We start from the raw sequence: 70,210 nt of genomic DNA, 5'->3' as shown, positions 1-70,210 counted from the left end.
CAGCTAATCTGACTGTGACGGTCCCACCTGATGACGGAGACTTGTGTTGCCTCCGAAACGTCGTGATTTTTGTTTTTTATTTTATTTTACTTTCTACGTGACTTTACCGAAAAAAAACCTAAGAAGAATAAGCACCTATGAAGGCTGAAACGGCACACGAGGGGGTGGGTGGCCAACCCACATACACACCTAACACACACATGCATACCGAACGCACATACACACACACACACCAACACGCACAAAGACCCCCCGTATAGCCTTAACAGACTCTTGGGACAAGTGCTGTTATCATGAACCTCTTTGAGAGTTGCACCCAGGCTAACAGCAGTGCTGGATTTGTGTCTCAGACCTGCCCATTACGAACTTTGAGAGTTGCACCCAGGCTAACAGCAGTGCTGGATTTGTGTCTCAGACCTGCCCATTACGAACTTTGAGAGTTGCACCCAGGCTAACAGCAGTGCTGGATTTGCGTCTCAGACCTGCCCATTACGAACTTTGAGAGTTGAACCCAGGCTAACAGCAGTGCTGGATTTGTGTCTCAGACCTGCCCATTACGAACTTTGAGAGTTGAACCCAGGCTTGTCAGCAGTGCTGGCGCAGTGTCTCTGACACGGCCATTCTCACGAACCTCCCCTAGTGCCCAACTTGGCCACTTCAGGGGCGATGCCCGAACCGCCGGCGTTGACGGCCGGCTATTGCAGGCCGAGCGGACCTACGCGCGCACCGGGGTGGAGGGTCTTGACGGCCACGTGGTAGCGCTCCTGGTAGACGCCCTTCCACACCTCGCCGCTTTGGCCCTTGCCCAGTGTCCGCACGCGATGCAGATGTGACGGGTTCACCTGCCAGCACTCGGCCCACTTGGGGTGTGGAGACATCACGTCGGACTGCACCTCCTGAGGACAACATCGTCATCGTCGTCAACGTCGTCGTCAACATCGTCATCAAGTCAACAACATCATCACTATCAACATTGTCATCAACGTCATCACTATCAACATTGTCATCAACGTCGTCACTAGCAACATCGTCATCAACTTCGTCAACAACACCATCACTATCAACTTCGTCAACAACATCATCACTATCAACATTGTCATCAACATCATCACTAGCAACATTGTCATCAACGTCGTCAACAACATCCTCAATATTGTCATCGAGATCATCCTCAACAGCGTCCTTAACGTCGCTATCAACATTGTCATCAACTTCGTCAACAACAACATCATCATCAATATCGTCATCAACTTCGTCAACAACATCATCAATATCGTCATCAACTTCGTCAACAACATCATCAATATCGTCATCAACTTCGTCAACAACATCATCATCATCAATATCGTCATCAACTTCGTCAACAACAACATCATCATCAATATCGTCATCAACTTCGTCAACAACATCATCATCATCAATATCGTCATCAACTTCGTCAACAACATCATCATCATCAATATCGTCATCAACTTCGTCAACAACAACATCATCATCAATATCGTCATCAACTTCGTCAACAACATCATCATCATCAATATCGTCATCAACTTCGTCAACAACAACATCATCATCAATATCGTCATCAACTTCGTCAACAACAACATCATCATCATCAATATCGTCCTCAACATGGTCGTCAACATCGTCAACAACATCGTTATCAACATTCTCACCAGCATCCTCAAAATCGATACTTGTCAACCCCTTATCAGTGCCCCTACCTTATTACAGACCAATTCAGACATTATTGGTCACGCCGTGCCCTTTATAAATCTCAACGTTCATCTTACAAAATCCCATCACAAGGGAGAAACACAAACAAACAGACAAAACACAGATTTTTTTTTTGCCCTATTGAAACGGCTGTTGGTTTTTTCGGTAAAGTCACGTAGGTAAAAATTTTAAATTAATAAAAGTTAAATAAAAATAAAAGAAAAATCACGACGTTTCGGAGGCAACACAAGCTTCCGTCTTCAGGTGGAACCGTCACAGCACAATAGCTGGATTATTAATTTTAATTTTTTACCTACGTGACTTTACCGAAAAAACCTAAGAATATGAATCCTTGTAGTCACGAAAGCTTCAAATCTAGAATCAATTTTCCTGCACAAGAATACGGGGTATAAGCCGTGTGGGTTGACAGCTATGAAAATCGTCATCAACATCACCATCATCAATGCAGTGTCATCGTCACTGACGCCAAGGGCATGGGTGCGCATGGTCCGTCACCTCATCACCTCATCACCTTGGCCGAGAAGGCTTATTTCCGACTAGCTTTACTACCCGGCTTCGCCCGGGACTTGGGATTCACGACGCCAGGCCGCCTTTGTCCCCCCCAGTGGCGATGTTCTCACACCACAGCAGTTACTCGTTTGAGGCTGAGTCGACCTAGGGGAGGCCCAGGAGCGGTTAAAATAATCGTCATCGGTGGTGTGGCCGTGAGCGGGAATCGAACTCGGGTCGCCGGGTTCGTAGAGCGGCGCGCTAACCACTACACTACAATGCGTTACGCTTCCACGTGCGCGGGTCACGTGACAGGTGTGACGTCACAGCTCACTTGCCGTGCAAAAAAAATATGCATTATTGAGCCCCCCCCTCCCATCCCCCAAAAAAACCAAAGTGTATTTTTATAATTGTTGCATGGTGTGCAGTCTGGAAAGTACCCACATGGCAAATTTCAAGTTTTTAGCATGTCGAGAAGTACGCTAAACATTTTGAACAGACACACATATTCACAACTTTGCCTTTTATATATATGGAGATTGAGCAAATTGTGTTGTTGGTGATGCTGCTGCTGCGTTCGCAGTGGTGCGTTGCCCGAAACGTTGCCTATTCTGTTTTATTTTAAGGCCACACACAACCACCGTGTGGGGGATGTGTGGGAGATGGCTGCTGCTGCTGCTACTGCTGCTACTTTTCCTGCTACTGCTGCGACAACTACTACTACTTCTGCTGCTGCTACTACTGCTGCTGCTACTACTTCGACTGTTGTTGCTGCTACACGTGGTGCTAATGCTGCTGCTACTCCTGCTGCTGCTACTACTGATTCTACTGCTTCTACTAAGACTGCTACTCCTGCTGCTACTGCTTCTACTAGGACTGCTCTCTTACTCCTGCTGCTGCTGCTGCTGCTACTACTGCTTCGACTAGGATGGCTTACTCCTGCTACTTCTCCTATTGCTGCTACGACTACTCATGCTTCTACTAGGAATGCTCTCTTACTCCTGCTGCTACTACTAAATGCTGCTTCTACTAGGACTGCTACTCCTGCTTCTGCTGCTGCTACTACCTCGGCTCCTAACTTCTCCCCCTCCCCCTCTGCTTTGCTTGCCAGCCGCCGTCACCTTGGCGCAGGGCTGCGTGAGCACGGGTAGCTGCTTGCCGTCGCGCGCGTGGTAGTGCAGCAGCAGCTCCTGCACGCTGGCGTACGCCTTGCCGCGCCTGATGTAGAAGCCCTCGGCCGACCGGTGCACGCGGTAGTTCTTCACCTCGCCGGGCGCCACCAGCACTGCGTGGGTCACGCAACGGGGGAGGTCGGTGGGCAGAGGTCGCAAACGGGTTTTGATTCCTTACCCGTACCCGGCCGCACCACGGTCGCAAACAGGTACCCGTACCCATACCCGGCCGCACCAGAGTCGCAAACGGGTACTCGTACCTGTACCTGGCCGGGTACGGGTAGCCGGGTATCGGGTAGGGTACGGGTATCGGGTACCCCGTTGCGACCTCTGTCGGTGGGTGGGTGGAGGGGTGCCACGTGGAAGAGGGTCGTGCCAGCTGTCGGTGTCGTCATCGTCATCACAACAATGGCTGCGGTCGTCATCGTCGACGTCACAATGAAAGCCACGTGGGCTCGCGGGTTGTCAGCGCGGTCGGGGGAGGGGCTTTAATCGGGGTTGTTGGTTCGAGCGGTCGGTGTCGTCGTCGTCGTCGCGAGTTATTAAATTGATCGTTATCATCATCATTAGGAACAGCAGCAGTGCTGTGGTAATTACAATAATTATTATATTTTGTCTGGAACACACAGAGAGAGGCCATCCACTGAGTAGGTACGTAACAATCTGTCGAAACTTGACCCCTCTCCCCTTCCGTGTACGCAGACCCCCCCCCACTTGCGTATGTACGCCTGACGCATCCGCCCCCCTCTCCCGAATCCTATATTTAATCCACGCAAAAACGATGAAGGATTATTAATATTCACGTGTTCACACAAACAGATAGTCCACACCGCCGGACTATCTAACTCATTTGAAGGCCAATGTAGACACATTATTATCGAGGCTTCACCCCCCCCCCCCGTTTCCTATGCGTACATTGTCAGTAGCCCCCCCCCCCTGTTTCCTACCCCCACTCTTCCCTCCATGCGTACGTACTGAATGGATAGTCCCAGACAAAGATCCCCCGTATAGCCTTAACAGACTTTTGGAGCAAGTGCTATTGACGAGCAACTATGAAGGCTGCCACGGCACCCGCCTTTGTCTCCCTAGTGGCGATGTTTACGCACCGCACCAGGTACTCATTTGAGGCTGAGTCGATCTAGGGGAGGCCCAGGACCGGTTCAGATAATCGTCGCTGATGTTGGCTGTGGGTGGGAATCGAACTTGGCTCACCGGTTTCGTAGCGCTGTGCGTGCCAACCACTGTGCCAACTCTCCCCACAGACGGAGTGTACACACACACACAGGCACACTCACCAGACAGTGTGTACACGTGCGTGTGCTCTTGACCCACGCCCCCGTCTCGAACCAGGAAGGTTCCCACGGGGTTTCGCAGCAGTCGCGAGCTGCTCTCGAACCGAGACAGCGTCCCAAAGTACCAACTGCACGCACAGAGACAAAGAACCCCCCCCCCCCGTGTCGCTTGTTATAGACTGTTGGGGAAAGTTCTGTTAGCGAGTTTCAGCACCTATGAAGGCCGACATTGAATCACTAGGGGGTTGGTGGCCAGAACCACGTCCGGCTGATGTTTCACGGACACCGCACCAGGTACTGGACTCATTTTAGGGCGGAGTCGACCTGGGGGAGGGAGGCCCTGGGCCAGAAAACAATGACGATGATTCTGCTGATGATGAAAAATCTACTGCTGCTGCTGATGATGATGTGACATCACCACGAAGCAACCTCCAAGTCACAACCTGTACCTCCACGCTTCCGATCTACGATGATGAGTCTGCTGCTCATGACGATGGCGCTACTGCTGAGAATGTTGCTGCTGATGATGACGGTGATGCCGCTGATGATACCGCTGCTGCTGATGATGATGATGATGCTGATGTGACATTGCCACCGCCACAAAGCTCTGACAGCTCACTCGTACGCCTCCACGCCTCCTATCTGTGGTGATGATGATGATTCTGCTGCTGATGATGTGCCACCAACTCCTGCGCCGTCCTATCTGTGACGATTCTGGCGATGATCATGATGATGATACTTCTGCTGCTCATTATTCTGCTGATGATGATGATATGCCACACCAACTGACTCCTGCACTTCCAAGCTATGATGATGATGATTCTGCAGCTGATGATACTTATGCTGCTGATGATGGTGATACTCATGCTGCTGATGATGGTGATACTCATGCTGCTGATGATGGTGATACTCATGCTGCTGATGATGGTGATACTCATGCTGCTGATGATGGTGATACTCATGCTGCTGATGATGGTGATACTCATGCTGCTGATGATGAAATGCCACACCAACTCACTCCCGCGCCTCCACGCTTCCTATCTCTGATGATGATGATAATAATAATTCTGCTGCTGCTGTTGCTGCTGCTGATGATGATGGTACTCAGGATGATGATGACGACGATGACGTTTTACACCAACTCAGTCCGGCAATTCCACACTTCCTATCTCTGCTGATGACAATGACACTCATTCTGATGATGGTGACACTCATTCTGATGATGTTGATGCTCATTCCGATGATGTTGACACTCATTCTGATGATGGTGATGCTCATTCTGATGATGTTGATGCTCATTCCGATGATGTTGACACTCATTCTGATGATGGTGATGCTCATTCTGATGATGGTGATACTCATTCTGATGATGTTGATGCTCATTCCGATGATGTTGACACTCATTCTGATGACGGTGATGCTCATTCTGATGATGGTGACACTCATTCTGATGATGTTGATGCTCATTCCGATGATGTTGACACTCATTCTGATGATGGTGACACTCATTCTGATGATGTTGATGCTCATTCCGATGATGTTGACACTCATTCTGATGATGGTGATGCTCATTCTGATGATGGTGACACTCATTCTGATGATGTTGATGCTCATTCCGATGATGTTGACACTCATTCTGATGATGGTGACACTCATTCTGATGATGTTGATGCTCATTCTGATGATGGTGACACTCATTCTGATGATGTTGATGCTCATTCTGATGATGGTGATACTCATTCCGATGATGGTGGTGCTCATTCTGATGATGGTGATACTCATTCTGATGATGGTGATGCTCATTCTGATGATGGTGACACTCATTCTGATGATGTTGATGCTCATTCCGATGATGTTGACACTCATTCTGATGATGGTGATGCTCATTCTGATGATGGTGATACTCATTCTGATGATGTTGATGCTCATTCCGATGATGTTGACACTCATTCTGATGATGGTGATGCTCATTCTGATGATGGTGACACTCATTCTGATGATGTTGATGCTCATTCCGATGATGTTGACACTCATTCTGATGATGGTGATGCTCATTCTGATGATGGTGATACTCATTCTGATGATGGTGATACTCATTCCGATGATGGTGGTGCTCATTCTGATGATGGTGATACTCATTCTGATGATGGTGATACTCATTCCGATGATGGTGGTGCTCATTCCGATGATGGTGATACTCATTCCGACGATGATTCGATGCCACAGCAACTCACTCCTGCGCCTCAACGCTGTCGATGGGAGCCACGAGCGACGTGGGCAGGAATCCCTCTCGCTCCGTCTCCCTGCCGGCACCACCGCCGCCGCCTGCCCTGCACCACCACCACCCGGCAGCGACGTCGCAGTCCAGCACCTCGACCAGGGCGCCCTCGGCCACGCTCAGCACGTTCGACTCGGGCGACTCGAAGGCTCGCAGCGCCACGTGACGACGGCGCTCGGGCATGGGCGGCGGCGGCGGCGTCGGCGGCGTCGGCGTGGGTGACCGTGGCACCGGGAAGTCTTCGTAGATGTTGTCAAAGGTTTCGTTGTAGTAGACATGCTGCTGCTGCTGCTTCTCGCTACTCTTCTCGTTCTCGGTCGTGGCGCCGTCTCCCTCCGACCTCCTCCCCTCCTCGCCTCTCCCCGCGCAGCAGCAGCAGCAGCGGCAGAGAGAACAGCACGTGGCACCCATGGCGAGCCCGGCGCTTGAGATTGACCGGTGGCTGCGTGAGATTGGCGAGTTATGGTGCTGAAATTGGGTCGTTGTGTTGAACGTGAGAGTGACCGCTGGCTGCGTGAGATTGATGAGTTATGGTGCTGAAATTGGTTCGTTGTGTTGAACGTGAGAGTGACCGGTGGCTGCGTGAGATTGGCGAGTTATGGTGCTGAAATTGGTTCGTTGTGTTGTTCGTGAGAGTGACCGGTGGCTGCGTGAGATTGGCGAGTTATGGTGCTGAAATCGGTTCGTTGTGTTGTACGTGAGTGTGTTAGCTACGCAGGTGAGATGTAGGTGTGTTAGCTACACAGGTGAGATGTAGGTGTGTTAGCTACGCAGGTGAGATGTATGTGTGTTAGCTACGCAGGTGAGATGTAGGTGTGTTAGCTACGCAGGTGAGATGTAGGTGTGTTAGCTAGACAGGTGAGATGTAGGTGTGTTAGCTACTCAGGTGAGATGTAGGTGTGTTAGCTAGACTGGTGAGATGTAGGTGTGTTAGCTACTCAGGTGAGATGTAGGTGTGTTAGCTAGACTGGTGAGATGTAGGTGTGTTAGCTACGCAGGTGAGATGTAGGTGTGTTAGCTAGACAGGTGAGATGTAGGTGTGTTAGCTACTCAGGTGAGATGTAGGTGTGGTAGCTAGACTGGTGAGATGTAGGTGTGTTAGCTACTCAGGTGAGATGTAGGTGTGTTAGCTAGACTGGTGAGATGTAGGTGTGTTAGCTACGCAGGTGAGATGTAGGTGTGTTAGCTAGACTGGTGAGATGTAGGTGTGTTAGCTACGCAGGTGAGATGTAGGTGTGTTAGCTAGACAGGTGAGATGTAGGTGTGTTAACTACGCAGGTGAGATGTAGGTGTGTTAGCTACGCAGGTGAGATGTATGTGTGTTAGCTACACAGGTGAGATGTAGGTGTATTAGCTAGACTGGTGAGATGTAGGTGTTTCAGCTATACAAGTGAGATGTAGGTGTGTTAGCAAGGCAGGTGAGATGGAGGTGTGTTAGCTACGCAGGTGAGATGTAGGTGTGTTAGCTACGCAGGTGAGATGGAGGTGTGTTAGCTACGCAGGTGAGATGTAGGTGTGTTAGCTACGCAGGTGAGATGGAGGTGTGTTAGCTAGACTGGTGAGATGTAGGTGTGTTAGCTACGCAGGTGAGATGGAGGTGTATTAGCTAGACTGGTGAGATGTAGGTGTGTTAGCTACGCAGGTGAGATGGAGGTGTGTTAGCTACGCAGGTGAGATGGAGGTGTGTTAGCTACGCAGGTGAGATGGAGGTGTGTTAGCTACGCAGGTGAGATGGAGGTGTGTTAGCTACGCAGGTGAGATGTAGGTGTGTTAGCTACGCAGGTGAGATGGAGGGGTGTTAGCTACGCAGGTGAGATGTAGGTGTGTTAGCTACGCAGGTGAGATGTAGGTGTGTTAGCTAGACAGGTGAGATGTAGGTGTGTTAGCTAGGCAGGTGAGATGTAGGTGTGTTATCTAGACAGGTGAGATGTAGGTGTGTTAGCTACACAGGTGAGATGTAGGTGTGTTAGCTACACAGGTGAGATGTAGGTGTGTTAGCTACACAGGTGAGATGTAGGTGTGTTAGCAAGACAGGTGAGATGTAGGTGTGTTAGCTAGACAGGTGAGATGTAGGTGTGTTAGCTAGGCAGGTGAGATGTAGGTGTGTTAGCTACACAGGCGAGATGTAGGTGTGTTAGCTACACAGGTGAGATGTAGGTGTGTTAGCTAGGCAGGTGAGATGTAGGTGTGTTAGCTAGACTGGTGAGATGTAGGTGTGTTAGCTACACAGGTGAGATGTAGGTGTATTAGCTAGACTGGTGAGATGTAGGTGTTTCAGCTATACAAGTGAGATGTAGGTGTGTTAGCTACACAGGTGAGATGTAGGTGTGTTAGCTACACAGGTGAGATGTAGGTGTGTTAGCTACGCAGGTGAGATGTAGGTGTGTTAGCTAGGCAGGTGAGATGTAGGTGTGTTAGCAAGGCAGGTGAGATGTAGGTGTGTTAGCAAGGCAGGTGAGATGTAGGTGTGTTAGCTACGCAGGTGAGATGTAGGTGTGTTAGCTACGCAGGTGAGATGTAGGTGTGTTAGCTAGGCAGGTGAGATGTAGGTGTGTTAGCTAGACAGGTGAGATGTAGGTGTGTTAGCTACGCAGGTGAGATGTAGGTGTGTTAGCTACGCAGGTGAGATGTAGGTGTGTTAGCTACGCAGGTGAGATGTAGGTGTGTTAGCTAGGCAGGTGAGATGTAGGTGTGTTAGCTAGGCAGGTGAGATGTAGGTGTGTTCGCTACACAGGTGAGATGTAGGTGTGTTAGCTACACAGGTGAGATGTAGGTGTGTTAGCTAAGCAGGTGAGATGTAGGTGTGTTAGCTACGCAGGTGAGATGTAGGTGTGTTAGCTACGCAGGTGAGATGTATGTGTGTTAGCTACGCAGGTGAGATGTAGGTGTGTTAGCTACACAGGTGAGATGTAGGTGTGTTAGCTACACAGGTGAGATGTAGGTGTGTTAGCTAGGCAGGTGAGATGTAGGTGTGTTAGCAAGGCAGGTGAGATGTAGGTGTGTTAGCTACGCAGGTGAGATGGAGGTTTGTTAGCTACGCAGGTGAGATGTAGGTGTGTTAGCTACACAGGTGAGATGTAGGTGTGTTAGCTAGACAGGTGAGATGTAGGTGTGTTAGCTACGCAGGTGAGATGGAGGTGTGTTAGCTACGCAGGTGAGATGGAGGTGTGTTAGCTACGCAGGTGAGATGTAGGTGTGTTAGCTACGCAGGTGAGATGTAGGTGTGTTAGCTACGCAGGTGAGATGGAGGTGTGTTAGCTACGCAGGTGAGATGTAGGTGTGTTAGCTACGCAGGTGAGATGGAGGTGTGTTAGCTACTCAGGTGAGATGTAGGTGTGTTAGCTCGACAGGTGAGATGTAGGTGTGTTAGCTACGCAGGTGAGATGTAGGTGTGTTAGCTACACAGGTGAGATGTAGGTGTGTTTGCTCGACAGGTGAGATGTAGGTGTGTTAGCTACGCAGGTGAGATGGAGGTGTGTTAGCTACACAGGTGAGATGTAGGTGTGTTAGCTACGCAGGTGAGAAGTAGGTGTGTTAGCTCGACAGGTGAGATGTAGGTGTGTTAGCTACACAGGTGAGATGTAGGTGTGTTAGCTACGCAGGTGAGATGGAGGTGTGTTAGCTACTCAGGTGAGATGTAGGTGTGTTAGCTACGCAGGTGAGATGTAGGTGTGTTAGCTACTCAGGTGAGATGTAGGTGTGTTAGCTACGCAGGTGAGATGTAGGTGTGTTAGCAAGGCAGGTGAGATGTAGGTGTGTTAGCTACGCAGGTGAGATGGAGGTGTGTTAGCTAGGCAGGTGAGATGTAGGTGTGTTAGCTAGGCAGGTGAGATGTAGGTGTGTTAGCTACGCAGGTGAGATGTAGGTGTGTTAGCTACGCAGGTGAGATGTAGGTGTGTTAGCTAGGCAGGTGAGATGTAGGTGTGTTAGCTAGACTGGTGAGATGTAGGTGTGTTAGCTACGCAGGTGAGATGTAGGTGTTTCAGCTATACAAGTTTGATATAAGTGTATACATTGCACAGGTCTATTGGCTAAGTAGAGGAGAATACCTGTACACACCTGTTGCAATGGTCTGTGCTGTCTCCTCGCCTGCGGTCTGTCTTGAGCCTGGGTGAGGGGGGGGTTAAAAGCGCATGGGATGTGGGGAGGTGGGGGGAGTGGGCAGTGGGATGGGCGTTCAGGTGAGACAGGCATTGGTCACTGGAAATATTCTGTATGCATGAGTGTGTGCCTGTGTGTGTGTCTGTGTGTCTGTGTGCATGGGGAGCGGTAGTATAGCGGTTAGCGCGCTGCGCTACGAACCTGGCAATCAGGGTTCGATTCCCTCTCACGGCCAACACCGGTGACGATTGTTTGAACCGGTCCTGCGCCTCCCCTAGCTCGACTCAGCCTAAAATGAGAACCCGGTGCGATGTGTTAACATCGCCACTAGGGAGACAAAGGCGGCCGGGCGTGGGGTTGGCCACCCACCCTCTCGTGTGCCGTGCCGGTCTTCATAGGTGCTCGCTAACAGCACTTGCCCCTACAGTCTGTTAAGGCTATACGGGGGATCTGTGTCTACATGTGTGTACATGTGTGTACGGCAAAAACAACCCCCTACCTCCTCGTGGTGCCAGGCGGTAACGCTGTGGTGGCCTGTGCCGTGGGGGGAGGGCCAATTTAAATGGGCTTTCCCCTCATGGCGTTTGTAATCACCACAGTGGCCAAATGGGGGCTCTGGACGGGTGCGAGGGGCTGGTAACCCCTCCACCTTCAATTAATTACCACAAAACCACGACGGAAATATGTAATTAATAAGCTTGTGCCGGAGGCCCCAGGGGGACAGGCGTCTATGATGTCTGCTGGCCAAACCCCATTTGGCGGAGCCACGAGACTGAATCCTTACCCTCGCGGCTCCTCCAGAAACAACAAAAAACCGCTGCGTGTGGCCACGTGGAATGTTCGAACGTTCACTGCGGAGGAGAGGCTGCCACTTCTCTGCCAGGAGCTGGACCTGTACCGCCTCTGTGTTATTCAGAAGGTCCGGTGGACAGTCCTATTCTCGGGGCCGGAGACTGCCAAACAACAGGGAGTGGCTCTTCTTCTGAACAAAAGAATGAAGGGGGCGTGGGAGCATGGCGGAGAGGTGTGGGAAGCTGTAAGCCCCAGGATACTTTGGGCTCGCCTTCCCATCAACCAGAGGCGAGGAGTGGTGGTCGTGGTTACTTATGGAGGGATGCAGGCAAGGCCGATGAGTCAGATGTCTTCTATGACCTCCTGTCACAAGTGCTAGCGAAAGTGGCCCCTCGGGATAGAGTCATCTTGTTGGGTGACTTCAATGCCCGAGTTGGTCATGATGCTCAATAACAACGGCAGGAGGCTGCTAGATTTTTGTGCAGCCCATGGGCTTATAATTACCAACATGCTGTTCCGGCATCGGCGCATCCACACAACATAATGGATGTATGCCGGGTCCAAGCAAGAACATCTGCTGGACTACAAACTGATGGAACAGCGGATGTGGGCCCATGTCCTTGACACCAGGACCTACCGTGGAGCTGATCTGCCCACTGACCATCGACTTGTCATCTGTAAGATGCCCCTGCCATTCATCCAATCCGGTGGTGGGTTTACACCCAGAACCCCTTTCAAACCCTTAGTGGCCTGGTCTCAGCTAGCTGATGAAAGTTGCAAGTGGAAATTTCATCACTGTTTGCGGCTAGGGTTGGCATCGTCCCCCACTCCTCCTGATGTCTAAGGGAATGTGGCGAGGTTTAGGACTGTGGCTCATGTAGCTGCAATGGCTGCTTTGGGTACACGGTCCAGACCTCCCCAGAGACCCTGGCTGACAGAGGAGGTGTTTAAGCTGGCTGAGAAAAAGTGACAGGCCCACTAATCGGCTACAGCATCCCACGTCGGAGAATGAGGACGCTTACCACAGCCTTCACTCGGAGGTTCGGAGAGCCGTGAGGTGCTGCAAGGATGGGTGGTGGTCGCGGATTGCTGAGGAGATGGAGTCTGCTTCAATTGCCCGCGATCACAAATCGCTCTTTAATTCCATGAAAAAAGTAACCTGCAGCACCACATCTATTAACATCATTAGGGGAAGGAACGGTGATCCAATCTCCGACCCCCAGGAACAGGTTTTCAGATTTGCTGAGCATTTCTGTGAGGTCCTGGGGGAGGGGAAATCCCTCAATCCTGGAAGACAACGTGGGACAAAGTGGGGATGACCATGCCGAGGCTGCGGTGCCTCAAATATTGGAAGAAGTCACCCCCTGTGAGTGGCTGGCTGAGGTGCCATCTGTTGAGGAAGTACTGAAGGCGATCCAGAGCCTGAGACCAGGAAAGGCACCGGGCAGAGATGATCTCCCAAGCCAAATGCTGGGGGAGGGTGGCGTTTGTGCACAGACTGCCCTACATGACATCATAACAACAGTCTGGACCACTGGACGGGTTCCACAGGATTGCAAGGATGCCCTGGTGGTCCCCCTCTTTAAGAAAGGGCACCGCACAGACTGTAACAACTACAGGGGCATCTCATTCCTCAGTGTGCCGGGTAAGGTACTGGCAAGGATTATATTATTCAACATCGCCTTGCTAGGCACACTTAGGAGAGGCTTGTGGAGCCCCAATGCGGTTTCAGGAAAGGGCGGTCCTGCACAGATGCCATATTTGCTGTCCGTCTGCTATAGCAGAGGTGTAAAGAATTCCAACAAGACCTACATCTCTGCTTTATTGACCTGGTCAAGGTCTATGATACCATCAGTAGGCCTGGGCTCTGGGTTGTTCTTTGTGCTTTCGGAGTCCCTGAAATTCTGCTCATGATCATTAAGGACCATCATGATGGTAAGCGGGCCCGGGTAAAACTACGTGGCCGGGAGTCAGAGCCATTCCCTCAACATTTTGGGGTGCAACAGGGATGTCCTCTGGCTCCCACATTATTTAGCATCTATTTCGAACACGTAGTTCGTGAAGCCTTAAATAGCCACTAAGAGATGGCGACTTACCATCAGCCCCACCAAAACTAAGCACCTGCCTGGATATTGTGTACCATCGGACACTCCACCCCCACAAGGGCAGTTGTGGAGAGAGTGGAGAGTTTCCCATACCTGGGCAGTGTGCTCATGTCCTTCTCCGGTTTAACAGCAGAGGTCTCACTCCGAATCAGTCGAGCGGCATTATCTTTTCATCGGTTGCGTAACGCTGTGTGGAAGCTACCTGGTCTGTCACTCCGCACGAAGCATTGGGGAGACAAAGGTGGCTGTGCGTGGCACTGGCCACTTCACCCCCATCGCGTGCTGCGCCGGCTTTCATAAGGTGCCCGCTAACGGCACTTTGCCAGTCTGTTAAAGTCTATAAATTAAGTGCATGATTAGGTATAAGAGATTTGCACTCACGGCAAACATCAATGACGAATATCTGAACCGGTCCTGAATGAACCTCCCACCTGGGTCGGCTCAGCCTTAAAACGAGTGCCTGGCGCTGCGTGTAAACATTCGCGGAACTGGGGAGACAAAGGCGGCCGGGTGTGGTTGCTGGCCATAACTTTCTCACGTGCCGTTTTGGTCTTGGTCGGTGCTCGCGATCAACATGTCGAGTTTGCGTGTCGACTCATGGGAGGGGGGGGTGGACGTTGTTCGTTGTTCGGTTTGTGTTGCCCCTGTGAACGCATGGGCCCGGATAGCTCAGTCGGTAGAGCATCAGACTTTTAATCTGAGGGTCCAGGGTTCAAGTCCCTGTTCGGGCGCTTGTGTTTTTTTATTTATTGTTGTAAGAAGCGCTGTGATGTGGTGAGCGCACTACGCTGTAAACCCGGCGGTGCTGATGTTGATTCCTGGCTGCACGGTGAATATCAGTGGTGAGGAATGTCCCTGCCCTGTATCTGAACCTGTCCTGGTTCTCCGCTGGGGTGACTCAACCTTAAAAAAAAAAATCACCCGACGCGGTGTGTATAAAGCATCAGTACTCGGGAGACAAAGGCGGATGTGCAATACACACATGTACCGTATGTCTGCACAAGCGGGTACTTTATGTGTAGATTTGCAGGATCGAGCAAGTGGAGGAAATTCCTCATTCGTATGGCAGGAACCAGCATCGCTAAAGGGCACAACTACAGTTGGCTTCTCAAAAATAGTACTTGATTTATCGACACTGAGAAATGATGGGCTGCTTCGGGTCAGCCACAGTGTCTCAGTTGTTCTGGAAGTGTCTGTTTGGTGGAAATTCCACATTCCCATGACGAGGACAAGTATAACAATTTTGTTATCTACAGTACTGTTGCATTACCACAAAATGGTACTCAATTTATCGACCCGGGATTAAAAACCGTACGTGGGGTGTTTTTATTTGTTAATTCCAGGCGACATTTCCCACCAAACATTGTTACCTTCTCCACTGGATCTTCACCAGACCTCAAATGTCACCACCGTTACCCTCATCGACCCAGAGGAGGGACCACTCGCCTCTCACGCCGAGACGCGCGGTGTGAACGTGGCCACATCTCACGCATTTCACGGGCGTAATCATCTCTACTTTGACATACAGCATTTTTGTTTTAAGCCAACCGTGACAATCACTTCTCACGCACATGACTTACAGCCAATATCACGAGCATCACGATCCAGTCTTACGCAGCACTTGCCAATCTCACCCAGCCACAAGCCCATCATGGCCAACATCACTGACGAATATCTGAACCGATCCTGGACCTTCCCTCGGTCAACTCAGCCTTAAATGAGTGCTTGGAGCGTTGTGTAAATATCAGGATTGGGGAGACAAAGGTGGCACTGGCCACTTCACCTCCATCGCGTGCAGCGCCGGCTTTCACAAGGTGCCCGCTAACGGCACTTTGCCAGTCTATTAAAGGCTATAAATTAAGTGCATGATTAGATATCTGAGATTTGCACTCACGGCCAACATCATTGACGAATATCTGAACCGGTCCTGAATGAACCTCCCACCTGGGTCGGCTCAGCCTTAAACGAGTGCCTGGCGCTGCGTGTAAATATTCGCGGAACTGGGGAGACAAAGGCGGCCGGGTGTGGTTACTGGCCATAACTTCCTGACGTGTCGTTTTGGCCTTGGTCGGTGCTCGCGATCAACATGTCGAGTTTGCGTGTCGACTCAGGGGTAGTGGGGGGGGGGCGTTGTTCGTCGTTCGGTTTGTGTTGCCCCTGTGAACGCATGGGCCCGGATAGCTCAGTCGGTAGAGCATCAGACTTTTAATCTGAGGGTCCAGGGTTCAAGTCCCTGTTCGGGCGCTTGTGTTTTTTATTTATTGTTGTAAGAAGCTGCTGCGCTGTGGTGAGCGCACTGCGCTGTAAACCCGGCGGAGCTGATTTTGATTCATACTCCTAGGTTTTCTCGGTAAAGTCACGAAAAACACTGAGAGTATGAATCCTTGCAGTCACGAAAGCTTCAAATTTAGAACTGTTGTTGATTCCTGGCTGCACGGTGAATATCAGTGGTGATAAATTTCCCGTAAAAACAAAGTTTTTCACTATGAATCCTTTTTATGCGTGTTCAATGGGCCACAACCCAGCCCACATTGGTCTTTGAAACGGGCGGCTAGAGTCCTCTCGTCATCTGGCTTGAGATGGCTGCCACCTATGGGTCAGATGATTACCTGCCACCATTAAGCAATTGGTAATTAAATATAATTTATTTTTTCCTAAAAGTGTTAAATTTTGGAGAAAAAAAATTCACTAAAATAAATTGTCACGCACAACGAGTCTGTGTGCAAAATGTCAGCTCGATTGGATCACGGGAAGTGGGTTAAAAAACGACCGAAAGATTTGCACGGTCGTAAGCGCGCAAGCAAGCAAGCAAGTGAACTTAATATGAAGGATTTAAAAAAAAAATCACCCGACGCGGTGTGTATAGAGCATCAGTACTCGGGAGACAAAGGAGGATGTGCAATGCACACATGTTCCGTATGTCTGCACAAGCGGGTACTTTACGTGTAGATTTGCAGGATCGAGCGAGTGGTGGAAATTCCTCATTCGTATGGCAGGAACCAGCATCGCTTTAGGGCACAACTACAGTTGGCTTCTCAAAAAGAGTCCTTGATTTATCGACAATGAGAAATGATGGGCTGCTTCTGGTCAGCCACAGTGTCTCACTTGCTCTCAAAGTGTCTTCTTGGTGGAAATTCCACATTCCCATGAGGAGGACAAGTATAAATTTTTTTTACCTACAGTACTGTTGCATTTCCACAAAATGGTACTCAATTTATCGACCCGGGATTAAAAACCGTCCGTGGGGTGTTTTTATTTGTTAATTCCAGTCGACATTTCAAGCCAAACATTGTTACCTTCTCAACTGGATCTTCAGCAGACCTCAAATGTCACCACCGTTCCCCTCATCGACCCAGAGGAGGTACCACTCGCCTCTCACGCCGAGACGCGCGGTGTGAACGTGGCCACATCTCACGCATTTCACGGGCGTGATCATCTCTACTTTGACATACAGCAATTTTGTTTTAAGCCAACCGTGAAAATCACTTCTCACGCACGTGACTTATAGCCAAAATCACGAGCATCACGATCCAGTCTCACACAGCCACGAGCACATCATGGCCAACATCAGTGACGAATATCTGAATCGATCCTGGACCTTCCCTCGGTCGACTCAGCCTGAAATGAGTGTTTGGAGCGTTGTGTAAATATCAGCATTGGGGAGACAAAGGTGGCTGTGCGTGGCACTGGCCACTTCACCCCCATCGCGTGCTGCGCCGGCTTTCATAAGGTGCCCGCTAACGGCACTTTGCCAGTCTGTTAAAGGCTATAAATTAAGGGCATGATTAGGTATCTGAGATTTGCACTCACTGCCAACATCAGTGACGAATATCTGAACCGGTCCTGAATGAACCTCCCACCTGGGTCGGCTCAGCCTTAAACGAGTGTCTGGCGCTGCGTGTAAACATTCGCGGAACTAGGGAGACAAAGGCGGCCGGGTGTGGTTGCTGGCCATAACTTCATGACGTGTCGTTTAGGCCTTGGTCGGTGCTCGCGATCAACATGTCGAGTTTGCGTGTCGACTCAGGGGTAGTGGGGGGGGCGTTGTTCGTTGTTCGGTTTGTGTTGCCCCAGTGAACGCATGGGCCCGGATAGCTCAGTCGGTAGAGCATCAGACTTTTAATCTGAGGGTCCAGGGTTCAAGTCCCTGTTCGGGCGCTTGTGCTTTTTAAATCCTTTATATTAAGTTCGCTTGCTTGCTTAGGACCGTGCAAATCTTTCGGTCGTTTTTTTAACCCACTTCCCGTGATCCAATCGAGCTGACATTTTGCACACAGACTCGTTGTGCGTGACAATTAATGTTCGTGAACATTTTTTTCCAAAATTTTACACTTTTTAGGACAAAAATATTATATTTAATTACCAATTGCTTAATGGTGCAATGCAATCATCTGACCCATAGGTGGCAGCTATCTCAAGCCAGAGGACGAGAGGACTCTAGCCGCCACGCATATAAAGGGTTTATAGTGAAAAACTTTGTTTTTACTGGTTATACTTGTTATTTATTGTTGCAAGAAGCCGCTGCGCTGTGGTGAGCGCAATGAGCTGTAAACCCGGCTGAGCTGATATTGATTCCTGGCCGAACGGTGAATATCAGTGGTGAGAAATGTCCCTGCCCTGTATCTGAACCTGTCCTGGTTCTCCGCTGGGGTGACTCAACCTTAAAAAAAAAAAATCACCGGACGCGGTGTGTATAAAGCATCAGTACTCGGGAGACAAAGGCGGATGTGCAATACATACATGTACCGTATGTCTGCACAAACGGGTACTTTATATGTAGATTTGCAGGATCGAGCGAGTGGTGGATATTCCTCATTCGTATGGCAGGAACCATCATCGCTAAAGGGCACAACTACACTTGGCTTCTCAAAAATAGTACTTGATTTATCGACACTGAGAAATGATGGGCTGCTTCGGTCCAGCCACAGTGTCTCAGTTGTTGTGGAAGTGTCTGCTTGGTGGAAATTCCACATTCCCATGACGAGGACAAGTATAACAATTTTTTTTATCTACAGTACTGTTGCATTTTCACAAAATGGTACTCAATTTATCGACCCGGGATTAAAAACCGTCCGTGGGGTGTTTTTATTTGTTAATTCCAGGCGACGTTTCAAGCCAAACATTGTTACCTTCTCCACTGGATCTTCACCAGACCTCAAATGTCACCACCGTTCCCGTCATCGACCCAGAGGAGGGACCACTCGCCTCTCACGCCGAGACTCGCGGTGTGAACGTGGCCACATCTCACGCATTTCACGGGCGTGATCATCTCTACTTTTATATACATCATTTTTGTTTTAAGCCAAACGTGATAATCACTTCTCACGCACATAACTTACAGCCAATATCACGAGCATCACGATCCAGTCTTACGCAGCCACTAGCCAATCTCACCCAACCACAAGCCCATCATGGCCAACATCAGTGACGAATATCTAAATCTATCCTGGACCTTCTCTCGGTCGACTCAGCCTTAAATAAGTGCTTGGAGCGTTGTGTAAATATCAGGATTCGGGAGACAAAGGTGGCACTGGCCACTTCACCTCCATCGCGTGCAGCGCCGGCTTTCACAAGGTGCCCGCTAACGGCACTTTGCCAGTCTGTTAAAGGCTGTAAATTAAGTGCATGATTAGGTATCTGAGATTTGCACTCACGGCCAACATCAGTGACGAATATATGAACCGGTCCTGAATGAACCTCTCACCTGGGTCGGCTCAGCCTTGAACGAGTGCCTGGCGCTGCGTGTAAACATTCGCGGAACTGGGGAGACAAAGGCGGCCGGGTGTGGTTGCTGGCCATCACTTCCTCACGTGCCGTTTTGGGCTTGGTCGGTGCTCGCGATCAACATGTCGAGTTTGCGTGTCAACTCAGGGGTGGGGGGGGGGGACGTTGTTCGTTGTTCGGTTTGTGTTGCCCCTGTGAACGCATGGGCCCGGATAGCTCAGTCGGTAGAGCATCAGACTTTTAATCTGAGGGTCCAGGGTTCAAGTCCCTGTTCGGGCGCTTGTGTTTTTTTTATTTGTTGTTGTAAGAAGCCGCTGTGATGTGGTGCGCGCACTACGCTGTAAACCCGGCGGAGCTGATGTTGATTCCTGGCTGCACGGTGAATATCAGTGGTGAGGAATGTCCCTGCCCTGTATCTAAACCTGTCCTGGTTCTCCGCTGGGGTGAGTCAACCTTCATAAAAAAAATCACCCGACGCGGTGTGTATAAAGCATCAGTACTCGGGAGACAAAGGAGGATGTGCAATATACACATGTACCGTATGTCTGCACAAGCGGGTACTTTATGTGTAGATTTGCAGGATCGAGCAAGTGGAGGAAATTCCTCATTCGTATGGCAGGAACCAGCATCGCTAAAGGGCACAACTACAGTTGGCTTCTCAAAAATAGTACTTGATTTATCGACACTGAGAAATGATGGGCTGCTTCGGGTCAGCCACAGTGTCTCAGTTGTTCTGGAAGTGTCTGTTTGGTGGAAATTCCACATTCCCATGACGAGGACAAGTATAACAATTTTGTTATCTACAGTACTGTTGCATTACCACAAAATGGTACTCAATTTATCGACCCGGGATTAAAAACCGTCCGTGGGGTGTTTTTATTTGTTAATTCCAGGCGACATTTCCCACCAAACATTGTTACCTTCTCCACTGGATCTTCACCAGACCTCAAATGTCACCACCGTTACCCTCATCGACCCAGAGGAGGGACCACTCGCCTCTCACGCCGAGACGCGCGGTGTGAACGTGGCCACATCTCACGCATTTCACGGGCGTGATCATCTCTACTTTGACATACAGCATTTTTGTTTTAAGCCAACCGTGACAATCACTTCTCACGCACATTACTTACAGCCAATATCACGAGCATCACGATCCAGTCTTACGCAGCACTTGCCAATCTCACCCAGCCACAAGCCCATCATGGCCAACATCACTGACGAATATCTGAACCGATCCTGGACCTTCCCTCGGTCAACTCAGCCTTAAATGAGTGCTTGGAGCGTTGTGTAAATATCAGGATTGGGGAGACAAAGGTGGCACTGGCCACTTCACCCCCATCGCGTGCTGCGCCGGCTTTCATAAGGTGCCCGCTAACGGCACTTTGCCAGTCTGTTAAAGGCTATAAATTAAGGGCATGATTAGGTATCTGAGATTTGCACTCACTGCCAACATCAGTGACGAATATCTGAACCGGTCCTGAATGAACCTCCCACCTGGGTCGGCTCAGCCTTAAACGAGTGTCTGGCGCTGCGTGTAAACATTCGCGGAACTAGGGAGACAAAGGCGGCCGGGTGTGGTTGCTGGCCATAACTTCATGACGTGTCGTTTAGGCCTTGGTCGGTGCTCGCGATCAACATGTCGAGTTTGCGTGTCGACTCAGGGATAGCGGGGGGGGGCGTTGTTCGTTGTTCGGTTTGTGTTGCCCCAGTGCACGCATGGGCCCGGATAGCTCAGTCGGTAGAGCATCAGACTTTTAATCTGAGGGTCCAGGGTTCAAGTCCCTGTTCGGGCGCTTGTGTTTTTTAAATCCTTTATATTAAGTTCGCTTGCTTGCTTAGGACCATGCAAATCTTTCGGTCGTTTTTTTAACCCACTTCCCGTGATCCAATCGAGCTGACATTTTCCACACAGACTCGTTGTGCGTGACAATTAATGTTCGTGAAATTTTTTTCCAAAATGTTACACTTTTTAGGACAAAAATATTATATTTAATTACCAATTGCTTAATGGTGCAATGCAATCATCTGACCCATAGGTGGCAGCCATCTCAAGCCAGAGGACGAGAGGACTCTAGCCGCCACGCTTATAAAGGATTTATAGTGAAAAACTTTGTTTTTACTGGTTATACTTATTGTTTATTGTTGCAAGAAGCCGCTGCGCTGTGGTGAGCGTACTGCGCTGTAAACCCGGCGGAGCTGATATTGATTCCTGGCCGAACGGTGAATATCAGTGGTGAGAAATGTCCCTGCCCTGTATCTGAACCTGTCCTGGTTCTCCGCTGGGGTGAGTCAACCTTCAAAAAAAAATCACCCGACGCGGTGTGTATAAAGCATCAGTACTCGGGAGACAAAGGATGATGTGCAATACACACATTTACCGTATGTCTGCACAAGCGGGTACTTTATGTGTATTTTTTTGGAGGATCGAGCGAGTGGTGGAAATTCCAAATTCGTATGGCAGGAACCAGCATCGCCAAAGGGCACAACTACAGTTGGCTTCTCATAAATAGTACTTGATCTATCGACACTGAGAAATGATGGGCTGCTTCGGGTCAGCCAGAGTGTCTCAGTTGTTCTGGAAGTGTCTGCTTGGTGGAAATTCCACATTCCCATGACGAGGACAAGTATAACAATTTTTTTATCTACAGTACTGTTGCATTACCACAAAATGGTACTCAATTTATCGACCCGGGATTAAAAACCGTCCGTGGGGTGTTTTTATTTGTTAATTCCAGGCGACATTTCAAGCCAAACATTGTTACCTTCTCCACTGGATCTTCACCAGACCTCAAATGTCACCACCGTTACCCTCATCGACCCAGAGGAGGGACCACTCGCCTCTCACGCCGAGACGCGCGGTGTGAACGTGGCCACATCTCACGCATTTCACAGGCGTAATCATCTCTACTTTGACATACAGCATTTTTTTCTAAGCCAACCGTGAAATTTACTTCTCACGCACGTGACTTATAGCCAATATCACGAGCATCACGATCCAATCTCACCTAGCCACTAGCCCATCATGGCCAACATCACTGACGAATATCTGAACCGATCCTGGACCTTCCCTCGGTCGACTCAGCCTTAAATCAGTGTTTGGAGCGTTGTGTAAATATCAGGATTGGGGAGACAAAGGAGGCTGTGCGTGGCACTGGCCACTTCACCCCCATCGCGTGCTACGCTGGCTTTCACAAGGTGGCCGGTAACGGCACTTTGCCAGTCTGTTAAAGGCTATAAATTAAGGGCATGATTAGGTGTGTGAGATTTGCACTCACGGCTAACATCACTGACGAATATCTGAACCGGTCCTGAATGAACCTCCCACCTGGGTCGGCTCAGCCTTAAACGAGTGCCTGGCGCTGTGTGTAAACATTCGCGGAACTGGGGAGACAAAGGCGGCCGGGTGTGGTTGCTGGTCATCACTTCCTCACGTGCCGTTGTGGCCTTGGTCAGTGCTCGCGATCAACATGTCGAGTTTGCGTGTCGACTCAGGGGTGGGGGAGGGACGTTGTTCGTTGTTCGGTTTGTGTTGCCCCTGTGAACGCATGGGCCCGGATAGCTCAGTCGGTAGAGCATCAGACTTTTAATCTGAGGGTCCAGGGTTCAAGTCCCTGTTCGGGCGCTTGTGTTTTTTTTTATTGTTGTAAGAAGCTGCTGCGCTGTGGTGAGCGCACTGCGCTGTAAACCCGGCGGAGCTGATTTTGATTCATACGCCTAGGTTTTCTCGGTAAAGTCACGAAAAACACTGAGAGTATGAATCCTTGCAGTCACGAAAGCTTCAAATTTAGAACTGATGTTGATTCCTGGCTGCACGGTGAATATCAGTGGTGATAAATTTCCCGTAAAAACAAAGTTTTTCACTATGAATCCTTTATATGCGTGTTCAATGGGCCACAACCCAGCCCACATTGGTCTTTGAAACGGGCGGCTAGAGTCCTCTCGTCATCTGGCTTGAGATGGCTGCCACCTATGGGTCAGATGATTACCTGCCACCATTAAGCAATTGGTAATTAAATATAATTTATTTTTTCCTAAAAGTGTTAAATTTTGGGAAAAAAAATTCACTAAAATAAATTGTCACGCACTACGAGTCTGTGTGCAAAATGTCAGCTCGATTGGATCACGGGAAGTGGGTTAAAAAACGACCGAAAGATTTGCACGGTCGTAAGCGCGCAAGCAAGCAAGCAAGTGAACTTAATATAAAGGATTAAAAAAAAAATCACCCGACGCGGTGTGTATAGAGCATCAGTACTCGGGAGACAAAGGAGGATGTGCAATGCACACATGTTCCGTATGTCTGCACAAGCGGGTACTTTACGTGTAGATTTGCAGGATCGAGCGAGTGGTGGAAATTCCTCATTCGTATGGCAGGAACCAGCATCGCTTTAGGGCACAACTACAGTTGGCTTCTCAAAAAGAGTCCTTGATTTATCGACAATGAGAAATGATGGGCTGCTTCTGGTCAGCCACAGTGTCTCACTTGCTCTCAAAGTGTCTTCTTGGTGGAAATTCCACATTCCCATGAGGAGGACAAGTATAAAATTTTTTTACCTACAGTACTGTTGCATTTCCACAAAATGGTACTCAATTTATCGACCCGGGATTAAAAACCGTCCGTGGGGTGTTTTTATTTGTTAATTCCAGTCGACATTTCAAGCCAAACATTGTTACCTTCTCAACTGGATCTTCAGCAGACCTCAAATGTCACCACCGTTCCCCTTATCGACCCAGAGGAGGTACCACTCGCCTCTCACGCCGAGACGCGCGGTGTGAACGTGGCCACATCTCACGCATTTCACGGGCGTGATCATCTCTACTTTGACATACAGCAATTTTGTTTTAAGCCAACCGTGAAAATCACTTCTCACGCACGTGACTTATAGCCAAAATCACGAGCATCACGATCCAGTCTCACACAGCCACGAGCCCATCATGGCCAACATCAGTGACGAATATCTGAATCGATCCTGGACCTTCCCTCGGTCGACTCAGCCTGAAATGAGTGTTTGGAGCGTTGTGTAAATATCAGCATTGGGGAGACAAAGGTGGCTGTGCGTGGCACTGGCCACTTCACCCCCATCGCGTGCTGCGCCGGCTTTCATAAGGTGCCCGCTAACGGCACTTTGCCAGTCTGTTAAAGTCTATAAATTAAGTGCATGATTAGGTATCTGAGATTTGCACTCACTGCCAACATCAGTGACGAATATCTGAACCGGTCCTGAATGAACCTCCCACCTGGGTCGGCTCAGCCTTAAACGAGTGTCTGGCGCTGCGTGTAAACATTCGCGGAACTAGGGAGACAAAGGCGGCCGGGTGTGGTTGCTGGCCATAACTTCCTGACGTGTCGTTTAGGCCTTGGTAGGTGCCCGCGATCAACATGTCGAGTTTGCGTGTCGACTCAGGGGTAGTGGGGGGGGGGCGTTGTTCGTTGTTCGGTTTGTGTTGCCCCAGTGAACGCATGGGCCCGGATAGCTCAGTCGGTAGAGCATCAGACTTTTAATCTGAGGGTCCAGGGTTCACGTCCCTGTTCGGGCGCTTGTGTTTTTTAAATCCTTAATATTAAGTTCGCTTGCTTGCTTAGGACCGTGCAAATCTTTCGGTCGTTTTTTAACCCACTTCCCGTGATCCAATCGAGCTGACATTTTCCAAACAGACTCGTTGTGCGTGACAATTAATGTTCGTGAAATTTTTTTTCCAAAATGTTACACTTTTTAGAACAAAAATATTATGTTTAATTACCAATTGCTTAATGGTGCAATGCAATCATCTGACCCATAGGTGGCAGCCATCTCAAGCCAGAGGACGAGAGGACTCTAGCCGCCACGCATATAAAGGATTTATAGTGAAAAACTTTGTTTTTACTGGTTATACTGATTATTTATTGTTGTAAGAAGCCGCTGCGCTGAGGTGAGCGTACTGCGCTGTAAACCCGGCGGAGCAGATGTTGATTTCTGGCTGAACGGTGAATATCAGTGGTGAGAAATGTCCCTGCCCTGTATCTGAACCTGTCCTGGTTCTCCGCTGGGGTGACTCAACCTTAAAAAAAAAAATCACCCGACGCGGTGTGTATAAAGCATCAGTACTCGGGAGACAAAGGCGGATGTGCAATACACACATGTACCGTATGTCTGCACAAGCGGGTACTTTATATGTAGATTTGCAGGATCGAGCGAGTGGTGGATATTCCTCATTAGTATGGCAGGAACCAGCATCGCTAAAGGGCACAACTACACTTGGCTTCTCAAAAATAGTACTTGATTTATCGACACTGAGAAATGATGGGCTGCATCGGTCCAGCCACAGTGTCTCAGTTGTTGTGGAAGTGTCTGCTTGATGGAAATTCCACATTCCCATGACGAGGACAAGTATAACAATTTTTTTTATCTACAGTACTGTTGCATTTTCACAAAATGGTACTCAATTTATCGACCCGGGATTAAAAACCGTCCGTGGGGTGTTTTTATTTGTTAATTCCAGGCGACATTTCAAGCCAAACATTGTTACCTTCTCCACTGGATCTTCACCAGACCTCAAATGTCACCACCGTTCCCGTCATCGACCCAGAGGAGGGACCACTCGCCTCTCACGCCGAGACTCGCGGTGTGAACGTGGCCACATCTCACGCATTTCACGGGCGTGATCATCTCTACTTTTATATACATCATTTTTGTTTTAAGCCAAACGTGATAATCACTTCTCACGCACATAACTTACAGCCAATATCACGAGCATCACGATCCAGTCTTACGCAGCCACTAGCCAATCTCACCCAAACACAAGCCCATCATGGCCAACATCAGTGACGAATATCTAAAATCTATCCTGACCTTCTCTCAGTCGACTCAGCCTTAAATAAGTGCTTGGAGCGTTGTGTAAATATCAGCATTGGGGAGACAAAGGTGGCACTGGCCACTTCACCCCCATCACGTGCTGCGCTGGCTTTCATAAGGTGCCCGCTAACGGCACTTTGCCAGTCTGTTAAAGGCTATAAATTAAGGGCATGATTAGGTGTGTGAGATTTGCACTCACGGCTAACATCACTGACGAATATCTGAACCGGTCCTGAATGAACCTCCCACCTGGGTCGGCTCAGCCTTAAACGAGTGCCTGGCGCTGTGTGTAAACATTCGCGGAACTGGGGAGACAAAGGCGGCCGGGTGTGGTTGCTGGCCATCACTTCCTCACGTGCCGTTGTGGCCTTGGTCAGTGCTCGCGATCAACATGTCGAGTTTGCGTGTCGACTCAGGGGTGGGGGGGGGGGGGACGTTGTTCGTTGTTCGGTTTGTGTTGCCCCTGTGAACGCATGGGCCCGGATAGCTCAGTCGGTAGAGCATCAGACTTTTAATCTGAGGGTCCAGGGTTCAAGTCCCTGTTCGGGCGCTTGTGTTTTTTATTTATTGTTGTAAGAAGCTGCTGCGCTGTGGTGAGCGCACTACGCTGTAAACCCGGCGAACCTGATTTAGATTCATACTCTTAGGTTTTCTCGGTAAAGTCACGTAAAACACTGAGAGTATGAATCCTTGCAGTCACGAAAGCTTCAAATTTAGAACTGATGTTGATTCCTGGCTGCACGGTGAATATCAGTGGTGAGAAATTTCCCGTAAAAACAAAGTTTTTCACTATGAATCCTTTATATGCGTGTTCAATGGGCCACAACCCAGCCCACATTGGTCTTTGAAACGGGCGGCTAGAGTCCTCTCGTCATCTGGCTTGAGATGGCTGCCACCTATGGGTCAGATGATTACCTGCCACCATTAAGCAATTGGTAATTAAATATAATTTATTTTTTCCTAAAAAGTGTTAAATTTTGGAAAGAAATTTTCACTAAAATAAATTGTCACGCACAACGAGTCTGTGTGCAAAATGTCAGCTCGATTGGATCACGGGAAGTGGGTTAAAAAACGACCGAAAGATTTGCACGGTCGTAAGCGCGTAACCAAGCAAGCAAGTGAACTTAATATGAAGGATTAAAAAAAAAATCACCCGACGCGGTGTGTATAGAGCATCAGTACTCGGGAGACAAAGGAGGATGTGCAATGCACACATGTTTCGTATGTCTGCACAAGCGGGTACTTTACGTGTAGATTTGCAGGATCGAGCGAGTGGTGGAAATTCCTCATTCGTATGGCAGGAACCAGCATCGCTTTAGGGCACAACTACAGTTGGCTTCTCAAAAAGAGTCCTTGATTTATCGACAATGAGAAATGATGGGCTGCTTCTGGTCAGCCACAGTGTCTCACTTGCTCTCAAAGTGTCTTCTTGGTGGAAATTCCACATTCCCATGACGAGGACAAGTATAAAAATGTTTTTACCTACAGTACTGTTGCATTTCCACAAAATGGTACTCAATTTATCGACCCGGGATTAAAAACCGTCCGTGGGGTGTTTTTATTTGTTTATTCCAGTCGACATTTCAAGCCAAACATTGTTACCTTCTCAACTGGATCTTCAGCAGACCTCAAATGTCACCACCGTCCCCCTCATTGACCCAGAGGAGGGACCACTCGCCTCTCACGCCGAGACTCGCGGTGTGAACGTGGCCACATCTCACGCATTTCACGGGCGTGATCATCTCTACTTTGATATACAGCATTTTTATTTAAAGCCAACCGTGATAATCACTTCTCACGCACATGACATATAGCCAACATCACGAGCATCACGATCCAGTCTCACCTAGCCACTAGTCAATCTCACCCAGCCACTAGCCCATCATGGCCAACATCAGTGACGAATATCTGAACCGATCCTGGACCTTCCCTCGGTCGACTCAGCCTCAAATGAGTGCTTGGAGCGTTGTGTAAATATCAGGATTGGGGAGACAAAGGTGGCACTGGCCACTTCACCCCCATCGCGTGCAGCGCCGGCTTTCCCAAGGTGCCCGCTAACGGCACTTTGCCAGTCTGTTAAATGCTATAAATTAAGTGCATGATTCGGCGTGTCAGATTTGCACTCACGGCCAACATCACTGACGAATATCTGAACCGGTCCTGAATGAACCTCCCACCTGGGTCGGCTCAGCCTTAAATGAGTGCCTGGCGCTGCGTGTAAACATTCGCGGAACTGGGGAGACAAAGGCGGCCGGGTGTGGTTGCTGGCCATAACTTCCTCACGTGCCGTTTTGGTCTTGGTCGCTGCTCGCGATCAACATGTCAAGTTCGCGTGTCGACTCAGGGGTGGGGGGGGGCGTTGTTCGTTGTTCGGTTTGTGTTGCCCCTGTGAACGCATGGGCCCGGATAGCTCAGTCGGTAGAGCATCAGACTTTTAATCTGAGGGTCCAGGGTTCAAGTCCCTGTTCGGGCGCTTGTGTTTTTTATTTATTGTTGTAAGAAGTCGCTGTGATGTGGTGAGCGTACTGTGCTGTAAACCCGGCGGAGCTAATGTTGATTCCTGGCTGCACGGTGAATATCAGTGGTGAGAAATGTCCCTGCCCTGTATCTGAACCTGTCCTGGTTCTCCGCTGGGGTGACTCAACCTTCAACAAGTATAACCCGTAAAAACAAAGTTTTTCACTATAAATCCTTTATATGCGTGTTCAATGGGCCACAACCCAGTCCACATTGGTTTTTGAAACGGGCGGCTAGAGTCCTCTCGTCCTCTGGCTTGAGATGGCTGCCACCTATGGGTCAGATGATTATCTGCCAGCAATAAGCAATTGGTAAATAAATATTTAAAATGTTTTCCCTAAACAGTGTAAAATTTCGGAAAATGTTTTTTCACGAAAATTAATTGTCACGCACAACGAGTCTGTGTGGAAAATGTCAGCTCGATTGGATCACGGGAAGTGGGTTAAAAAACGACCGAAAGATTTGCACGGTCGTAAGCGCGCAAGCAAGCAAGCAAGCGAACTTAATATAAAGGATTTAAAAAGAAATCACCCGACGCGGTGTGTATAAAGCATCAGTACTCGGGAGACAAAGGCGGATGTGCAATACACACATGTACCGTATGTCTGCACAAGCGGGTACTTTGTGTGTATTTTTTGGAGGATCGAGCGAGTGGTGGCAATTCCTCATTCGTATGGCATGAACCAGCATCGCTAAAGGTCACAACGACACTTGGCTTCTCAAAAATAGTACGTGATTGATTTATACAGAGAAATGATCGGCTGCTTCGGTCCAGCCACGGTGTCTCAGTTGCTCTCAAAGTGTATGTTTGGTGGAAATTCCACAGTCCCATGACGAGGACAAGTATAACAATTTTTTTACCTACAGTACTGTTGCATTTCCACAAAATGGTACTCAATTTATCGACCCGGGATTAAAAACCGTCCGTGGGGTGTTTTTATTTGTTAATTCCAGGCGACATTTCAAGCCAAACATTGTTATCTTCTCAACTGGATCTTCACCAGACCTCAAATGTCACCACCGTTCCCCTCATCGACCCAGAGGAGGGACCACTCGCCTCTCACGCCGAGACTAGCGGTGTGAACGTGGCCACATCTCACGCATTTCACGGGCGTGATCATCTCTACTTTGACATACAGCATTTTTGTTTTAAGCCAACCGTGATAATCACTTCTCACGCACATGACTTATAGCCAAAATCACGAGCATCACGGTCCAGTCTCACCTAGCCACTAGTCAATCTCACCCAGCCACTAGCCCATCATGGCCAACATCAGTGACGAATATCTGAACCGATCCTGGACCTTCTCTCGGTCGACTCAGCCTTAAATAAGTGCTTGGAGCGTTGTGTAAATATCAGGATTGGGGAGACAAAGGTGGCACTGGCCACTTCACCCCCATCGCGTGCAGCGCCGACTTTCACAAGGTGCCCGCTAACGGCACTTTGCCAGTCTGTTAAAGTCTACAAATTAAGTGCATGATTAGGTATCTGAGATTTGCACTCACGGCCAACATCACTGACGAATATCTAAACCGGTCCTGAATGAACCTCCCACCTGGGTCGACTCAGCCTTAAACGAGTGCCTGGCGCTGTGTGTAAACATTCGCGGAACTGGGGAGACAAAGGCGGCCGGGTGTGGTTGCTGGCCATCACTTCCTCACGTGCCGTTTTGGGCTTGGTAGCTGCTCGCGATCAACATATCGAGTTTGCGTGTCGACTCAGGGGTGGGGGGGGGCGTTGTTCGTTGTTTGGTTTGTGTTGCCCCTGTGAACGCATGGGCCCGGATAGCTCAGTCGGTAGAGCATCAGACTTTTAATCTGAGGGTCCAGGGTTCAAGTCACTGTTCGGGCGCTTCTATTTTTATATATTTTTTATTTAACACGTAGGCTTTCGCGACCAATATTATTCATAATACAGGTTTTTGGGTCAGATCGCGTTATTTATAAATGTGTCGTTACCCTCCACCACCCGACACGGCCAAACAGTACAAAATGTGTCACGTTTTTCAAAGGACAAAATAATTCACGTTTTTCAAAGGACAAAATAATTCACTTATTTAGCCCACCGCTGTGTTGAAGAGAGAATCAACAGCATTTTAAAATTTGAGTAGTACGACGTTTCGCTGATAATTACAATCATCTTCATCGGGCACCCCGGTGGGCTAAAGAAGTGAATAATTTTGTCCTTTGAAAAACGTGACACATTTTTTTACTGTTTTGCCGTGTCGGGTGGTGGAGGGTTACGACACATTTATAAATAACTCGATCTGACCCAAAAACCTTTATTATTAATATTTTTTATTGTTGTATTTTTATTTTATTGTTGTTTTCTTTGTTATTGTGTTTAGAAGCCGCTGCGCTGTGGTGAGCGCACCGCGCTGTAAACCCGGCGGAGCTGATGTTGATTCCTGGCTGCACGGAGAATATCAGCCAATGTCACGAGCATCACGATCCAGTGTCTCACGCAGCCACTCGTCAATCTCACGAGCATCACTCGCCATGCTCTTTGATTCTTTCGGTAAAGTCACGTATGTTGAAAAAATAGAAAAAAATTAAATTGATCACGATCGCCATACAAGCAACCGTCTTCACTCCCACCTGAAGACGGTTGCTTCTATGGCGATCGAAACGTCGTGATTTATTTTTATTTGGTTACCTTCGTGACTTTACCGAAATAACCAAAGAGTATGGATTCCTGCAGTCACGAAAGCTTCAAATCAAGATTGAACTGTGCAATGTGGTCTAGATACAGGATTAGTATATTACCCACCACTGATGTTTACCGTGGCCAGAAATCGAACTCAGGTTCGCCGTGTTTATAGCGTCATGCGCTAACCACTGCGCCACCGCTCCTTATATGTATATAAAACATATTTTTAAAAATAATAAAAGTACCGCCCGAACAGGGACTTGAACCCTGGACCCTCAGATTAAAAGTCTGATGCTCTACCGACTGAGCTATCCGGGCTCACGCAATGCGCACGCGTGGAGTAACGTCACAAATATGGAACGCACACTACCTGCACGTTGGCAACGACGCTTTGGTTAGTCGTGAACATGAACTTTGCATTGACTTGCGTTTGGAAAGTATGCTGCTATTAAACTTAAAAGTGTTAGTATGCAAAAAAGGTCAAACTGGCAATTTTTTTTTTTACAATTTCAAAATGTCCCTATGCTTCTCGAATCATTTGCATGCAAGAACATGTTTTGACAGTTTTATTTATGTAACATCCACAGGACAGAGATGTACATTTCCAGTCCAACAGCATCAACCATCAATCGTCACCATCGTCATCTTCCTTCTCTCTTCTTGTGGCCGATTAAAAATAGCACACGCTCACCACTTTCTGGAAATAGAACAGAGTTTTTGTTGTTGTTAAACTGGTCCCCTCGGCACAAGAATGTGGACGATTCTATAATGCGGAGGGAAAACTCAGACGACCCGGAGAAAAAAATCCGCGCGACCACGGGGAAAACAGAGAGAGACACGCAAACTCCAAATATACCGGTATCGTCAGGGTCGTGGTTCTAACCCACGAACTCGTGTCTACCAGGCGAGGTAGTGAACATCTCGCCACCGCATCGAACTCAATGTGGCCGTGTTTATAGTGCAGTGCGGGCTACTCGTGAAAACTCGTGTTTGTATAACGTCTTCAGACGCAGTCGAATTCACACCAGAGGTCGCAACCGGGTACCCGATACCCGTACCCTACCCGATACCCGGCTACCCGGGTATCGGGTAGGGTACGGGTAGCCGTTTGCGACCCTGGTGCGGCCGGGTACGGGTAGGCCGTGAGTCACTGGTGAGTAACCGTTTGTCACTCATTTCGGGTAGGGTACCCATTTGCGACCCTGGTGCGGCCGGGTACAGGTACCGTAAGGAATCAAAACCCGTTTGCGACCTCTGATTCACACGCCTCATTCCAGTTGTACCAGTACTGGATCAGACGCCTATTTGCTGTACTGCACTGCCCTCTGCAGACACGTCCTCGCCACAGCAAGTGAGCGTCCAACACGTGCTCACGATCCATCGATTGTACTCGCGATTCATCAAGGCACACACGCGTGGCAGTACTTATCGGATTGCGCGGGTAATAATCGATGTTGTTTTCGAACGGCAAATGAGCTTCGGTTTGGTGGCTGTGCTTCGAACCCGGCCACTTCATTTCGATTCCTGGTCACACGGCCAACATCAGTGGCGTGAAATTGAGATCGGTCCTGGGTGTTTCACCGACGTGCATTGATCAGGTGAAGTAATCAAGCAGTGGATCAACAAAAAGCTGTGGGAATATATTTAATTCTAGATTTGAAGCTTTTGTGACTGCAGGGATTTTTATTTTATTTTTATTAATTTTAATTTTTTACCTACGTGACTTTACCGAAAAAACCTAGGAATATGTATACATATCATTGATGCGGGTTTCAGTTTTCTGTTGTTACGTTTGTAGGTGTTGTGGTTTAAGTAAAAAAAATATATCGGCAGCTTAAGCAAGGTATTTCACGAAAATATATTTACAGCTCATCGGATTCCTCCAATATGAATATTCTGATTCTGGATAGGGGGGCCGCTATGCGCAAAAGATAGGTGTGGCCACGAGAGGGTATTCCAACAAAATCTGTACTATACTCTTAGTTTTTTCGGTAAAGTCACGTAGGTAAAAAAATGAAATTAATAAAAATAAAACAATAAAAATAACGATTTGCAGCAAATCTGGCTGTGACGGTCCCTCCTACCTGATGACGGAGACTTGTGTTGCCTCCGAAACGTAGTGATTTTTATTGTTTTATTTTTATTAATTTTTATTTCATTTTTTTACCTACGTGATTTTACCGAAAGAACTAAGAGTATGAATCCTTGCAGTCACGAAAGCTTCAAATCTAGAAAAAAAAATCCGTACTCCCCTATTCACCAACCAGCTTTGACCAGCGTGAGTATGGCCATACATCCCTCACGGCGTGGGGAGGACTAAACAGCGGTCGATTATTTTTAAGTGAAATATTTCCCGGTGGCTTTTGAACATCCCCCCCCCACCACAGCGACATCGGGGCGGGGAGAATATTTTCCAGTTCCGGCTGATACGGTTGAGAATTTTCTTTCCCACACGGCGTGGTTCAGCAACCCACCAACCCCTCAAGATCAATATCCTCGATCAGCGTGGGAGTTTCCAGATCGCCGTGCCCACCTCCACCCACATGCTTCCTACATCCGGTTACTCACACCCACTTACACGTGTTTCCGGTTTTTAAACCCCCCCCCCTTCTCTGCGACGTCATTTCCGAATCCGGTCTGTCGATCTCTTGCACCGCCCCCACTCTCTCGTACAGCACGCGACTTCCGGATCCGGTATTTGTTTCTCTTGTACCGCCCCCACTCTCTCGCACAGCACGCGACTTCCGGATCCGGTACTTGTTTCTCTTGTACCGCCCCCACTCTCTCGCACAGCACGCGACTTCCGGATCCGGTATTTGTTTCTCTTGTACCGCCCCCACTCTCTCGCACAGCACGCGACTTCCGGATCCGGTATTTGTTTCTCTTGTACCGCCCCCACTCTCTCGCACAGCACGCGACTTCCGGATCCGGTATTTGTTTCTCTTGTACCGCCCCCACTCTCTCGCACAGCACGCGACTTCCGGTTACGGTATTTGTTTCTCTTACACCCCGCCCCCTCTTTCGCACAGCACGCGACTTCCGGATCCGGTATTTGTTTCTCTTACACCCCGCCCCCTCTTTCGCACAGCACGCGACTTCCGGATCCGGTATTTGTTCGGGTTTTTTTTGCCCCTCCCACTACCGGCATGCGAACTTCCGGATCCGGTACTGGATATATCTCTGGGGGGGGAGCTTTTTCGCTAATAGGATTCCTCCGATCTAAATAAAGACTCTGATCGGCGTGCGGCCGAGCGCTATGGAGATTCCTCCAGTACAAATAAATAATTCTATTTCATACACATACATTGATACGCGACTTCCGGATCCGGTATTTGTTCCTTTTGCCCGCCCTCCACTCTACCACCCACCGGCACGCGACTTCCGGTTCCGGCGGGGGGTGTGACGCAATCGCCGTGGCCCCACCCACCCACCCCCACCCCTCCGCCTTCCTCTCTCTCCCTCCTCCGTTGTCGCCGCCGCCGCCCCGCTCTCCGTCCGCCCGCCTGGACGTCTTCAATGAATAAGCTCATTGCCGTGAGTGATTCTCCTCACAACAAACACCACCGACAAAGACGACGACGACGGCACATCATCATCATCAGACACAACATTGTTTCACCGCATCTACAACACCCCACCCCACCCACCCACCGGCCCACCCGGTCACCCACAACCACAAGCCCAACACTGTCGGCTTCAAGTCGGCGTGGGGGAGAGGCGGCGTGGGGCGGGCAGGCGGGCGACGCTGCTAGGCCCCGGGGTCACGCAGTCTCGTACGGTGTGTGCGGTGCGGTGTGTGTACGGTGTGTGTGTGTGTGCGGCCTTGCAAGAGATCCGTACGTGGGAAGTTTACATGTAGAGTATTCTAAAATAGGATTTGGGTTGGGATGTGTGCGCGCGTGTATCTGTTGTTGTCAATTCACTGCCGGGCGAGGGCCGCGCGGGTTTCCATTGTCCATACTTCACCGCGCCGGTTCACGTGGCTTTGAGCGATGGATGTGGTGTTGGTGGTGGTGGTGGGGTTTGACGTAGACGTTCTAGCACAGCAGTGGGGTTTGCTCTACTGCCATTGCCCTCTGCAGCTCGCCTCTAACGCGTGTTGTAGAGCGTGGCGGTGATCTCCCTTCAGAATTACGTGGCCAGGCGTCTTGTCGAGATGAGGCAAATGTTGTCACTGCAGTTCTGCGCTGCGATGGTGGTGTGCTGTGATGCTCAGCTGTGGGGGTTGTGTTGGTGTGTCGTGAATAGTGATGGTGTACGGGACATGCTTATGTAACACGAGCATTAAACACGAGCCCACGTTCTGAATTCACAGCATAGCACTTACGCGATCCTGACACGGGACACGAGCCCTGACACGAACCCCCACTGGTTGTTAACACAAACACCAGCCCCCTACCCATAACACTCGCCCTAACGCTAACCCTAGCCCCACCAACACTTGTCATTGACGCCAGTACTTGCTAGCCCTATCTGTGACAGAACCACTAGCCCCCAACCTTGACACAGTAACACAAGTTAAGACCTTGTCTGTAACACCAGCCGTGACGGCGACACAAATGCTGACACGAACAGCAGATGACAGACACACTTCTGCCATTTGCTGTTCCTAATCCCCATACGCTAGCATTACTGCTACTTAAACCCCTAATGCACCAGCCGCAACACCCGCACCACAATGATAATTACTATATGGTTATGAAGATGTGTTAATCAAAGTGACCGCCGTTCACTTTTTTATAGACCCAAGGTCGTCATCGTAAGTGCCTTTTGATTCCACCACAACCTCACTAACCGCAGCTTCCTTCACCCTACAAGATCCAGCAGCTTTTGTAGTCGCACACGTCCTTCAAGGACCACTCAAACTCATCATCACCACCACCACCATCTATCTGCTTTGTATCCCCCATTGTTACACAGTTGACAAGTTTAAAAGGCTGTTCTTACAATCTCATCATCATCACCATCACCACTTCCTTGGATTTAGTTATTCCCTTTGAGACACATAATAGATGTCCATCAGGGACCGCTCTTACATTCACATCACGTTCGGTTGGCTACGTACGGTGCAAAAGAAGATCAACATACAAACGTTCTCATCATCATCGCCCTCCATCATCTTGCATCAAGTCTGGTCCCATATTCGAATCGACATGTTCTTTAAGGGCGAGGGGGGGGGTACTCTTAATCTCATCATCCCAACCATCATTCTGTGGGGAGGGGAAGGGTGTTAGTAGTGGTGGTGGTGAATCCTTAAACATTCCTGAGATGCGTGGCGGCTAGCAACGAGGGGGTTATCTCTGCACTTAATTGCACCTCTCCCCCCCGCGGCGGCATAGACCTGGGCCACGGTGTGGTGAGTTTGGGACACCTGTAACCAAGCGTCTCCCACCACGCTCGTGCATCATCAGCGCGCGGACTGTGCACACACGCACACACGCACACGCGTCGTCTTCACAGCAGGCTCTTCCTCAGCCCTGCCGATCGTTTGTGTTATTCTCTCCCCCCCCCCAACCCAACCACTGCTGGATCAGTACTGGGTTGCTGAAGGCGATGGAGGTGCGGCGGGGGAAGCATTTAACCACCGCGCAGTATCGAGACAACAGTGGATTGATTTCGTTGCACCGCCTTTCTGCTGTCGCTACTCCCACCCCCTCCATACCGCGATGGTAGCAATCCTGGCAGCCCTGCGGGGGCGACGTGGTTGGTGTGGGGTGGCTTCGTATTTCAGATGGGTCTCCCACAACACAATTTTCGACTCTTTAAATAGCTCGGTATGATACACTTTTTTGCTTTAATCCGATGTTCCCCAAACACCTGTTGGCCAGGATTTATGACTTGAGAAACACAAGAGGGAAGATATTTGTTCCTGCTCTGGCATTGCACAGTTCGTGTATGTGCGCGTGTGTCGAACTTTTTTCGCACCGTACGTTGCCATCCGTGCTTGCGCTGCTGCCAAGGCTTGAGCATTAACGTGTAGCAGCTATGATCTGTCCGCTGCTGGATGAACGCCTCCCCCCGCAAGCTATCGCCGTCGTCCCTCACAGTTGCACGTATAGGTTCCGGTGACTGGACCGAGGCGGTCATCTCGCCACGCTTAAGAAACCCGGTATAACCACGGGGGGCTGAAACCCGGACTCTTAACTCAGGATGTTTAACTTCTTTGGCACCGTACGTAACCAACCGTGCTAATCGGAGGTGCGGAGGAAAGGACAACAAACTAAACTCAAAAATCGGCCCGAAACAAAATTGGTTTTCAATCTAGATTTAACGCTGAGCAGTGCAAATTTAGTTTTCGCGATGATAAATAATTCAAATTTCCCCATTCTTTTTCTCGCCTGTGTGCCGCAAAATTTGATTCTTATATTTGTTTTGTTCATAATGAAAGGGCCCCTTTACATTCCAGTTCCATCTCTTGTTTTTTTTTCATTTCTGGTTCGCTTTCTCATTGACACAACTTGTTTTAGTTCCACTTGTTCAAAAATGTGTTGGATGTTTATTGTGAGACACAAACACTTTAAGTTGTGTATATTTCTAAGTACCGTATGTGAAATCAATAGATGCATAGTTGTTTGACGTTCTGCGTAACAGTGCAGGTCAACTCGACTGTGCCACACCATTCTCGCCAACATTCGAGTTCCGTTATTGTTTACAGAGGATGAAAGTCCACTTACACAGCTCTATTATAATTCTGCAAAAAAATCATGTCACCCTCACTCTAGTTCCTGCTCACGAAATCCGTAACGTTCAGTACCTATTCCCGTTCGCCAATAACACCGCTGCCGCCAACCGACGGGTCGGTTACAGAAAACGAGCGGCTCCACGCCAGGGACAAACTGCGTACTTGGAAGAGGTGCGCAACGTGACACCCTTTGCTAATGTGAGTAACACATCGCCACCCCTCCCAGCCACTGCAATTCGTGAGCCGCCGTGCTTTTGGACCGAGGTTCATCGTCCGGAATTGGTTCTTTGCTGTGGTGAATGTAGTGTCCCTCCATCGCGCTGTTGTTGTGCGATGATCCATTACGTTCCTGCACACGTAGCTGATCTCATCCCTCCGTTTCTGCGACGGATGCACCCGGGGTCTCTGACCTTTGAGCCACTTGGCCACCTCCACATTCTACCTTTCCAGATTGAGGTTTGTTTCGAGGTCGCTTGGCCGCTTGGGCTGCCGGAATATTCAGCTTGGCCGGTGCAGAAACATCTCGCTGAGTTGCGTCACAAGTTTGTAATTTCACGCTGGCGATAAAGTCTCCCTCAAGCAGCGATTCGGTGAGGCGTCACCATTTGGGGTCATGATTCAATTCAACAGTTGATACTCGTGACCCACCCCACGCGGCGACTCGTGGCCATGGTAAAGAAATCGATTGTTAAATCGATTCGTGACCCTGAATTGCGACATTTCATCGGCGTGAATAGTTACACATCTGGACAGTCAAATTTGGGTCGTAGTTGACGCAAAGTCATCAATGGGCTGTTTTGAATGGTCCTCTAGATGGCGTGATACTATGTATCTATGTATGTTGAACTTCTTTTTCACTGTACGTAGCCAACCGTGCTAATCGGAGGTGTGGGGCAAAGACAACAAACTCAACACAGAAAGAAGTTCTTCAGAAATTAGTTTTCAATATATTTTTAAAAGTACGTAGTTCCAGTAGCTTCCTAATAAGATGCATCACTCCTAGCCAGGCCTCTTGGATAGTAATTTTCCACATCGGGCGCAGAACAGACTTGGGGGTCAGTTATTATCATCAGTGGGCGTCGCGGTGGCTATGATATGTTAATTACCTCACCTGGTATACAGGAGGTCGTGGGTTCAATATCGGCCCTGACACCTGTTGCATATTTGGAGTTTGCATGCTCTCGCCTGTGGTTGCATGGATTTTTCTCCGGGTCCTCCGGTTTTTCCCTCCAATTGTAGAATCGTTCGTTGAGAGTATTTGGCTGCAACAAATGTGCACGTTATCAGCCACTTTGATGATCTATCATTTGTGGCCAGATTGCTTCTGAAAAATAATTATGTAGCTCAGTGGGCCATACCTAGTAAAAATAAAAAAAAATAGTTAAAATAGTTGATATTATGATTACAATGACAGCAGCATCATTAGCCACAATCACAATTAATATTCTGTTTGCAATTCCATACGAATGACACATCTACAGGTCTACTCTGCTTAGCTCCAGATTTGACAGTGGCTGTAACAGGTGCTGTGGCTGGCAGCTGCTAGCAAGACACTTCTCCACGGTTCTAGAGTCCTGTTTACTCATCGCTGGGTAGCGAACGGCAGGAGATGGGGAGGAGGAGGGGGTGTGTTAATATCTTTAACTCTTTCCTTATGAGGTTCATAGCATTTGTGTCTTTCTGTTTTTTTGTCTGGCTGTGTGTAAGTGGGGTGGGGGTGGACACGATAACTCACAAAGATGGTCCAATGTGAACCAAATTGTAGTATAAAGTTACGTTGCTATGAGGGACTCATGTTGATTACTGGCCACGCTGATCCAAGGGGTTATTGTCCAATACTGGGAGACGAAAACCGGAGGTAAAAAAGACTTTACAAATAATGCATGCAAATGAGTTTTGCTCCGACAGCTTCTCCATCAGAAATGTGGAAATGAAATTGGCCGATTCCCTTGAAAAAATATGGCAATGTGTTTTGCCCTTCCAGCTTACCCATCTGCTTCCATACAGCGAATGAAATGTTTTCAGGTACAAACGATTGTTGGAAAGTATTTCATGAGCCACGTTTATGCACGAGTATTCCTAACATGTTTTACTTTGTGAGTCTGTGGGTCTGAACGTCTCTGTGGGTCTTAATCTAAGTCTTTAGTGTTCAGCGTAAGTCTATGGGGGTCTGTATATTTTTCGTAACTAGGCTGACACTTTCAATTCACTATACTTGGGAACACGGTTTAATCAAGAGCTTGGGTGACTGCGACATGATTCGACCCCACAGTCTTAGTGGTGTTTGCCCCGAGCACTCCGATCTGCGAGCCACTCGGCCACCTCCCTCGTTTGCTTCACACCTGACTTGAGCGGTAACGTTGGAGTCTGATAAAGCGTTACTGTACCTCGTCCAATTTTGGCTGCGGTTAACGCGTCGAAAGATCGCGAAGCAACGCATGGGAAACGTTCCCAACAGCTCGGTGCCAAGGCTTGAGCATTAATGCGCAGCAGTCATGATCTGTCCGCTGCTGGATGAACGCCTCCTCCCGCAAGCTATCGCCGTCGGCCCTCACAGTGGCACGTATCTGTTCCGGTGACTGGACTGATGCCGTCAACTCGCCACGCTTGAGAAATCCGGTTTAACCAAGGGCGGCTGAAACACGGACTCTAACTCAGGATGTGTGTATGTTGAACCTCTGTGGCACCGTACGTAGCCAACCGTGCTAATCGGAGGTGCGGAGGAAGGATAACAAACGTAACACAAAAATAAGTTTTAAAGAGTTTTCAATCTAGATTTAAAAGTGCATTGCTCCAGTGGCTTCCTAATATCGGAAGGAGGAGCATTCCAGACGGCCGCAGGAGCGCATCCGAAAGCGCGCGATGCGCTGACCGTCATTGTTGTTGCAAAAAGCCGCCGCTGCGAGGATGATTTCACATGACGATGGTTTTTGTTAAAGGGTCTCAACGGTGCTAGCTGGCCACTGTGGCCTCTAAGCCAGTTGGCCACCACGACAAATTCTCGCGGTTAAAGTTCGATGGAGACGGTGGTGCTTATTCTGGTGGAGGTGGCACAAGTGGTGTGGTGGTTTAGTTGTTTGTTTTAGTAGCTTTATTGGGGGTGGTAAAGGTTGCTTAATTGTTGGCGTCGTTAGTCGAACGGGTAGTCATTTTAATAGTGGTAGACGTTTTGATGAAGGTGGTTTTCACGGGGGTAAAGGTGGTGTTTTTTAGGCATTAAAGGTGGTAGCAGTAATATGAGAATGTGGTTTTAGTGGCGTTATATATAGTACAGGTGGTCATGGATATATGGTCGGTCGTGGTGTAATGTTAGTGCTGGTGGTGAAGGAAAAGGTGGTTGTGATGGTAATTTTCCCAGACTTGTACTCGTGAACAATGGTGATGAAGCTGTTCTGAGTCTACCCCCAATCCAGGATCGCAACTGACAACCTACAGACTGCGAGCTCTGCACACCGATCCCAGCGACGACAGCTTCAGTTAGCGACGGTGTTCTCCCTTTTTCATAACCAGTGCTGCTTCTGTAAATGCCTAACTGTTTAAATCATTAAGAGAATCCTCTGCTCTGACAGTAGCGTCGCTTCTGTTAAAAAAAAATCGAACATCCCACTCACGCGCCCATTGCCCTGCGGTCAGCACGCCAGCCTCCCCGAACCACTCGGCTGAGAGGACACAGGTTCGACTCCTGCATAGGCCGGCCCCAGGCACATATTTGGCTTCGTGGTCACAGATCCTGACTCGTAATTAATATTGTAATGACATTTGACCAAATCGTTCTAAATGCATGACATATCGTTATCAGGTCTCAGATGCTAATCAGGGTTTTAGCCCGGTTAGTACTTGTGGCCTGGATACCGTCAGATTTCTGTTTTTCGTCTTCATCTTTGGCCGTCGTTCCTTTCCAGCGATGTCCCTGCCAAAGTCCACTCACTTCTCTCCGCAGCCAACGTCGTGCCTCTCACACGCGTGCAATTACATAATCGAAGTGGTTATTCTAAGCGTTCGCTCTCTCCACGCCTCTCTGTGTGCACCTGCTTACCTATTGTTTCTGATCCGTATGTCGTAGCGTGGAGAATATCATTCGCCGATTCAAACCACGTTGTTCTCCGGCAACATTGCCACCGCTGCTTTCATTTCACGAACCGTCTCAGATGTTGCTGACGTCGCAGTGGTGATAACAAATCGACCAATTGCGCGCTGTGAACTACAGCGAATGTTCAATGAGCCCTAATGTTCAGGGCACCAGAGTTGAGCTCATGGTCAATACGAGCGAAACACACAGGTCTCGTGCGAGTTGGCGAAACAATTGGGAGACATCCAGTTGGAAGGGTGGTCACTGGGAAATCATAGCAGAGAGGCGTGTGTGTACCCAGGGCAACCTGTTGAAGGCAGACCCCAGGACGTGATGATAATAGACAGACTGCATGAGAGCAGTGCTTTTGGCAAACCGATTTGAATACTGAATCGGTGTGAGAATATTTATACCGGAGGAATCTTTATGAGCCCACGAAGCTGCTGTTCACCGACTCTAGACATGGGCTGACTCGTCCATGTGTCGTTTTAACGGTCTCAATGCTCGTGTAGGGGTGTTAGAGAGAGAGCCGTTATGCATGGCAGCTTATGGGAAACAAACACAGTGGGCGGGGCTACGTGAGTGCACGGGGAGGGGGGGTGCTCTCAACGACGTCCGCACCAGGCAGCCCGTGGCCCCACCCCTCAGCGGGGGTGGAGTATAAAGGGGGATGTGTCAGAGGGCTCGGGGCAGAATGTTTAAGTAAACTCTTGAAGACCGAAGACTGCCTAGCTAGAGCCCTGGACTCCCCTGGGACGCCGCCCTTGTCAGGGCCGCGCAGGACCGAGCCAGCGGCGTGGTCCCGTGAACCAGAGCCAGGACTCTGGGACTCCGGGTACCGTAGCCCGACTGACCAGTGTCGGGCCAGACAGCCTCCCCTAGCCCAGTAATTGGAGGATCAGGAGGCAGGCTAGGGGTAGCTAGCCGTGTGTTCCCAGCTATCCGGGTGAGGGGGCCGATACCCCCTCCAGTACTGTATGTCCACAATGACTGTTGTGAAATAAATACGTGTGCCTCTACTCCGGTGTGCACGCGTCCTCAACGGTACTACACTTGCACAAAAGAGTCGGGGGTATTCATATTCTTGGTTCTTTTACGTGACTTTACCGAAAGAACCAAGAATATGAATCCCTGCAGTCACGAAAGTTTTAAATCGAAATTGAGTCGGGGGTTATTTGTCCGTGAGGAAGGCTCGGCTTCTGAAACAATCACAAGACACACTTCCTTGCCCCTCGTTGACAGAAAGACATTTTGTTTAACGCTGTCCAACAAAAGTTAAAAGCAGGAGTGCATTAACTTGTTCCTCTGTAACAGTGGTTGGGGGTGGCGTGGTGGGGGGGGTCACAACAACTCAGGTAATCATGAGCCAAGGTGAACAATGCCTCCATATCAAGTCGTGTTGCAAATCGTGACTTGTCTGATAGAAAATTGGTCAAATTGATTCAAAGGCTTGTTGCCCGAAGTTTGGCGATAAAACCAGCGCTAAAATTACTATCCTTGCCCCAGCGGGGGCGATGACGTCATTACGTGCGATGTCATTCGGCGATATCACCGCATGACGTCATCCCATTGTTTCGTTGTTCGCTTCTTCTCGCCCCCCTCTGCGCTCACAGTCCCAGCTGTCTGGCACTCTCCGTTCCCCCTCCTCCTTGTGCCCAATCACGATTCCCTTCTTTCTCGCTTCTGGCCCCCTTCCACTCGAACAAACTGCCCTTACGTGTCAAACAATCAGCCTCACTGGTATATTTTTCGTTCTTCCCTTAAAATACTCACTGATTTTCCCGTTGCCTAGCCAAACTCCCCTTCCCCATCTCCTTCCCCATCACTAATTCCATCCCTCTTCCCAACTCCCCTTCCCCATCCATCGCACTCGCTCATCATTAACGCACCCATTGTCACTTTCATCGTCGTTTATTTCACGCATCATCATATCCATCATGTACTACCGTCCTTCGAATCAACCCATCTCATCACACTATTCTGCTGTACAATTAGTTAATTCTCTGTTCAGCTACTCAGTCAAGGCTGCTATATGAATTATAATAAGATTATTATCGCCGAGTAAATGCTTCCGCTCAGAAACGCCAATCCACATGTGCGTGCGCTTTTCTTCCTCGTTCCCGTTAAGGACTGCGGCATATCCAGATAATGTCAGTGCGGCAAGCGGGATCGTGAACCCATTTGTGTGGCTTGCTGAACGTCTGTTTGTTCACTCCCTTCTCTTGTGTGTGGGTTTTCTCCGGCATCTCTGCCCCCCCTTGTTTTAAAACACTCCACTGGCCCAACCTTGTCGATTCCGGCACCTGCATGAATATAGAGCCCTGAGATTCCGAGGGAGGGTTTCCTGCGTAAATGAAAGACACGCGTGTCCAATGTTTAACCACGTCGTCGTCGCCGCCGCTGTTAATTAACGCGCCACGCAGCACCCGTTCGACTTTGCACGGTTGTTGATGTTGTTCTGCAACAGCAGTGTGTATGATTGATGGGACTTGACTTGACACACATTCCATCGTCATCGCCTGCCATGCTTTATCCACTACTGCATGAGAAGGCCTCCCGCTGTCCGGCATCACCATCGTCTCACAAATCTTTGCACACGAGACGAGTGCAGCGCTGCATCTCCCGTGGCCACGGGTGTCCGCTTGGCGTGTTCCCTGCGCTATATTGGGTGAGAACAAGGGTTCTGTATTTGGATGAGACGAGATTTTTCTGTACCGTTTGGATCACTGAACAGCAATTCTTGCCACGTATCCCCACACCTCAACGTGGTGTGTGGGGGGCCCCACTCAGGGTGTCGCAGCTTTAAAAACGAATAGTACCTGTTGCGTTCGCTGGTCTTTTTTTATTTTACTAGGTTAGGCCCACTGAGCAATATAGTTCTTTTCCAGAAGCGACCTGGCCACAAATGATAGCGTCAACGAAGTGGCTTGTGTGGAAATCTACAGCAGCCAATTACTCTAAACGCATGTTGATTCTAACTGTGGAGGGAAAAACCTGAGGACCCGGGGAAAAATAAAAACGCGACCACGCCGAGAGAGAAACACAAACTCCCAAGACAAGGGTGGGCACGGTGATTGCCACAACCACCTGCATGCGTGTCATCAAAAGTCGGTGATTTCCTCCTCTAATGAGCATTGAGAAGGTGCCTATTTATAGCCCCTGGGCCAATGGTGTCAATTCCACATTCATAGGGCAGGGGCAAGTCTATTCATCGCTGCAATGCTCATTTTACCGCCCCCACCGAAAAGGGCCACCTCCACACCCAACCAGGATTTGAACTCGGCAACCTCCCGATGGCGAGCTGCTTGCTGGCTCTCATGCATTGAGATTATTTAGATTATTTTGTTGTTATAAATTTCCACATGATAAGCCGCTTTATTGAGCTATCATTTGTGGCCAAGTCGCTTCTGAAAAATAAGTGGATTCCTCGGTGGGCTTTACCTTGTAAGATAAATATAATTTTGTTTAATTTGTGCATATTTTTTAATTACTTGTTTACCTTACCTTTCCTATAATTTTCATTCCTTTCGTGTGTTTTGTTCTGTTTTTTGTTGTAAACTTCTGACCCTCCCCCCACTGGACATCGACGAAGTAGAGCTTCATAGCTCATCGGATTCCTCCAGTATAAATGAATATTCTGATTCTGTGTGTTGTGCCGGCCCTAATAGGCGCTCGCCAGCAGTACTTGGCCCAACGCTCAATACATTTGTACCTGGGCTGCTGGTGTGTGTTTCTCTGTAATGGGCTCCTATCGATAGCTCTGCTCGTGTTGAGTGTAGCGGAGCGTCCGAATTACGCTCGCGTTGCGGAGTCGTCTTTTCCCGTGAGGTTCCCTCCCCAAATCTTATCTCGGTTGCGCCATCGGCATCGCACGATGGGGACGAGGAACGAATTTGGAAATCTTGTGGAACATTGCATCATCCCCGTGTTAAGGAATGGCCCGCAGAAGCAGATATCACAGAACTACGTCTGCAGAGAAATGTTCATCTCATCTTCTTGGCTCTTTCGGTTAAAGTCACGTAGAAGGGAAATAATAAAATAATAAAAATAAACCATAATAAAATACAATTCTCACGACGTTTCGGCCACAACGCAAGCAGCCGTCCTCAGGTGAAGAACAGGGCTGTCGGAAAGACAGCGTCTGAATGGCTTTCCGACAGACCTGTTCTTCACCTGAGGATGGCTGCTTGTGTTGTGGCCGAAACGTCATGAGAATTGTATTTTATTATATTTAATTTTTATTATTTTATTATTTCTCTTCTACGTGACTTTAACCGAAAGAACCAAGAAGATGAATCCCTGCAGTCACGAAAGTTTTAAATGTTCGTCTCATTTAGATTTTTTTTATTTGGAGCTGGAATTTAGCCTGAATGTGTCAGGTGGGCACAGGTGTTTGTGTAAAGTTTTAGGGAAGTGTCCACATTTTGCAACGAGAGAGGGCGTGATTGTGGCCGAGTATGGTCATGCCGCTTCCACTCCACTCATTAAATAACACTGGTCAACACACTTTTTCTGGCATAAGGTATTCCAACTGTCTTAAGGTAATTTTGGTGCTGATTCCAAATCCGGCATCAGTTTTTGTCTATCACATCAGGTTTTTGAGATATCAAATATTGCATTTTCAATAAAAACTGCAGAAGAAAAATATTAAATAAATGTGGATATCTACATGAAATTATATTATAAACACACTATCCTAAAAATACAGCACCACATTTTAACACTAAAGCAGTCACTGACTCGCAACAACTTGCAATCATAAGTGACAGAGTTAATTTCGGGTAAAATCAATGAAAATGGGGTATGCCGATAGCATAAAAATGAGATGTGATAGAGCAAATCTGAGATCAGATTTGGAATCAGCACCCTGAAATTAGTCTAAAACAGCTGCAAACGTCCAGGCCAGAAAAAAATATTTTTCTTTTTTTGACCAGTGTAATAGAAAGATAATGTCGCTTGACTAAACATTGTTTTATTTTAGGTGGTAAGGCCCACTGAGTTATCTAGCTCTTTTCTCGGAAGCGACCTGGCTATCACAAGTGATAGCTCAACAAAGTGGCTTATCGCGTGTACATTTGTAGCAGCCAAATTGCTCTAAAACACAAGTTTCTAAATGTGTAGGCCGAAAAAAATCTCCACGACCACCGGAACAACATGCAAACTCCAAACATGCAACACGCGTCAGGGTTGGGATTAAACCTCCCGCCTCCTGCATACCAGGCAAGGGAGTTAACTTTTCGCGACCGCGGCGCCCCTGTTTCAGAGTTTAGACCTCTGCTGCCAAACAGAAGCTGGTGATGTGAACACTGATCAGGTGGGTAAAATAAACTCGCCGAGCCCTCCGCACAACTGCCCGATAACTCACGGCTGAGGTCGGGAGCATTGGATGGCACGCGTGAGGTGATGGTTAAACTTATTTTTAAAGCCAATAGCTATAGTTAACTTTTTTTCCAGCCCCTACCGATTTATTGTAATGGCCTGTGTCAGCGTCACGTCACGAGACGTTTCAGCGGACATGAATCACCCTCGGGGCTGCGAGGTGGCCAGATTGCAGTACAGCAAGTGTACTTTGTGGAAACCCGTTTGTGCACATTTCTAATAATTTCCCCCCCTTTTATGGGTGGAGTGGTGGTGAAGTGGTGAGCGCACGACACTTTGAACCCAGCTTGGCGTGTGGTGGGGTAAACGTGTGGGCTCTGGGACAGCCACTTAAGTGGAGGCTGCTTCCTCGAGCAGTGGCGTGGGCGAGCAATTGCAGGGCTGCGCCTTTACCTTCGTCATACTTTTCTTGTCAATGTGCCACCGCAGAGAATGTCGAGTAGCAGCACATATTACTAAAGCAAACCGCTGCAAGGTGTTACTAATACGGCGCTGGATAAGCGACATTGGGTGGAGCGGTTGGGCTGTGGTTTAGGGCACCGCGCTATAAACCCAGCGGCCCGAGTTCAATTTCTCGTCCACGGCTGACATCGGCCACGAGTACTATCCGGACGTGGTTTATTCGCGGTACGACTTACATCCGTCGCCAGTTGCTATCTCTCAAGAGTCTCCGACAAGGCCATCGAGAACCTCCGTTCCCCTGAATCTGACCCCCTCCCTCTCTCCCCCCCCGTGGGGTGCCTCAGCAGTTTCGCTTTGCTGCCAATCGATAAACGCGTTCCGCAGCCTCTTGCGTAACGCGTACCCCCGCTGACGAGACGGGAGGCAGAGGAAAACACGCGCGGGCACCCGTGGTGTCCTTGCGGTGCCCTCCCTCCCTCCTCTGCCACCGCCGTGCCGTGCACCCTGGCGCTGGCTGGCGCGGATCGCTGCAGCGTTGCGCAAAAAAAATGCGCGCGTGGCCCCGGTGTTTGCCCTCCGCGGGAACGCGGGCGGCACAACGAGAGCCCGGGTCCAAAGGACGCTCGGGAGCGAGGAGTGGGGATCGGAGTTGGAAGCGGAGTGGGGAGCACAGTGATGAGATGAGTGGAGAGAAGAGTGCGGAGTGGAGTTGGGAGGAGAGTGGGGAGTGGAGCTGTGGGTGGTTGGACAGAGCAGTGTGGGGTGCGGTGATGTCTGGGAGAATTGGTGTGAATGAGCAAGTGGCTAAAGTTGTTCTCAAGGTGAGTGGATTGAATGGGAGTACCTTCACGTGAGCGGCTGGAGAGCGGGTATCACATGGTGGGTGGGTGACCAATATGGGAGTTTCAGAGTTTAGCGCTAGAGTGGGCAACTTAGGCTTGCACGTTGTCCCTGTTGCGCGAGTGATTGCCCCCCCCCCCCGTCCACCACCACCCCCACCCCCCTTTTTGGATGATCGGGCGACTGTCGAGGATGGACGAATGACTTGAGTCAGCCGTTCTGTCCTTGCGAGTGACCGGGCGATGATCGACGAGCTCGCGTCATGAGTCACTTGGTAATTTCGCTCCGGCTTCCGTCAAGCGTCACCTTCACGTGCGTCCCTCCCATCGCGCAACTCGCCTCACCGGTTCTGCAAAACTATTTTCAACACGACTTGGTTTAATGTGAATAAATAAATATATAGCGCCCAAATGCGAGCACATCTCAAAATGCTTTACAGAAACTCGCAGATTATTTATTTCATAGAGATTGCCCATTAGAGGCAGAGGGAAATAGGGAGATCCCTATATGAGCTTTGTGGGTCTCGATGTGAGTCTATGGGTCGCTGTGACTCTGGAACGCTATCTGAATCCTTGAGTTTCTAAGCAAGCTTTGTTCTAGTTGAGTGTATGGGTCTCTATGTGAGTGTATGAGTCTTGCTCTCAGTATTGGGTCTTTATGGAAATCTGTGGATTTCTTCCTCTTAATGAGTATATGGATCTGGGTGAGTGTACAAGTCTATGGGGTCTGTGTGTCACAGGGGAGTGGTGCGCTACGAATCTGATGACTTGAGTTCGATTCTCGCTCACGGCCAACACCAGTGACGATTATTTGAACCGGTCCTGGGCCTCCCCTAGGTTGACTCGGCCTCAAATGAGTACCTGGTGTGATGTGTGAATATCGCCACTTGGGAAACAAAGGCGGCTGGACGTGGACCCGGCCACCCACCCCCTCATGTTCCTTTCTGGCCTTCTTAGGTGCTGACCAAATGCACTTGCCCCAACAGTTTGTTAAGGCTATAGGGGGGATATTTGTCTTGGTTTGTGTCTGTGGGGTCTTTACCCTTCTGTGACTTACGGGGCAGGGGAAAGGGGGAGGGTTTTATACTGTAAATGTTTTATGACTTGTTTCCATTCATACATTTTTCAATAGCAATTCATTTTATTACTGTTCTGTGCATAGTTATAAAACAATCTCTCCCACAGGCCGGGTCTTGAAGCTGAACAGGGCGGATTGTGGTTACGACATGAGAGCTCTTGGTAAAATCCGTCGATCACAAAACCATCGCGTTCTAACGTCAGGCCATCAACCGTTTCTCTCTGCAGCAGGACGGCGACGATGACAATGACGACAGCGGTGGCGTGTGATAGCCCCGCCAAGCTCGACTTGTTGCATCGGCTGCAGAAGGATAGAGGTTAATGACGATGGCGACGGCTGATAAGCAGCAGGAACCCACCGCTCCCTTGCCCCCCCCCCCCTGATTTCAGCCTGTGTCGTCTCGTCCGCAGAGGTGCCGTGGAGGTGGCGTCGCCTCGTGTATGGCCGTCCTGCGCACAAGCGACAGCGGATTCTGCCAAGCGCGGTACACGGCGCGCGCACGAGTGTGAGCAAGCAGCGCTGCCACAGACAGGGGGCCCCCGTCGGACGGAATCCAACCCTCTCTCCCATCCGTCCGTCTGCCCGCCCGCCCGTCTGTCCGTCCGTCTGTCCGACAGACCGACCGACCGACAGTCAAATTAATCCGCAGCCATCGGTTACCGTGTGCTGCCGGTACAATAAGCTAGCTCTGCACATGGGGTAAACTGAACACGGTGAGCGCCGGAGAAATAATTTTATCGAGAGAGGAGAGTTTGAGTGGGGCAGCCAGAGGGGGCCGATGAGAGAGGAGGAGGCGGCGCTGGCAGGTATCGCGTGAGCCGCCCGGGCGGCAGGAGAGAGGAATCCAACGGGAAATCTCCCCTCCCCCGTTAACCGAGCAAATTTAACAAAAAATAAACTTTCAACAAAGCTGCAAGAGACGAGAAAAAACCGAGCAACGGTGCACGTACGGTGGCCATTTTTAGTTTTCTTCTTCAAAACAAATATATACGTAAAAAAAAAACAATCGGCCCGCGAAGAAACAACAATTGAAATTGTAACTATTAAACAAAAAAGAAAAGAAACATTTTAAATTGAGCCGAAGTTTGTTGGAGAGGTTGGCGGGAGGAAGCAGACGGAGAAGGGGGAGGAGGGGGGTGATTTCGTACGTGCGAGCGGTGGCCGTGGAATGGCCAGGATGAATCGCCTGGCGCCCGTGGAGCTGAGCTACAAGAACATGCGCTTCCTCATCACCCACAACCCCACCAACGCCACGCTCGACAAGTTCATCGAGGTGAGGGCGAGCTGCGTGGAGCCGGGACACACAGGGCCAGACCCTGGCGTGCCCCCTCGGTCGGAGGTTTCGATTTGAGTGAAGCACGCAACGAGCTTTTGGTGTGGGAAGAGTTGGCGAGGTTCAAATGCTTCCCGGGAAAGTTAACTCATCATGGGTCATCATTGTTGTCATCATTGTTGTCGTCGTCATCATCCTCCATAGTCATTAATCATTAAAGTTATCCTTTTCATTGTTATTGGCATCATCCATTATTGGCATCTGTAATCATCATCATCCATCGTCGTCATCGTGGTCATTGTCGTTGTCTCCACGATTGGCCAAGGTGGTCGTGCCACCTTGTGGGAAGACAGCAGGCGTTGTTCTGTGCATTGCCTGGTGCCCGCCATGTCAATGTGCAACTTTAGCACCGCTGGCTCGTTGCCACACGTGGAAATTGGTGCCGCTCCCACGCTGCGTTTGGGCAGAGACAATTTGAGTTGTATTGTATTTCCAGATGATGCCATCAGCCCAATTGGAACATTGTATCACACCGTGCCAACCAGTCCATTAATTGAGCTTGGTATTGTTTTGTTAAACGTAACTTCTCGTCAGCTGTTTTTGTTGGGTTTACGCCTTTAAGCGTGGCTATCGAAGCCAAACTTAAAGGCAGCCAGCTGCCCTTCTGTTACGTACGGCTCTTAACGTACCGCGGTCGGATTGTTTTTGGCGCCGAGTGATGGGAGGAGGAGCAACACGTGGCTTAAGAGAACGTCTGCAAGTTAAAGAGGTGTCACATGGGCCATTAAGGCAAGGGAGCGGGCTTGGGCCGAACACGTCGTGACTTGACAGGATGGCGGTCGAGACTGACGACAGAATGGCAGCCAAAGGAGGGGGACGACCACCGCCGTGGAGACGGAGCAATGAGCTCGGCTCGTGTGCCGCCGGTTGCCAGACAGATTTTTGCTTCACAGGGCCATTGGGAAGGCTTTAATCCAGCAGTGGTTTGACCTTGGCTGATGATTATTAGTTGCGTGGCTCGCTGGTGCAGTGGTATCGCTCGTCCCTCACAGCAAGAAGGGGCCTGGGTTCCGAAATTTGTATGTTCTCCCTCCTGTTCTGCACGGGTTTCCTCCGGTTTCTCCACTCTCCTCCCGAAGCTGATAAAACACACACACAATGTAACAGGTATTGGGTCACAACATCACAATACTGAAACATTACCCGAAAATAACTCAATTGGGATTACACAGCAGCAACATTGCCCCCCTGCTGCAGAAACTTAGCAGGACCCTCCTGATAATTTATTTATTTTATATTTTACTTTTTATTTTTATTATACCAGTTAAGGCCCACTGAGCTCTATAGCTCTCTTTCAGAAGCGACCTGGCCACAAATGATAGCTTAACAAAGTGGCTTGTCATGTGAAAATTAATAGTAGCCAAATACTCTAATCGCAACATTGGTTCTAAATGTGAAGGGAAAAACTGGAGGACCTGGAGAAAAATCCACACGGACCATGGGGAGAACATGCGAAACTCCAAATATACAGCAGGTGTCAGTGTTGGGATAGAACCCACGACCTCCTGTATACCAGTAGAGGTCGTTAATATCTCGGCACCATAGCACCCCATTGAAGAGTCGTCTTGAGCCCAGAGGTTGCAAACGGGTTTTGATTCCTTACCCGTACCCGGCCGCACCAGGGTCGCAAACGGCTACCCGTACCCGGCCGGGTACCCTACCCGATACCCGGCCGGGTACGGGTAGCCGGGTATCGGGTAGGGTACGGGTATCGGGTACCTGGTTGCGACCTCTGCTTGAGCCTCAATGAGGCTTTCCTGGGTGTAAACCAGCGCGTAATCCTTCGCTCGGTGGGAGGTTTTGCTCTCTATGCTCTACTGGCCCCATCTTGCTGGAACTTCCCTCCCACAGCCATCCTTGACGCTGTTCAAGCCCGGCCTTAAGACCTGACTTTTTAACACGTAGGCTTTCGTGACCAGCATAACGATTCAAAATAGATTTCTGGGTCTTGTCACATGAGTAAAATGCTTGTTAAAACAAACCCTCCTCCACCCGACGCAGCCAATTAATGAAATATGTTGACGACATCACACCACCTATTCAAGGGCCAAGACCTCAGGACATTTCCACGATTCTGGAAACTGGCTGATGGTGCTGGTTGCTAATGAACATCCTAGCGTCCGCACCCCGTCGTTTAATGTTGTTGTGGATTTCTCTCCGGTGTTACCGGCGGCATGCCTAAAGCTGTCATAAATGTGGACGTTTTGTTTATCGCGTGACAACTCTAGTAATTGGCCGTGTCAAGTGGGAGGAGGGTGTACGACACGTATTACTCACCCGGCGATCTGACCCAAATATCAATTACGAAGTGCCTGACTTGTTCTTCTGTCTTTGACTGACTGTGATAACCGTATAATTCCCCCCCCCCCCCCCCAAACACAGGAGATGAAAAGGTACCACGTGGGCACGTTGGTCCGTGTGTGCGAGCCGACGTACGACAAGACGCCCGTGGAGAATGAGGGCATCACCGTGCTGGTATGCCACGCACTCTTAGGCTTCGGCGATAGCAGTGGACGTCCCAGGGGAGGGGGGGGGGGCGGTGGGAGTCCACGATATCGATTCCCACGGTGATACGATGCGATCTCAAATTTCACGACGGGATGAATATCGCGAGATCGTTTCCCGCGGTGATACGATAGGATCTCAAATTTCACGACAGGATGATTATAGTGATATTGTTTCCCGCGGCGATACGATACCATCTCAAATTTCACGGCGCGATGATCATGTCATCGTGACATCGTTTCTCAACATTTATTCGATCCGATCAAAATTTTTACGACGCAATGATTATCACGATAACATTTCTCACAGTGACACGATACGATGTCAAATTTTACGACACGATTATCACGGAATCGTTTGCCACGGTTATACGATACGGTCTCAAATGTAACAACACGATTATCCTGATATCGTTTTACTACAACTCAGCAGTAGTATATCACGTCTTTGGTTTGTATTTAATCAAGTTTGTTATTTCAGAAATATTGTTCCCAGGAAATAATGATTTAAGGTTTCGTCTTCACCCTTGTCTGTCTGAGAATGATGATCATGTGGCATTACCCATGTATGTATGAAATAGATGTTAATGAGGTTATGTATCTTCTTGGTTCTTTCGGTAAAGTCACGTAGAAGGGAAATAAAATAATAATAATACATTTATATTTTCGTTTTATTTTTTTTATTTCATTATTTCCCTTCTACGTGACTTTACCGAAAGAACCAAGAAGATGAATCCCTGCAGTCTCTATGATGTTCATGATGTTAACGTTACGTCTGTACGATGTAGACGATCAGGTGGTAGTGCTGCCCCATCTATATGCATATGATGATGATGATGGTGAGGAGGTGGCGGTAGTGGTGCTCGTTATATCAGAATGAGATTGATGACGGTGACGATGAAGTGACCGCGTGGTGACGGGTGCCCTGTGCGTGTCCGCGCGAGCAGGACTGGCAGTTTGACGACGGAGCGTCGCCCCCGGACGGGGTGGTGGACGCGTGGCTCGACCTGCTCAAGGACAAGTTTCGCGACGAGCCCGAGCGCTGCGTCGCCGTACACTGCGTGGCCGGGCTGGGCAGGTGAGCTCACGCACACCCCACGAGCAGCGTGTGCAGCGTGTGCAGCACACAGCACGCACACATACACATGGGGGAATATGGGGATAAGGAGGGAGAAATAACTGATACATTGATATTCTTAGGTTTTTTCGGTAAAGTCACGTAGGCAAAATTTTTTAATTTAAATTAATAAAAATAAAATAAAAATCACGACGTTTCGGAGGCAACACAAGCTTCCGTCTTCAGGTGGAACTGTCACAGCACGATAGCTGTATCAAGTGAGAGAAATACCAAGAAAACAGTCCTTGTATATCTATCGTGCTGTGACGGTTCCACCTGAAGACGGAGGCTTGTGTTGCCTCCGAAACGTCGTGATTTTTATTTTACTTTTATTCATTTAAATATTTTACCTACGTGACTTTACCGAAAAAACCTAAGAATATGAATCCTTGCAGTCACGAAAGCTTCAAATCTAGAATTGATACATTGATATATAGAAATGGCGATACCAGGGATGTGGGGAGGGACATGGTTACAGAGGCACGGGTGGGACGTAGGGATGTGGACAATACGGAGACATGGGGACACAGAAATGGAGGGATATGGAGACAAGACTCGTGGAGACACATTGACACAGGACATATGGACATGACGTTCTGAGTGCTACGCTCTGTGGCGTACTTTATCCTGCGTTGTGCTGTATGCTGTCCTGTGTACTCAGCGTGTTGTGTGTGTACCCTGTTCCATGCGATGCAGGGCGCCCGTCATGGTGGCCCTGGCGCTCATCGAGGGCGGCATGAAATACGAGGATGCCGTCGAGCTCATCCGAGAGTGAGTGCCGTCGCGAGTGCCAACGAGCACTTCTTCTTGCGTACGGCTGATGTAGACGCAGAGCAACAACGGCAGTGTCACATTCAGGCGGTCAAGCCAGCAGACAAATTGCGTCATGAGAGTGAGTGCCGTCAGGAGTGCCAACCAGAACTTCTTCTTGCGTACGGCTGATGTAGACGCAGAGCAACAACGGCAGTGTCACATTCAGGCGGTCAAGCCAGCAGACAAATTGCGTCATGAGAGTGAGTGCCGTCACGAGTGCCAACCAGAACTTCTTCTTGCGTACGGCTGATGTAGACGCAGAGCAACAACGGCAGTGTCACATTCAGGCGGTCAAGCCAGCAGACAAACTGCGTCATGTGCAGTGGAGTGTGTGTCCCTGTAATGTCTCCTTTTGTATTTGTGGGATTGGGCATTGCGTCGTTATATTTTTTATGGTCTGTTTTGGATGACCACAGTTGCACATTGGATCGTTTTTAATATTCCATTTGTGCATCAGGTATCTGCATCTGCCGTGGCTTTTTGCAGATGCGGTTTTAGGGTGGACCATGAGCTTCATGGAAGAGCAAACCCAGGGCTCTTGATCTTGCACGAAGCTCATAGTCCACCCTAAACTGCATCTACACTAATGAGCCCTTTCCTAACGCTAACATGCCCTAGCAAGCCCCAACGAGTCCTATCGTGCCCTAACAAACACGACTACGTGCTCATGAGCGCTAACGTGCCCTAGCAAGCCTTAAAGAGTCCTATTGTACCCTAATGCGCGCACACTGGCATTAGCAAATCCCATCGCTGAGCCGTTCCACACGGGGATGGCGGTTCAATTCCCACTGCATGCCTACAGATCCAGAGCTTTGGAGGCGAGGATTGGTGGACCACAGATTTTGTTTAAACTCTTAAGTTTCCTGCTGGCCTGACCTGTGGCCAGGAAGTGACGGTACAGCAGGACAATCTGTAGATCTATCGGTCTCATTCCCTTGTACCTGTGCGGGGTTCTCGGTGCAGTTTGGAGATTAGGTAAATCGATTGTTTTACATTGCGGTTAATGTAGCGGCCTCCAACTGGCTGGAGGAGTCACATGAACTAATAATGTACCAAAAAAAAAATTGTAGCACAGCCGCTGAACACGGCCCAAAACTGCAAGCGGCCAACAACAAACAGAACTGGTGAAGCTGTAAGAGTCACAAAATAAAAAGAGTCACAAGACATTCCTTGAATTAGAACAGTGTCTACGAAGGGATTGCACGGATTTTTACATTACGTGCAATCTGATTCGCGTATTGTTCGCTGAAGACTCGGATATTTCAATGGGTAATTCGATGCGTCGTTACGTCCCCCCCCCTCCCGCCCCCCACCCTTCCTTCTTCCCCCCCACCCCACACTCCGTTCCCTCTCCGCCCTCATGTCCTCCACCCGCGCCGTTCAGGAAGCGGCGGGGAGCGATCAACACCAAGCAGCTGCTGTACCTGGAGAAGTACCGCCCCCGCATGAGGCTGCGCTTCAAGGAGACCAACAGCAAGGCCGGCTGCTGCCTGCAGTAGCCGGCGCTCGGCCGCGCGGAGAAAATCTCCCGGGAGATCGGCGGAGGGCTTTGCGAAAGTTTCATGAGACCTTCGCCGCGATCGTTTGTGAGAGATCATGGGAGATCGCAGGAGGGGTTGGTTTTTTTTTTGCTGCTGCTGCAAAGGGTCGCGCAGAATCTCGTTGGCGACCGCAAGATTCTCGAGGAGCGAAAGATTGCGACGGATCTCGATATTTTTTCACGAGAGTTTTTCGCGATCGATTGCGAAAGATCACGGGGGAGATAGGGAAAGTTTTTTTTTTTTTGCGAAATGTGAACGAGGGAGTTACGTGATGGTTTCGCAATTGGTCGCGAGGGATTTGCGAGAGACCCGTCAGAGATTACAATGAATTTTGCGAGAAATTGTGAGTTTTCCGGGAGATCTCCGCACACGCCATTGTTGCCAAACAAAGTACCTCCTCCTCCACATCGTCCACCTCGTCCACCTCGTCCACCTCATCCACCTCATCCCCATTGAGCCAGCCGCCCCCGGGTAACTGACGACCCGGCACTGCGGGAGCACAGCGATGCACATCCGTTTCTCGCTTTCTTTGCTCGTTCCTCGCTTTCTCTGGACTCCTTGTTCTTAACTGTTGGCTTCTTTCTGTCTTCAGTTTCTACTGCATTCCTCCTGTGCTCTGTCACCTTGCTCTGCTGGCTACTTTCGGCCGCCTCGAACTCTGCTCAACGTCATCTCATCTCCACCTTCTCTCTCGGCCTTCTCAATCTTATCTTCTCAGATGTTTTTTTTCCCTCGTTTATTCTTTTACTCGTCTTCCCTTGACTTTCTGTTCATCTTTTTCTCACGCTGGTTTCTTGTCCTCACCTTTCACTTTTTTCCTGCTTCTCGTCGTTCTCTTTACATTCCCGTTTTTCCTTCTCTGTTTGCTACATCTTCATCAGTCTCTTCCATTTCTTAACTTCACAGTCTTGCTTTATCTTTGTCTTCATCTACTTCTCTCTCTCCTGCCCTGAGTGTTCTCTCCCCGTGTCACTCCTCTCACTGCCTCGACTCACTCTCGTTCTAGCTCGCTCGCTCTCTTGCTCGCTCGCTCGCTCGCTCTCCCTCTCTGCCTTTGCTCAGTCCACGCACTGCTCACACCGCCAACGTTGTTGCCAAAACAAAAACGACGAGCAGAGCTAAAATTAACATTTCATCAGTCGGAAAGCCACACACACACTCCCCCCACCCCGTCCACAAACAGCTGGTTCCGGACACTAATTGTGTACACTTAGCGCAAGTGAGCATGGAAGAGCTGGCCAAATACGCCCTTTGGAGCTTCCTCTAAGTGGAGACCGTTCCTGCCAGCAGTAGCGTGAGTGAGCCAAGTGCATTGCTGCAGCCTTTTACCAGCGTTTTACTTTGAACCTCTTTGGGCATCATCAGACGCCCGCTCAGAATCAAGTTCGTTACCACGGAGTGGGGGCAGAAAGGCTCGAGTTAAATGGGATAACCAGAACTACACCAACAGCAGCAGCGACGTGACCTGTACAGGCATTGAAATCAATCGCTAGGCCCCAACTGTGTTATGACCAGCGAATGCGGTGCCCATGAATTTAAAAAGGAGCACACACAAAGACAAAGATCCCCCGTATAGCCTTAACAGACTGTTGGGGTAAGTGCTGTTAGCGAGCACATATGAAGGCTGGAACGGCACACTTAGGGGGTGGGTGGCTAATAAAAAGGGAGCACACACGCACAGTCCACAATTTTTTGAGCCAGTTCAGACCTCGTCCACCTTCGCCGTGAAACTTTAACCCCAAATTCAACCATTAACCCTTCCGCTGTCACCGTGTCTCTCGCTCGCCTTGACTTGATTCAGCTCAGAGGAGCCTCTATTTTCAATTAATTTTTCTGTTGTACCATGTGTTGTTTCGCACGATGTCCGACGTTTTGCTTTAAGTGCTGGGAGCTCCTTGAGGAACTCCTCTGTTGAATAGTTGTCCAAGTTGCAAAGCGGCAAAGGTTACAACGGTGGCGGAGATGGAGTGAGAGAAATGACGATTCTTGAGCCACCACCACCACTACCACCACCCACACCAACCACAACTACCTACAGCACCGTCACCACTTCCACGACCCCCACACACCTCAAACTTCGCCACGACGATTTTAGAAAATCCCGCCGTTTGGTCATGCGACGCCATTCTTGTCCCAGCTCTCGTTTCTGCAGAGCTGGCTCTGGTACAGTTTTGCCACCCGTGTCCAAACTTCAATTAAACGCAAGTTTCAAATCTACACGTGTGCCTCGAAGCGTGCTGCGTGTTGTTTTGCCACGAGTCATGCGGTGGAGTTGGTGACGCGACCGGGTGTGGTGAAATATGGTTCAAATCAACCTCGGCGACCCGCACCCCATGTGGAGGCCATCGCCATCCAGCAGTGGACTGACAAAAACGGGGCTTGATTTTGAGCTTTCGTGACTGCAGGAATTACTACTCTTAGGTTTTTTCGGTAAAGGCACGTAGGTAAAAAAAGAATAAATGAAAATAACTCAATTAAATCACGACGTTTAGGAGGCGACACAAGTCTCCGTCTTCAGGTGGGACCGTCACAGCTAAATTTACTGTATCAGTAAATTCACTTGATACAGTCAATTTAGCTCTGACGGTCCCACCTGAAGACGGAGTCTTGTGTTACCTCTGAAACGTCGTGATTTAATTGAGTTATTTTATTTATTTATTTTACCTACGTGACTTTACCGAAAAACCCTAAGAGTATGAATCCTTGCAGCCAGGAAAGCTTCAAATCTAGAATTGCAGGAATTACTCTTTGGTTCTTTCGGTAAAGTCACGTAGAAATAAAAAAAATACATTAAATAATAGCATACGACGTTTCGATTGCAACACAAGCAATCATCATCAGGTACAAATGAAAGAGAAAACAAACCTAGTGAACTAAGAAATATAATGCAATACAACACAGAGTCGGCTAACATAACAGTCAACACCCTTCCTGGTTGATTACGTTCTTCCAAAGATTACTAAATGTGAGAGAGACGCAACACAGACACGGAGGCACAGACAGACACATAAGCAGAGAGAGATAACAGAGACAGAGAGAGACACACATAGGCACACAGAGAAACCACGCCTCTGTGTCGAGGCTTTAAAGAGACGGGGGAAGTTTTGGGCAATGTTCCTTCATAAGCACGTAAAAAATTAACCCGTAAAACAAAGTTTTTCACTATAAATCCTTTATATGCGTGGCATCGGTTTTATTTCATTATTAATTTCTGTTTTTCTTGAGTAAGAGTTTCATTTTTATCACATTGGTATTTTAAATAAAATATGAAAAAAAAATTTTCCTAAAAAGTGGAACATTTTGGAAAAAAAATTTCACGAAAATAAATTGTCACGCACAACGAGTATGTGTGCAAAATGTCAGCTCGATTGGATCACGGGAAGTGGGTTAAAAAATGACCGAAAGATTTGCACGGTCGTAAGCGCGCAAGCAAGCAAGCAAGTGAACTTAATATAAAGGATTTAAAAAGAGGAGCAATTGCCTGAAACGTCACGTTCTATATTTAGCTTTTAAGGCCACGAGTGTTGTTGACGAATGAGTTGAGTTGGTTTGTTAATCGCAATTGTTGCACCACTGCCAAAGCAGGATCACCAAATAGTTTGTAAATTCCACAGGTTGATCATTCCATGTATAACTCTTGACTAAAAGTAGAACAAGGGATTATCAATTCATCCAAAAATAATAAAAGTTATTAATTGCCCTTCCCAAATTGCAAGCTTTTTAGAGGATGGTTGACCTGACCCGGAAAACAGGAAATAATTGTTTTAAGTGTAGCAAACAGCTTTGGTGGAATGATTTTTTTTCCATTGCCACATCTGTCCGTGCCGAACCAGCATGGGGCTGGCACTGGCACGGGTTTTGCGCATGATATCTTCCGTGCCGAGCTCGAACCAAACTGATACGTTGACCTCAATACATTTGAGTCTGGCCCAGGGCCAAGCAGTGGGGCTAATGCCACGGCATGGGCTTTTGCGTTGTTCCCAAACTGTCCATAAATTACGTCACGAACCTGGGGGGGGGGGGTTGAGAAATGTGACGTCACATCAAAATGCGCAACTTTAAATAAATATAGACAACACGTTCTACTTAATTAAACAGACTTTTTAATAAATGTTTTCTCCTACAACATCAGAGTGCAGCGCCACATTAAATAAGCACTACAATGACAATAGTTTGAAGCGATTTGAAGCATGTTTTATTTTTTTGGGGGGCAGAGCTTTGTGACGTCATATTTTAGGGGGGGTCTGACTTTTTGTGACGCCGTGTGACGAGGTGGGGGGGGGTCAAAAATCGTTCAAAATCGCGTGACGTCATTTATGGACGGCCCCATAGCTCTTTTTCAGAAGGCACAAATGATGGCCCAATGAAGTGGCTTATTTACCGCAGCCAAACACTCTCACTGCAAGTTTCTAAATGTGATGGGGGGGGGGGAAACCGGAGGACAAGGAGCAAAATCCACGTGGCCACAGGGAGAGAGACGCGAAAACTCAAAATATACAGCAGCAGGCGTCAGGGTCTGGATCGAACCCACGACCTCCTGTGTACCAGGCGATGTAGTTAACATCTCCTAGCCACCGTGATGATGATGATGAGAGAGAGACGCGAAAACTCAAAATATACAGCAGCAGGCATCAGGGTCTGGATCGAACCCAAGACCTCCTGTACACCAGGCGAGGTAGTTAACATCTAGTCACCGTGATGATGATGAGAGAGAGAGAGACACGCAAACTCCAAATATACAGCAGCAGGCATCAGGGTCTGGATCGAACCCACGACCTCCTGTAGACCAGGCGAGGTAGTTAACATCTCCTAGCCACCGTGATGATGATGAGAGAGAGACGCGAAAACTCAAAATATACAGCAGCAGGCATCAGGGTCTGGATCGAACCCACGACCTCCTGTAGACCAGGCGAGGTAGTTAACATCTCCTAGCCACCGTGATGATGATGAGAGAGAGACGCGAAAACTCAAAATATACAACAGCAGGCATCAGGGTCTGGATCGAACCCACGACCTCCTGTAGACCAGGCGAGGTAGTCAACATCTCCCAGCCACCGTGATGATGATGATGAGAGAGAGACGCGAAAACTCAAAATATACAGCAGCAGGCATCAGGGTCTGGATCGAACCCAAGACCTCCTGTATACCAGGCGAGGTAGTTAACATCTCCTAGCCACCGTGATGATGATGAGAGAGAGACGCGAAAACTCAAAATATACAGCAGCAGGCATCAGGGTCTTGATCGAACCCACGACCTCCTGTAGACCAGGCGAGGTAGTTAACATCTCCTAGCCACCGTGATGATGATGAGAGAGAGACGCGAAAACTCCAAATATACAGCAGCAGGCATCAGGGTCTGGATCGAACCCACGACCTCCTGTAGACCAGGCGAGGTAGTTAACATCTCCCAGCCACCGTGATGATGATGATGGCAACCTTCATAGGCACCGCTGCTCGCTAACAGCAAGTGCCCCCCCAAAACAGCATCTTTAAGACGACTACACTGACGGGGGTGGGGGGGGGGAAAGCGTGACGAGGAAGAAGAAAAATACACTTCGGTTTTTTCGGTAAATTCACGTAGGTAAAAATAAACATGATAAAATAAAAATAAATGAAAATAACTACATTTAGTTAACTTAATTAATAAAATATTAAATAATGAAATTTACTATTTTAACTAAATTTAGTTAGCTAAATTGTTTTGTTTTCATTTATTATAATAATAAATGAAAATAACAAAATGTTGTTCTTTTCATTTATTATAATTTTATGAATTAAGTTAACAAAATGTAGTTATTTTTATTTTATTAATTTAGTTAACTAAATGTCGTTATTTTCATTTATTATTATCAATAATTTTTTTACCTACGTGACTTTACCGAACCCCCCCCCCCCCCCCCTAAGAGTATGAATCCTTGCAGTCACGAAAGCTTCAAATCTAGAAAGAAGAAAAATGTTTGCAACTCAATAAGCGGACGATCCCTTGTCAAGGTGACCCTTAAGTTGATGTTCTCGCCGCGCTTCCCGTGTCCCGGCTCGTTGGTCTAGGGGTATGATTCTCGCTTCGGGTGCGAGAGGTCCCGGGTTCAAATCCCGGACGAGCCCCACTGGGTCGCAATATTTTTTTTTCTCTCTCTCCTTAAACAATCTCTCTCTCTCTCGCTCGCTGTGTGTGTTTCTTCGGTATAAACATTTCTCCGCGCATTTATGCAACCAGCAACAAACCCGTTTCGTTAAACGCTCGTCGTGTTGTCGCTGCGTTTATATTTATTTGTTATTATTCTAGCACGCTACGCGGTGGAATGAGTTACACAACTTGAGGCCTAGGCGCCGCTGCTAGGCCTCTCCCTCCTCCCCGCGGACCCCCGACTCTTGCCTAGTTTCCTCCCCGCCCCACACGCACCTGCACCCGCAGGCCGAGGGCCGCGACCATGGATCAGGACACGGCGCAGCGCCTGTACGCCGAGGGCGCCTTCCTCGTGTTTCTCGGGGTCCCCGAGGGCACGGAGTTCGGCATCGACTACAACACCTGGGAGGTGAGAACGCCCGTGGACTCTCGTTTGTTTATAATTCAAGAGCCGAATGGCTCACAGGGCTGTACAGAATATTGGTCACGATGGCCGAGTGAGAGGCAGCGAGGCTCACAGCAAAGTTCATGTCCAACAGAGATTTGAGGTTCTTCTTGTAACAACAACAATGATCTTCTTGGTTCTTTCGGTAAAGTCACGTAGAAGGGAAGTAATAAAATAATAAAAAAAATAAAACATAATAATAATTGTTTTATTATGTTTTATTTTTTTATTATTTTATTACTTCCCTTCTACGTGACTTTACCGAAAGAACCAAGAAGATGAATCCCTGCAGTCACGAAAGCTTTAAATCGAAACAACAATGATGCAAATTTAGATTTAAATCTTTCGTGACTGCAGGGATTCATCTTCTTGGTTCTTTCGGTAAAGTCACGTAGAAGGGAAATAATAAAATAATAAAAAATACAACATAATAAAATAAAATTATTCTCACGACGTTTCGGCCACAACGCAAGCAGCCGTCCTCAGGTGAGGAACAGGTCTTCTGTTCTTCACCTGAGGACGGCTGCTTATTATTTTATTATTTCCCTTCTACGTGACTTCACCGAAAGAACCAAGAAGAATAATGTAGTCCTTTGTCAATCCGCTGTTGGATGAAGGCGTTGCTTTTGCGTGCCTACATATCTTTGTGCACACAGGTGGGCCCACTCTTCAAAGGCATCAAGATGATACCGCCGGGCATGCACTTTGTGCACTTCAGCGCGGTGCGTGGATGTGGGGGCAAGCCGGGGGGCAAGGCCGAGGGCAGCGGGCCCAAGAGCAGCGGGGCAGGAGACCGCGGGCCCTGGGGCCGGGAGACGGGGCCACGCACGGGATTCTTTCACGAGTTTGGGAAGCGGGAGCTGCTCGTGCGCAAGTGGGACGTGGGGATGGAGGACGCGGCCAGCGAGGAGGTGGCGAGCGACGAGGTGGAGAGGATACGCGCCAGCCTCAAGGTTCGAGGTCGAGCGTCCCCCGCGTGTGACCTGTGTGTGACCCGCGTGTCACCTTTCTCCACGATAACACAGAGCTGTTCTTTCCGCGTGACTCTCTGTGACTCCCCGTGTCTCCGTGAAAACGTTTTCTGACTCTTTGCGTCACTCTCTATCACTCCAGGTGCGTGTCCCTGTACGTGTGTGTACACGCACGTGAGACTGTTCTTCAAAGGCATTTTTACTTTCAAGCTTACTCCTGGCATGTCCCTGTGTCTACATAACCCATTGTGACTCCCCATTACTATATGTAGCTATCATTGACTTGCTAGTTACTGCAACTCCATGTAACTCCATACAATTCTGTGTGACTCAATGTCTCTCCTAAAGATTTACATTGCCTGTCGATGTCTTTCAGTGCCTCCCATTTTTGCACAGTATCTCCCAATGCCTCCAATTGTCTCCACTGCCTACCATTGTCTTCCATCACCTACCAATACTTTACATTGCAATACATTGCCTCTCAGTATCTCCCAGATTCTCCGACTACCTCCCAATATCCCCCAATACCTCCCAGTGCCCCCCAATGTCTCCCAGTGTCTCCTAAATTCTCTCTCAATGTCTCCCAACTTATCTCAGTACCTCCCAATGTCTCCTATTTCTCCCAACTATCTCTCATTTCCCAACACCTCTCGTTGTCTCCCAACGTATCCCAATGCCTCCCCAGCCTCTCCCTTTCGCGTCTCAATAACCAACCCCTGCCCCCTCCTCCCGGCAGGACCTGGATCGGAACCTGGCCCCGTACCCGTACGACACGCTGCGGCGCTGGGTGTCGCTGAGCGGCCACGTGACGGGCTCCGTGGCGGCGCGGCTGCTGCCGCTGTCGGGACGAGTGTGCGCCTTTGCCGAGATGGAGCCCGAGACGCCGAGCTCCAACTCGCAGCAGCGACTTGCGCTCAACCTCCCCCGCAACGACACGGAGTGCTCCAGCCTGCAGGCAGGGCGCTCGCACACCCGCCACCCGGCAAGCGCGGCTTTGCTGGATGAGAACGGACGTCGCGTTTCTGTCCCCGTCGGTTGTCAAACGACAGCGGCCACTCGAGTTGCTCCGTTTGCGGGTCCTCCCCCCGGCAATTTGTCCATTGTATTTACATTTTTTTAAATGTGTTTTGTCAGTTGTGTTATTTCACAAGATCAAATGTGATGCGCAATCGCTTGTAATCTTGTGTAACGCGCCACCTTCATGGTCAGGTCGCACTGGAAGAGAGCTGTTTAGCTCGGCGGGCCCTACCCGTCTCAATAAAGAAGTTCAACATATACGTATGTGCATGTTGATGCTGCTTCTGCGACTGCTGCTGATGATGCTGCTGCTGATGCTCCTGCCTCTTGTCACGGCTGCTGCTGCTGCTTCTGCCGCTGCGGCCGCAGGAGGGAGAGGCGAGGTTGCCCATCATGAAGCAGCGTCCCGGCACCGAGATCCGCTTCTCGGAGCTTCCCCAGCACCCGTTCCCGGCGGGGGCCAGCCCCGCGGACGTGACGCGCCACTCGCTCGACCGCTCGCTCGCACTCGACGCGCTGCTCGCCCAGCACTACCCCCAGGACGAGCACGGCATCCTGGGTACGCGGACTGCCAAGGAAAACCATCTCCCTCGCCGCCCCCCCCCCCCCGCCACCCCCACGTTGTTTCTGACAGACCATTGGGCAATTGGTGCCGTTAGCGAGCACTAATGAAAGCTGGCGTGCACGAAAGGCGTGGTGTGGCCATGCCTGGCCACCTTTGTCTCCCCAATGCTGCAACTACGCCATTGCTCCCCCCCCCCCCCCGTGGATGTACATACCTAATGACGTGTGCATATATACAGATACGTAGGTAAATACAGAGGGCGTACATAAAATAACAGCCGCCGTTCGCCACTAAGTGGCGGTGACGTCACCACATGCACACGGACAGATAATTGTGTTTGCACATGTGCTCATCTTCGCGTGTATCTGCGTGCGTGCTCATCATGACCCCCATGTGACCCCCGCGTGCTCATCATGACCCCCGCGTGACCCCCCGCGTGACCCCCCGCGTGACCCCCCGCGTGACCCCCCGCGTGACCCCCCGCGTGACCCCCCGCGTGACCCCCCGCTCATCGCTCCTCCGTGCGTGTGCCGAGAGCAGGCGAGCTGCAGTTTGCATTCGTGTGCTTCCTGCTGGGCGGCGTCTACGACGCATTCGAGCAGTGGAAGCGGCTGCTGGCGCTGCTGTGCGGCAGCGAGGCGGCGGCGCTGTCTCGCCCGCGCCTCTACCGCGACCTCATCCCCGTGCTCTACCACCAGCTGGACGAGGTGCCGCGGGACTTCTTCGTCGACATCGTCACGAGGGACAACTTCCTCACCTCCACGCTGCAGGCAAGGCAGCGGCTGCGGCGGCTCGGCCAACGATTACACTTTACTGCGATTTGACGAGGAGCTCGGCAAACATTCTAGTGGAGCAGTTTTCATATTGAAGTATAACAAAGCACTGTGCGTGTAAAAAAAACACTCGCATGTGTAGATAAAATGCAAATGCAGTAAAAGCTGATAACAATGACAAGCTGCACTTGCAATTGCAGATAGAATGAAGAACAAACTACGATAGACGCCAACAATTATAATTATAGTTGGTGTAGATAAACACGAAAAGCCAATAAAAGTAGTTTAAGCCGGCAGCTTCTTCACACGGGGAGATTTCCTGCCACCACCACATCATCATCATCAGCCATGATCTATTCACTGCTGCCTGCACGAACGTTTCCACAAGCTTTACTCGCCCACCACATCATCATCATCATCAGCCATGATCTATTCACTGCTGCCTGCACGAACGTTTCCACAAGCTTTACTCGCCCACCACATCATCATCATCATCAGCCATGATCTATTCACTGCTGCCTGCACGAAGCTTTCCACAAACTTTACTCGCCCACCGCGGCATGCCGGCGCCCTGACCGGCGCTGCCTTCTGTACTCCCCCCCCCGCCCCCCCCCCCAACAGGTTTTCTTCTCCATCCTGTCGGGCGCGGACGTGGAGCGGTCCCTGCATCAGCGAGCCGCCATGTTCAAGCAGCACCTGACGCGCAAGTTCCGCTGGGATTTCGACGCGGAGCCCGAGGACTGCGCCCCCGTGCTGGTGGAGTTGCCTGACGGCATGGTGCTGGGGTGACCTCACGGCACCGGCGGCGAGGGCAGGGATATCGTTTGGCCATCTTCGCGAGGGCAGGGATATCGTTTGGCCATCTTCACGAGGGCAGGGATATCGTTTGGCCATCTTTGCGAGGGCAGGGATATCGTTTGGCCATCTTTGCGAGGGCAGGGATATCGTTTGGCCATCTTCACGAGGGCAGGGATATGGTTTGGCCATCTTCGCGAGGGCAGGGATATCGTTTGGCCATCTTTGCGAGGGCAGGGATATCGTTTGGCCATCTTCGCGAGGGCGGCTTGTAACGCAAGGGGTGATCGTCCTTTGTACCTGGGTCCAAATAATAATTTGATTATAAATAACAGATTGGATAAGCGGACAAAATGCGTCCTTTGTGTATCCGTATATTTGGACGTTAAAATAAGTATTCCTACCCAAGATGGCTGCCGTACGGTCCTGTCCTTACCAAGATGGCTACTAGATGGAGCTGCCCCCACCGTGATGGCTATTAGTCAGACCTAACTGTAATCGGGATGGCCGCTAGAATTGCCAGTCATCAAGACTGCTATCGAACAGGTTTGTCCTGCTTCACAATGGCCACCTTATAAACCTGTCCCTCAGCAAGAAGGCTACCGACTGAAAAGGAACTTGCTGCCAAGATCGTTGAACTCCTGAGACATGGCCGCAGACCGCAGCGAAATCTTCCAACAGGAAGACGATGGAACGCCTGTTTACATTGGGAAAATCTGCCTTGTGCTTTTTTTCAGCTGAGCTTTAAATCCGTTCCGAACGTTTCCCGTGCACCAAGCATCAGCGGAGCACAAGCGTAAACATCACCCGCAAAGGGAACCTGCTCGGATAACATTTATATCGATGTGCATTTAAATTGCCTCAGCAACTCAAAGCGTCTTTATAGCTCATCTCAACCGTTTCAATGCCTTGCTGTTCCGTGCTTCCTTAGGGCACCCCCCCCTCCCCCCGTGGCAGCCATTCGTTAGCGGCAAAAAATTCACAACCCCGACCTGCAAATGGGCATTAGTGTGCCAGTAGGGGGCGATGTTAAGCCACAGAGCATCATGGGAAAATAACATCCAGAGTGCTTTGCACACCCCGGATTGTGCGCAGGAATTGTATTTACACGATTGTCGACTCCCAAGTTTGGACATCAAGAGGTCATCGCGACCATCGATGTCAGCAGCACGTCATTGTTTCCTTCGGCCAGAGCTTTCAACCATTGCAGCGCCATGGCCCACACCGATGCAGCAATAGGTGTCACCACTTGTTCCTGGTTTTTTCAGGATCGTTTTGTTGCCGTAGCTGCAAGTCTTCTCAAGAGTATTAAAAGTCAAAGTCTTTTGTCAGTTGCGTAATAATGCACCGCTCAAGATGACGCACGCACGGGTAATTCTCCTCTCGTCTGGTATTGTGAGAGCTTCTTTGAGACGGACAACACGATCAAGATGGACAGTACACACGAGGCAGACAACACAAAAGAGACTGACAACACCACACAGGCAACACAAACCAAGTGGTCAATTCTGTAGCTGAATGGAACATTAATTGTGAATATTCATTGAATTACGTCGAGGGTGAATTACTATCGGTACCTGACTACTCATTGTGTTTGTTAAAGTTTGATTCCCCAGGTTGGCCTTTACTGCCATTTTTGTGGATGGGACTGTTAAACTGCAGACCGCTACATAATTTTACTACAATCTGTGAGTCTCTGATATCAGTTTTTCATTAAAATGTAAATTTACGACAAAAAAATAAAGTTTGCCAGCAGTTTATTGTGAATGGACTCGATGCTAAAATGAAATCGTGTGATCTTTGAACATATTAAACTGAATTTGGTTTGTCACGTGCATTCCAATAGCTTCTGCCGGATTTCCGTGAGAGTTTACGCTGCAAAGCCAGATAATAGCCGCGTCTTTTATTTAACCGGGCGGATTACAAATATCCTGGATTGCCTTTCGAGGGCGACCAGGGTGGCTGGTTACATGCAGCCCTTTTGCCAGGCCACTGCCGGATGGTTATTTTTGGTGGAGTTATTAGTGGCCGGGCTGAGAACCTTCAACTCACGACGCTTGAGAACGCGGTTTA

The 70,210-nt window shown here is 49.2% G+C and overlaps 2 protein-coding genes and 12 non-coding genes across 14 annotated transcripts; 13 read left to right on the top strand and 1 right to left on the bottom strand.

Moving 5' to 3' along the window:
- Window positions 1–14,624: 14,624 nt before the first annotated feature.
- On the top strand, window positions 14,625–14,697 carry TRNAK-UUU (transfer RNA lysine (anticodon UUU)). Its single transcript has one exon. It is a non-coding gene; the product is annotated as a tRNA-Lys (tRNA).
- Window positions 14,698–16,137: 1,440 nt separating this feature from the next.
- On the top strand, window positions 16,138–16,210 carry TRNAK-UUU (transfer RNA lysine (anticodon UUU)). Its single transcript has one exon. It is a non-coding gene; the product is annotated as a tRNA-Lys (tRNA).
- A 1,841-nt stretch (window positions 16,211–18,051) lies between these two features.
- Window positions 18,052–18,124, top strand: TRNAK-UUU (transfer RNA lysine (anticodon UUU)). The gene has a single exon. It is a non-coding gene; the product is annotated as a tRNA-Lys (tRNA).
- Window positions 18,125–19,896: 1,772 nt separating this feature from the next.
- Window positions 19,897–19,969, top strand: TRNAK-UUU (transfer RNA lysine (anticodon UUU)). The gene has a single exon. It is a non-coding gene; the product is annotated as a tRNA-Lys (tRNA).
- Window positions 19,970–21,410: 1,441 nt separating this feature from the next.
- On the top strand, window positions 21,411–21,483 carry TRNAK-UUU (transfer RNA lysine (anticodon UUU)). The gene has a single exon. It is a non-coding gene; the product is annotated as a tRNA-Lys (tRNA).
- Window positions 21,484–23,239: 1,756 nt separating this feature from the next.
- On the top strand, window positions 23,240–23,312 carry TRNAK-UUU (transfer RNA lysine (anticodon UUU)). Its single transcript has one exon. It is a non-coding gene; the product is annotated as a tRNA-Lys (tRNA).
- Window positions 23,313–25,152: 1,840 nt separating this feature from the next.
- On the top strand, window positions 25,153–25,225 carry TRNAK-UUU (transfer RNA lysine (anticodon UUU)). Its single transcript has one exon. It is a non-coding gene; the product is annotated as a tRNA-Lys (tRNA).
- Window positions 25,226–26,997: 1,772 nt separating this feature from the next.
- On the top strand, window positions 26,998–27,070 carry TRNAK-UUU (transfer RNA lysine (anticodon UUU)). Its single transcript has one exon. It is a non-coding gene; the product is annotated as a tRNA-Lys (tRNA).
- Window positions 27,071–28,920: 1,850 nt separating this feature from the next.
- Window positions 28,921–28,993, top strand: TRNAK-UUU (transfer RNA lysine (anticodon UUU)). Its single transcript has one exon. It is a non-coding gene; the product is annotated as a tRNA-Lys (tRNA).
- A 1,823-nt stretch (window positions 28,994–30,816) lies between these two features.
- On the top strand, window positions 30,817–30,889 carry TRNAK-UUU (transfer RNA lysine (anticodon UUU)). The gene has a single exon. It is a non-coding gene; the product is annotated as a tRNA-Lys (tRNA).
- A 1,043-nt stretch (window positions 30,890–31,932) lies between these two features.
- On the bottom strand, window positions 31,933–32,005 carry TRNAK-UUU (transfer RNA lysine (anticodon UUU)). Its single transcript has one exon. It is a non-coding gene; the product is annotated as a tRNA-Lys (tRNA).
- A 3,107-nt stretch (window positions 32,006–35,112) lies between these two features.
- On the top strand, window positions 35,113–59,670 carry LOC144940637 (protein tyrosine phosphatase type IVA 1-like). The gene is made up of 6 exons (XM_078866896.1): window positions 35,113–35,221; window positions 50,547–51,409; window positions 53,852–53,944; window positions 54,921–55,051; window positions 55,787–55,861; window positions 57,288–59,670. Exons 2-6 carry the CDS (start codon window positions 51,305–51,307, stop codon window positions 57,400–57,402), a joined length of 519 nt encoding a protein of 172 aa, XP_078723022.1. The 5' UTR covers window positions 35,113–35,221; window positions 50,547–51,304; the 3' UTR covers window positions 57,403–59,670.
- Window positions 59,671–63,477: 3,807 nt separating this feature from the next.
- On the top strand, window positions 63,478–63,549 carry TRNAP-CGG (transfer RNA proline (anticodon CGG)). Its single transcript has one exon. It is a non-coding gene; the product is annotated as a tRNA-Pro (tRNA).
- AAR2 (AAR2 splicing factor) lies at window positions 63,509–69,972 on the top strand. Its single transcript, XM_078866894.1, has 6 exons — window positions 63,509–63,980; window positions 64,673–64,969; window positions 65,724–65,942; window positions 66,374–66,563; window positions 67,110–67,339; window positions 67,964–69,972. Exons 1-6 carry the CDS (start codon window positions 63,876–63,878, stop codon window positions 68,129–68,131), a joined length of 1,209 nt encoding a protein of 402 aa, XP_078723020.1. The 5' UTR covers window positions 63,509–63,875; the 3' UTR covers window positions 68,132–69,972.
- Window positions 69,973–70,210: the final 238 nt, after the last annotated feature.

The sequence above is a fragment of the Lampetra fluviatilis genome, chromosome 23, assembly GCF_964198595.1.
Source record: "Lampetra fluviatilis chromosome 23, kcLamFluv1.1, whole genome shotgun sequence".
Taxonomy (NCBI): domain Eukaryota; kingdom Metazoa; phylum Chordata; class Hyperoartia; order Petromyzontiformes; family Petromyzontidae; genus Lampetra; species Lampetra fluviatilis.
Note: the sequence above shows the minus strand (reverse complement) of the source record. Positions and strands in the feature narration are given on the sequence as shown.

Bases quoted from the DNA above. Each gene is read 5' to 3' on its own strand.
- LOC144940637 (XM_078866896.1), top strand. From the start codon at position 51,305: ATGGCCAGGATGAATCGCCTGGCGCCCGTGGAGCTGAGCTACAAGAAC. The intron at 53,945-54,920 runs GTATGCCACGCA...CCGCGCGAGCAG, and splicing joins ATGAGGGCATCACCGTGCTG to GACTGGCAGTTTGACGACGG. The intron at 55,862-57,287 runs GTGAGTGCCGTC...CGCGCCGTTCAG, and splicing joins GCCGTCGAGCTCATCCGAGA to GAAGCGGCGGGGAGCGATCA.
- AAR2 (XM_078866894.1), top strand. From the start codon at position 63,876: ATGGATCAGGACACGGCGCAGCGCCTGTACGCCGAGGGCGCCTTCCTC. The intron at 63,981-64,672 runs GTGAGAACGCCC...TTGTGCACACAG, and splicing joins TCGACTACAACACCTGGGAG to GTGGGCCCACTCTTCAAAGG. The intron at 65,943-66,373 runs GCAGGGCGCTCG...CTGCGGCCGCAG, and splicing joins CGGAGTGCTCCAGCCTGCAG to GAGGGAGAGGCGAGGTTGCC.